Raw genomic sequence first — 70888 nt, forward strand, 5'->3', positions numbered from 1 at the left:
TTGTTCTTTTGGTAAGTTGTTAAGTTTAATTTAGGTTATTAACTAAGTTTTGTTAAGTGGTATTCCTCTGTTTAATTGTAAAGTCATAGGTTATAAGTTAGCTTAAATACTGTTAAGTGCTGTTCTTTTGCCAAATTGTGAAGTTGAAGGTATCAGTAAAGGGTAAGGTATCAGTTAAGTCCTGTTAAGTTTGAGCTCTGTTAAGCTTTTAGGCTGTATTCCTTTGATCCTTGCCCTCACTGTCCTTGTGTCACACACACACACACACACACACACACACACACACACACACAGAGGGACAGACAGTTCTGGGTTAATTTCTGGTTTGATTGCCTGGATTCTGTTTGGTTTTCTTGTTGCTTTGTTTCCCTGGTATGCCTGAAGTGTCCAGTCAGGGGCAGAGTGATTCTTGACAAAGAACTTTGTGCTGCTGTCCTTTAATATTCAATCTGGTTTTTGCTGCTCCCTTGCCAGAGATTTTTTCAGCGCTCTCAAGGCCTCATTGGTAGCAGGGTGAAGGAGCCCTGGCTCAGGCTCTGGCCCTGGGGAAAATGGGGACATTGCCGGGGGGTCCCTGTCCCCCTGTGCCACCCCCAGGGCCCCGGCCCCTCGTCCCCGTGTCAGGCTCTGAGGTCGATCTCGTGGAACATCCTCTGGGGGAGGCTGCGGGGCTGGGGGCGGGGGGACCCGGGGGGAGAGGGGACCCTGCTGTGCACGAGCAGGGTTGGACTGCTCTGGGGGGAGCTGTGAGGGGGGCCGGGGCAGAGTGACCTCCCCAGTGACCTCACACAGCCCCTGTGAAGTCACACAGTCTGCTGTGATGTCACAAAGCCCCCCTGTGATGTGACAGAGTCCCTGTTGTGCATCACAGCCACCGATGAAGTCACAGACCCACCTGTGATGTCACAGCCCACTCTGGGATGTCCCTCAGAGTGATGTCACAACACCCTTGTGATGTCAAAGAGCCAGCTCATTGATGTCACACTGGAATGTTATGCAGCTGCACTGTTATGTCACAAATTCACCATGTGATGTCACAGTCTGTTCTGTGATGTCACTGCCTGATCTATGATGTTACACAGTCACCTGGTGATGTCACAACCCACTCTCTGATGTCACAGAACCACCCTCTATGATAGCAGGATCTGCATAATGGCCATACACCCTATTCTATGATATCACAGACAGCTGTGTGATGTCACAATCCTCTCAGTGATGTCACCAAACCCTCTTTGTGATGTCATACTTCCATTCTGTAATGTCACAGCACACACTTTCACATCACACCCTGCTCTATGATGTAATACATCTATGCCATGATGTCACAGCCTGCTCTGTGATGTCACAGAATCCCCTCTATGATGCTGTATCTGCTCAGTGATCTCACACAACAAACTCTGTGATGTCACAGCCCAACTGGTGATCTCACACAGCGCACTCTGTGCTGTCACACAGCCCCTTGCTGACATCCCAGCTGCTCTGAGCCTCTGTGACACAGCCACAGAGGAGCTGCTGTGACACAGCCCCCTCTGGGCCATCCCACAGCCCCTGCCAGTGCTGAACCCCTGTGAGCTCTGTCTGTGCCCTGCTGGTGTCTCTGAGGGGCCCTGGCAGTGCCCCAGCCCTGCTGGGCTGTGCACAGGAGCTGCTCCTGGCCAGAGCTGTCTCTCTGCAGCGCTGCCCTTGCCAGGAGCTGCCTCTGGGCCAGGAGCCCGGCCCAGCTCAGCGGCACAGACACAGCACAGGGACTTTAATGACCCTCTGGGGCTTTGGTGCTCTTTGCATCAGACTCAGTCCCATAGAGTGTGCCAAAAAATTCTCAGGGACTCAAAAGGGAGTGAAACTTAAGTTTCTCATACTTTAAATAGATCCATCTGAGGGACAGGCCTGGGAAAGTGTCCCCAGGTGTTCCAGGTACAGCAGAACACAAGTGGCAGGGATGACAGATGGGGACAAGCAAGGGAAAGGTGTCTCTGGTGCTGAGCAAAGCTGCGCCTCTGTCCCACCCCAGCAGTGGCTGCCAGTCCCTGGCACAGCACAGGCAATGCTCCACAGCCACCTCTGGAGCCCCCAGCCCAGCTCCTGAGGGACCAAATGAGCCCAAGTCCCACCTGGGGGAAGGGCCCAGGAAGACCAAGGGGTACAGAAGGCTGACCACAAGGCAAGCACACATCTTGACCCTACCTCCTCTTGGAATTTCCATCTGAACACTGCTGGAATCCAGGAGTTGCTAGCTGTGTGTGTGCTCCTCTGTATTTTCTTTTATTACTTTCTCTGTTTCTGTGTTTTCTTTTCCTTCTTCTAATTCCCTCTTCTTGCCAATTTTGAGTAACTTAAAATTGAACACGCTTACAGTTTCTGAAGGGGAAGGGGACAAGTTAATGCTTTGAGAAGTGTTTTGTGTTGATTGACTGCCATATTAAACCTTTTGCCAAAGTTTCTCTGATTTTCTAAAGTTTCCAGTAAAAGCTGTTTTGTTGTTTTGAGCTAAGAATCTTTTGTTGATATTTCTCCAGTGAGTCCAACTCAGAGTACGCAAAGAATTGTAATTAATTTTAAATTGCTCTTTGAGAGAGTTGTTTAGTGGATGGGAGTCAGGGCTTGTCTGTCCTGCTTGGCCCAGCCCAGACAGGGCTTTCCCAGCCACATTCCACACTCCATTTGCCAGCTGGAGCCACTGGTGCTTCTGAGTTGTGCTGCCCCAGCCCCAGGGACGCTCTCCTTGTCTGCCCATTCCCCCACGGTCTCTGGGCAGGGATGGCCTCAGTGGGGGCTGCTGACATCCTCAGCAACTTGGAGGCTGCTGCTGAATTTTCCTGCTCCAGAGGCTTGTTCAGCCTTCAGCTCTTCAGTGCAGGAATTCGGTGTCCAAGGGCTCATTGACATTCAGAACAGCTTAACAAGCCAAGCCTCTGGGAATAATTTGATTTCAGTTTTCAAATCACCTGTGGTTAATTTGACCCATTTCAGTAGTGTGTTCAAACGGAATATATTTTATTTACAAAGATAATGAGAAAACATTTTTTAGGTCCTGCTTGGGTTTTTTTTCCTGTTCATAAATCAATACGTGTGATCTCCAACTGACATTGAATCCAAGTACCTCCTCACCTCCTCATGCAGTTTGAATAGAGATGAAAATCAAGTCCCTTCATGGCTGACAATCAATCAGACTTTGTCCCTGCCCTCACCCCACCATTTCCCCCACCCCAGCCCTGGAACTCAGAACAGCCTTGTGCAAATCTGAGCTCCCTGAAGCCCAGGCTGCACCTGCAGCTTTCAGCTCCTTGGCTCCAACTCCCACCTGCTTTCCTTGGAGAAGGAGCTGCCCGAGACACAGAGGGATGTTCATTTCTTGTCAGCCAACAAAGCCAGGGGAAGGCACAGCTCTATCAAATGCAAAAGTCATTCATCTGCTGGATATTAAATGCACTTAGCACAGCAGAAAGCCTCAGAACAATGGAAAGCACCTTCTGTGCCCAGCACAGATCCCAAGGTCCCCCCCAAACACTCTCTGCCCCAATTCTGCCCAGATTTGCTCTTTGCACACATGAGTCACAGGCTGAAGTCAGGAGCTCCCTCCATGCCCAGAGGAAGGAAAAGAGAGAAAGGGGATGATGAGGTCTCCTGTGCAGAGCCAAGGTCCATGTGCAGCCCCTGCAGTGGGAACCACAACTCATCAGGTTTGTGTCCTTTGGGCTCAGGGACTGGTGACACTCAGAGACACGGAAAGGTTTCTTGCCAACAAACACAAATTGAATATTTGAACAGTTTAATAACCATCACAGCTCTTCTCTCAGCTCTCTGTGTTGTCCCAGCAGCATCTGACATGTCCACCATCCCCAATAGATTTTTATGCAGGAACAGTTTTAGACATAGATATAAGAAAAGGTAATTCTGTGATAGATATAAAGACAATTAAGATGTTGCCTTATGTGATATTTATTTAAATTTCAGAAAGTTTGGGCAACTCCCTGAAGCTCAAAGCATGAAACCAGTCAGTTATGAGGCACTTGAATGACCACAGAGCATCTGGTGGAGGAAATCTGGGACCAATGGGAAGAAGAAATATCCAGCTGGTCTGGTGAAGAGATGTCCTTAGACATGGCCATTTAACCAAGAGAGATGGAAGCACTTGATGAAAAAGAGAGGGATTAAATATTAGACTGATTATTTGTGGCACAAGTAGATGGGAAGATCAGTAGTTCTTCTCTTGCCATCAGTACGCTTCCAGGAAATCCCCGTTTCTGGTGGGAAAAGGTTGCCATTCCTTAAGAGTACTCAAATTGCACAGATAATCAATATTTGCTTGTATATTATGGAACTAACAGGTATTAAAACCTGAGCCCCTTTCCAGGCAGACATCAGTTGTGCGCCCATGAACAGGCAGTGCCACTTGTGACCTGAGGTGCCCAACTTCGAATGGATCTCTCCAAGAGCACCTGAGGGAGAGCAGAGCGCCTTGCAAGCTGCAGGTCCGTGACAGCCCCGCAGGGCTCCTGTCCCATCAACATCTACTCTGCTCCAGTCTGAAACAGGGCCCAGCATGGTGCTGGGATCCCAGAGAGCGGAGGTGTGTGCTGGAATTGAATGCCCTCCCCATCCCACAGCAGCCCTGCATTTCCCTGCTGCAGCCTTGGTCTCCAGCACAGCCATGGAGGCTCTTTGGGCTCTGGACTGTTCCTGTAGCCCCCAGGGCAGCTGAGCTCTGCCTTAGGCACAGTCAGGCCTGGCCAGCGCAGGCCATGCTCAGCAATTCCTTGTGTGTGCCTGGCCTTGCTGTCAGCCCCGACAGCGGCTGTGTGGCCCCTTTGTGGCCCTGTGCTGGCCCAGCCATGGTGGCCCAGCCCCTGTGCAGGCCCAGCCCAGGCCAGGAGCATTGCGGCTGGGAACGGCCCCTGTGCCATGGTGCCCACAGCAGCCTTGGGGCTCTGTGCCCCATGGCCTCCCTGCTGGGCAGCCTCTGCCAGCTCCTGCAGAGCCCGTGGCACCTGTGGGGCTGCACAGACAGCCCTGCCCCAGGCTCTGCCGGCCTCTGGGCCAGCAGAGAGGCAGCCACGGCTGGCCATGGCTGGGAACAGGCCCTGAGCCCCGCAGGAGGATGGAGCTGGGCCACAGCCAAACTCAGCCCAGGACAAAGCTGGGCTCAGCAGCCACGGCTGCCAAGGGCTGGGCACAGAGGCTGGTGCTGACAAATGTCCTGGGCCCCCTCCCTGCTCTGTCCATGCCTCCAAGGGCACAGAGCAGCCTCCTCTCTGGGCCACTTGCCTGTTTGCAATGCCTTGCACAGGCGTGGCCCTGCCCCACAAGGCCTGGCCTGAGTCCTGCTGGGGCAGCCACAAAGCTGTGCCCATTTCTGTCCATTGCTGCTCGGATGGCGATGGATTGTCAGCCACTTGGAGGTTGATGATGAATTTTATTTCTCCAGAGGCCTCTTTTTTCTTGAGGTCTTCTGTTCAGAAATTCAATGTTAAAGGCTAATAAATATTTGTTCCAAACACACCTGAACAAGAAAAGCCCTTGGGAATAATCTAAGTTTTCAAGTGTTCTTTGGTCAATTAGACAGATTTCAGAAGTCTATTTAAAGTGAATATACTGTATTTAAAACAATGCAGAGAGAATTGTTTTTTCCTGTTTTCTTATTTTGTTCATAGATTGATATCAGCAATGTCCAATTGATATTGACCCCCAGCACCTCTTCATGCAGTTTGAACAGATATGAAAATCCAGACCCTTCATGGCTGACAATCAATCACACTTCGTCTCTATCTCCTCCCCACTATTTCCCTCATCCAACCCCGGGCACTCAGAGCAGCTGAGGAATGCAGTCACATCCAGGGCTGTCCCCAGGGCTCAGAATTGGGGCCAGGTCAGTGAAATCTCTTTATTGCTGATCTGGATGAGGCCATTGAGAGTACCCTCAGTCAGTTCCCAGGTGAGCCCAAGCTGGGTGGCTGTGTGGCTGTGCTGGAGGGCAGGAAGCTCTGCAGAGGGATCTGGACAGGATGGAGCCATGGGCCCAGGACAATTCGATGAGGTTCACCACAGCCAAGGGCCAGGTCCTGTCCTGGGCTCACAACCACCCCAAATCCCTGGCTGTGCCCTGCCCCTGATCCCCACAGCCTGTCCTTTTTCCTTCATCCCTGCATTGCCAGGGACTTTACTGGATAAGGGAGCTCTGCTGTGGCTATGGAGGGAGGTCCAAGTGCTACCACTGGAGTGGGAACCACAACTCATCCCGTTTGTGTCTTTTGGGGGGTGTGGAACTGGTGTCACTCAGAGGCACAGAAAATTTCTCTTCATGGCAAACAGGCCCCAGTTGAACAGGACACCATATCATAACAATCACGCTCTTCCCTGAGCTATTTGCAACATCCCAGCAGCATCTGATGAGTCCACCATTCACAGGTGATTTCCATACTAAAATTAATTTCAGACAAAAGAACAATTAAGTTCTTGTATCAGGATGCTTGTCCTGGAGTGGGTGCAAAGCAGATCCAACAATTCCTGATTTGCAAAGCTGTCAGTGGTGGATGGAGATGGGAGGTCAGGCTGCTCTTGGTGTTGAGGAAAAGCTGAAAGCAGCCTGACTCATTTCATCTCCTCATACCTTGGCTGACATCTCCTCTTTCCCCTTCCACCCATTGGCTTTTGTCTCCCCTCAGGCCCCCCTGTGAAGAGCCTGGCTCTGTGTTCTCCATCCCCTCCTGGCTGGCACTGCCAGGCTGGCATGAGGAGCCCCTCAGCTTTCCCTGCTCCAAGCTGGACCAGCCCAGTTCCTTCAGCCTCTGCTCACAGCCCAAGGGCTCCAGCCCCACCTTGGAGGCCCTTCCCAGACCCTGCTCCAGCTGCCAGACATCTTTCCTGCCCTAGGGAACCAAATCTAGGCCACGGTGACCTGGATAATCCCAGTTCTTGCTGTCCTGGTCACACAGCCCTGGCCCCTTGTCCCCTGTCAGTCTCTGGGGTGGATCCTGTGGAACATCCTTTGGTGGAGGCTGTGGCTCCAGGTGGGCTGGGGGGATCCCGGGGGACAGGGACCCTGCTGGGCATGGACAGCATTGGACTTGTTGGGAGAAACTGTGAGGGGGAGCTGGGGCAGAGTGACCAACCCAGTGACCTGACACAGCCCTGCTGGGATGTCACACAGCCCCTCTAGGATGTCACACAGTCCCTCTGTGATGTCACAGCCCAGTCTCTAATGTCACACAGCTGGTCTCTGATGTTACAGCCAAATCTGTGATGTCATAGTCTGCTGTGTGATGTCTGACATCTGCCCTGTGATATCACAGCGGGCTCTGTGATGTCACAGAGGCAGTCTATTATGTCATAGCTCTCAATGACCCCACATAACCCACTCTGTGATGTCACAGCCCACCCTTGACCTCATGTTATGAGATGATAAATTGTCTACACCAGCTGAGCTGACACCTGGAACTTGTTCTCCACAACCCCAGGCCTGTGGAAACCACACAGTGCCCATTGTGTGAGAAGGGGAACTGGAAGTTCAGCAGCCTCAGTGTCCTGCCAGCTCAGCCAGGCCCACTGGAACATCGGGGTCCACTACCACCAGGGACCACCAGAGAGACCCCCAGGAGAACAGGGATGGGGAAATATATTAATGATTTGGGGAAAATTATTATCAGATGTATATCTAGTCTGGGACAATCAATGAATATGTATGCAAAATACAGAATATAAACAGAGATTTTCCTGCTCTCAGCCTGCAGGGCTTTGGGAGGAGCTCTCCCCCATGCATCCAGCTGAATAAAGAATGATGCTTCTTAATGCTACATTGGAGCTAAGGAGTTTTCTATTTTACTGAATTTTTGGTAACACTCCCACTGCCAAGGAAAGCTCTGTCTCCTGCTGTTCACAAACAGAGAAGGGCTGGTGGGAGATGTGGGGCTCAGAGGTTGCCTGGAGCACAGTGACCGTGAAATAATCAAGCTTTCAATATTCTGGGAAAGAAGGAGGGGCAGCAACAAAACTTCTACACTGGAATTAGGAAGGGCAGACTTTGGCCTATTTAGGATGCAGATTTGGGGAGTACTGAATCAGGCACTGTTTTTTTTTTAAGGAAAACATCCCTTAAAAACAAAGGGGTCCAGGAAGGATGGACACATTTCAAGAAAGTAATCATAAGGTGGAAGGAGCAGGCTCTCCCAGTGTGGCAAAAGATGAGCTAGTGAGGAAAATGACTGGCCTGGCTGGGCGTGGAGATTTTGTGGGAACTCAAGGGTAACAAGAGGTGCATCAACTTTGGACAGAAGGTCAAGCAGCTTAGGAAATGTTTAAAGATGTTGTAAAGTCGTGCAGAAAAAAAAGTTAAGAGGTGAAAGCTCAATTAGAGTTTAACCTGACCACTTCTGTGAAAAAAAAATAGACAATGTTTCCACAATTAAATTAATAGCAAAACATGGGATAAGGAGAACCTCTACTCTTTATTGGATGCAGTGGGGAATATAGAAACTAAAGATAAGGAGAAGGCCGAGCTACTTAACATCTTGTTTGTCTCAATTTTCAATATTAGGACAGGCTGTCCTCAGGACAAGTGCTCTCCTCAGCTGGTAAATGGACACAGGGAGCAGAAAAGCCCCTGTAATCCAGGAGGAAGCAGCTGGTGAACTGCTGAGCCACTCAGATGCTCACAGGTGTGGGATCAGATGGGATCCATCCCAGGGGGATGAGGGAGCTGGTGGATGAGCTCCCCAAGCTGCTCTCCATCATTTACCATCAGTGCTGGCTCAGCACGGAGGTCCCAGAGCACTGGAGATGCCAATGTGAGCCCATCCCCAAGAAGGGCTGGAAGGAGGAGCTGGGGAACTCCAGGCCTGTCAGCCTGACCTGGGTGCCCGGCAAGGTTATGGAACAGATCACCCTGAGTGCCATCCCAGGGCACCCACAGGATGGCCGAGGGGTCAGAGCCAGCCAGCATGGATTTCAATGTCTGCACTGATGATCTGCATGTGGGGACTGAGTCCAGCATCAGCAAATTTGCAGAAGACACAAAGCTGGGTGTGAGTGTGGATCTGCTGGAGGGAAGGAGGGCTCTGCAGAGGGCCCTGGACAGGCTGGATGCACGGCCCAAATCCAACAAGGTGAGATTGAAAAAGTCCAAGTGCCAGGCCCTGCATATTAGCCACAACAACCCCTGCAGCTCTACAGGCTGGGACAGAGGGGCTGCACAGCAGCCAGGCAGAAAGGGACCTGAGGGCACTGATGAACAGCAGGCTGGACATGAGCCAGCAGTGTGCCCAGGTGGGCAAGGAGGCCAATGGCTCCTGGCCTGGATCAGGAAAGGTGTGGCCAGCAGGAGCAGGGCAGGGATTCTTCCCCTGTGCTCAGCAATGCTTGGGCAGCACCTCGAGTGCTGTTTGCAGTTCTGGGGCCCCCAATTTAGGAAGGACATGGAGGGGCTGGAGCGTGTCCAGAGAAAGGAAACAAGGCTGAGGAGGGGTCTGGAGCACACGTCCTGTGAGGAGCAGCTGAGGGAGCTGGGGTTGTTTATCCTGGAGAAGAGGAGGCTCAGGAGAGACAAGGCAATATCAGGGCACACGTTGGACTTGATCTCCAAAGCCTTTTCCAACATAGCTGATTCTGGATTTCTCTGAAACCACCCTTGGAGCAGTTGCTGGATGAGCCCTGGGCCTCCTCTTCTGAAGCTCCAGCAGCCCAGGTCCCTCAGCTTCTCCTGCAAGCCCCAAAGCCCATCCTGTCAGTCCTGCAGAGCCTCTGCAGCTCCTCCTCACTGCCCAGAACAGGGAGCCCCATAGCCAGACACAGCAGCCCAGATGTGCCCCCCTGGCCTGGGGTGCCTCTGGCAAGGGAGCAGCCCCAGGCACTGCAGGAGCCTGCAGACAATTCCTGCAGCACTTGTAGGATGATCCTGCTGCCCAAGGGACGTTCCCATGGGGCCAAGTCAGGAACTGCAATGGGGAGTGGGGCCAGAGAGGAAAGGGCAACCAGGGATGGGCTGTGTGCAGGAGAGGGAGCAGGGTTGGGCAATAGGGAGAAAACTGTATCAGGAAAGAGGAAAGAAAGTAAAGGTGAAGGCAGGGAAATCCTGAGGGCAGTTTGGGGGTGGCTGCCAGGCAGCCCTGTCTCTGAGCAACAGTGTCTGCAGTGGGACAGGAAACTCCCAGCTGATGGGAACAAACTTTCTGGCTGACTGCACAGGCCATGACAAAGCTGAGTGTTTTCCCTTGTGTCCCCCAGCCCTTGCTGGCCCCAGGGGCTGATGGCATTTGTGCTGCCTCAGGTTCATGTCCCCACACCAACAGCATGCAGGTGCTCCCCCTGCTGTGTGCAATGCAAACAGGGGCTGCTGAGCCAGTGCTTCCATGTCTGTGCCTGCAAGGATGGGGCACCTGTGTGAGCTGGGGGAGAGGCCAGGGCTGCAGAGGGGGGATGTTGTTGGCAGCTCCATGAGGACGCTCTGGGATGCTGCCCTGGGCTGTGCAGCGCACTGGGGATGGATCAGCCCCTGCTCTGCTGCTCCTTCCCATCTCCCCCAGGGCCCTTGCAGAGCCCCAGCCATGCTGTTTGCCCCCAGCCTGCCCACAGCCAGCCTGGGACTGCTCACGGGGCTTTTCTGTGCTGAGCATTGGCCTGGGGGAGTTCTTGGGAGAGCCTGGGCAAGGAGCCTGGAGCCCCCAGGTCCTGGCCTGAGGCATCAGCGCTGCCCCAGCAGTGCCCATGGCCTGTCCCTGCTGCAGCCCTGGCACTGCCACCCCCAGGGCTGTGCCCGGCCCCGAGAGCACTCAGGCCCTACAGCAACACCAGGGCCACCAGGGCAGCGGGACAGGGCCACGGCAGCAGCACTGGCAACACCAAGTGCTGCTGCTGCTGGGCACAGCTGCTGGGCCAGCACTGATCTGCCCCCAGCTCTGCACACAGACATTGCTGCGGCAGCTCCAGAGGAGGCAACAGAAGGGGGAACTCTCATGAAAACTGTGCTGGGAAATCCTTTCTCTAATTTATAGCTTCTGAAAGCACAGCTCCTAATTGACACAGTCTGGGACCACAATGAGGGTGGAGAGAAACAGAACAAGAAATGGCACAAAAAATGAAGTTTGTTTGTGAATAGTATTAAAAACTGAAAGAAAGGAAAGAAAAGTACAAACCAACCACCAAAACCAAGCAGAACTATCAAAGATTACTTTTATTACAAGTGATTTGCAAAAACGGGGCAGCACTTTATTGTCTCTGATACCATCTAGTCATCAGTGTCCACACTGCAGCCTTGAGCTCCTGGTTCCTCAGGCTGTAGATGAGGGGGTTCAGGGCTGAAGGCACCACTAAGTACAGAACGGACACTGCCAGATCCAGGGATTGAGAGGACATGGAGGGGGGCTTCAAGTAGGCAAATGTGCCAGTGCTGACAAACAGGGAGACCACAGTCAGGTGAGAGAGGCAGGTGGAAAAGGCTTTGTGGCGTCCCTGCTCAGAGGGGATCCCCAGCACAGCCCTGAAGATCTGCACATAGGAAAAAACCATGAACACAAAACAACCAAAAGCTAAAGAGATGGAAAACACAAGAAACCCAAGTTCCCTGGGCTTGGAGTGTGAGCAGGAGAGCTTGAGGATCTGTGGGATTTCACAGAAGAACTGATCCAAGGCATTGCCATGGCACAGGGGCAGGGAAAATGTATTGGCCGTGTGCAGCAGAGCATGGAGAAAGGCACTGGCCCAGGCAGCTGCTGCCATGTGGTCACAAGCTCTGCTGCCCAGGAGGGTCCCGTAGTGCAGGGGTTTGCAGATGGACACATAGCGGTCGTAGCACATGACAGTCAGGAGAGAAAACTCTGTTCCAATGAAGAAGACATACAGAAATAGCTGTGCTGCGCATCCAGAGTAGGAGATGGTGCTGGTGTCCCAGAGGGAATTGTGCATGGCTTTGGGGACAGTGGTGCAGATGGAGCCCAGGTCAGCGAGGGCCAGGTTGAGCAGGAAGAAGAACATGGGTGTGTGCAGGTGGTGGCCGCAGGCTACGGCGCTGATGATGAGGCCGTTGCCCAGGAGGGCAGCCAGGGAGATGCCCAGCAAGAGGCAGAAGAGCAGGAGCTGCAGCTGCCGCATGTCTGCCAATGCCAGCAGGAGGAAGTGCCTGATGGAGCTGCTGTTGGACATTTTTTCACTCTGGGCATTGTGGACTGTTGAAGGAAGACATTGACAAGGTGTGACCAAATTTTTTGAGTCAATTCTATATTTTTTTTTAATCTCTGCAAAATCATTTCTCTTCCTGTGAGGAAATTTGGCTAAACTTTCTTTGATTTTGAGCTTGTGCAACTGAGTACCCGCCTCATCTTTAGCACTGCTCTCAGGCGGAACACTGCAGAGCCCAGAGGGAAAACAGGGCTTCCCATGCCCCAGTTCAGACAGTGCTAGTCCCCACCCAGGACTCCTTTGATAATTAAAACTCCTCTGTTTGAAGGTGCCTGCACTTAAAAATTTATTGAAAAATAAATTGGACTTTTTGAACACTCCAGTTTAAAAATAATATTCTCTGAAATCTTCTCTCTTTCCCTATGCAGCTGGACAGGAATGGATACCAAGGGTTGGTCTGGCTCTCTGCTGCCTGGAGTTGTGCCTACTGGGAGCTGTTTCTCTCTATCCAAGCCTTGTCCCTGCCAGTGCTGCCCAAGCCCGGCCCAGCCCCGGGGGCTCAGCTCTGCCCTGCAGACCCCTCCCAGCACAGGGCACTGCCCAGGGGCATCTCCCTGGCAGCAAGGCCTTAAGAGCAGGGCAGAAAAACAGAGATGCTGCAAGCCAAGGTGCTGCTGCTGCTGGCTGTAGGGAGAAGAGGCTGAGGAGGCACTTTCTGAGGGAGATCTGAGGCCCATCTGGTGATGCCCAGGGTGACAGTGCAGGAGTCTCAGTGACACAGAGAAAGCTGACAGCCCCTTTCCCTTCCCTTGAGGAGAAAGCTGAGAGCAGCCCTGGCCATGCAGCACCATCTCCAGAGCAGGAGGAATCTGCCCTGATGGGGCTGGCTCCTTCCACCTCCAACTTCTCCCCAGCAGTGTCCATGGGGCGCTGCCAGGCAGGCTGAGAGCTGCCCCTGGCAGGTGGCACATGCCCTGGGCTGGCCAAGAGCCCTGAGGGCTGCAGGAGCTGCTCTGCAGGACAGTCCTGGGCAGCCCTGGCTGCAGCCCCAGCTTCACCCCCGGCAGCCATCCCTGGCAGCAGGAGCCATCCTGCCCTGTCCCTCTGACAGTGCCCAGGGCAGGCCCTCTCTGCAGCACATCCTCTCACTCCTCCTCCTCCTGTGCCACAGAGAAACTGGGAGAGTCCTCCTGACACATCCCCCAGGCTGTGGGGTGCGCTGACTTCAGGGGATCCCTCCAGGAGCACGGGGGACATTGCCCTGCACCCACACACTCACCATGCACAGGGCTGTGAAGATGTTTCCCCAAGTGAAGTCTCAGCTCAATGTCTTCCCAATCCTGATTGCCTTCAGCCTGTCTCTGCCTGGCTCCTGTCCTCTCAGTGCTTTCTGGCAGAGCCCTCAGCCCTGCTGGGCTGGGACAGGAGCTGGCCCTGGGAAGAGCTGTTCCTTTAAAGCTCAGCAGCACAGACACAGCACAAGGACTTCAATGAGCCTCTTGAGATTTGGTGTTGTTTACATCAGACTCAATCCCTTAGAGAGTCTTCAAAAAACTTCTCAAGAACTCAAAATTAAATTTAGACTCCAAAGTTTCTTGAAGTTTTAATGGGTCCCCTTAAAGAACACAATTGAGGAAGTGTCCCCAGGTTCCAGTTAGAGCAGAACCCTCGAGGCAGTGATGACAGCAGGGGACAAACAAGGCCAAGGTGTCTCTGGTGCTGAGCAAAGCTGGATGTGTTTGAGGAATGCAAAGGGCCAAGGCCTGGGCCCCAGCCCCTGGCCAGGCAGATCCTGTCCCTCCCTCCTTGCTCAGGGCTCTTCCCGGGATGGGCACTGGCATGTGGGGATGTGCAATGGCAAGGGCAGGAGCATGGGGTAGCCCCTGCCAAGCTGCTGAGCAGGGACAAGGAGGCAATGAGGCCCCAGGCCTGCAAGGGTCACTTGTCTCCTGCTCCTGCCTCAGGCCCAGGGCCAGCAGCCACGGCCAAAGTGCTGCCCAAGTTGGCTCTGGCAGGGCTGTCTTGCAGCTGCTGCCCATCCCTGTGCCCAGTGCAGCCCAGGCTGTCCCACGGTGTCCCTGCCCTGCGCCTCTGTCCCTGCAGGCTGTCGGCATCCCCTGGCTGCCCCACCTGGCTGGGCCCTTCCTTTGCTGACAGCTCTGCCTCCTGCCTGCCTCTGCCTGCCCACACAGAGCCTGGGGCTGACCCAGACTCCTTCTGGGGGAAGTGTTGCACCACAGTCCTGCCCTAGGAAGGAAATCCCTTTCTCTTTGTTCCCAGTCTGGGCCTCCCCAGCTAGCTTAATCATTGATTTTTTCTTTCTCTGGCTGTTGTCTACTATGTCAGAAGGATGGACCATCTCTGAAACCACCCTTGAATCCCTCCCAGGGTTCTCCTCTGCTGTCTTCAGTCTCCATCCCACTGAGCACAGAGCTCCTCTGTCCCTGTACAGTGCTCATGTGCTTGAGGCCATGGGTGCCTGGACAAGAAGGACGGTTCTTTTCTACAGGAAGGAAATCACAGAGCCCTAGGACTTTGAAGGCAGATTAGAGGCACTCACCAGAGGCTAAGGCCAGCCAGACCTGTCTGTCCTTGCAGCTTTTGTCTGAAATCAGCCCTCGGATATTTGGGGAGTTTTGGAGGTGGAATTCCATTTCAGCCATGGGTGACTGGACCAGAATGACAGTTCTTCTCCACAGGAAGGAAAGGGCAGAGCCCCAGTGTTTTAAAGGCTGATTAGAGGCAGCCCCAAGGAGGCCAAGGCCAGCCAGACCTGTTTCCCTTGGGAATATTTGTCTCGGAGCAATCCTTGGATAGAGGGAATTTGGGAGGCCAAATCCCAGTTTTTACCGTGGGCATCTGGACAAGAAAGACAGTTCTTTTCCATAGGAAGGAAAGTACAGGGCCCCAGTGTTTCACAGACAGATGAGAGCTTGCCCTGAGGAAGGCAAGGGAATGTAGACAGTCCTGTCAGCTTTTGTATGGGAGCTATCATTGGATATAAGGAATTTTGGAGGCAGTTTCCAAATTTTAGCTATGGATATCTGCTCTTGAGAGATCATTTTTCCCTGGAAAGAATAGCACAGACCCCCAGTGTTTTGAAAGCAGATGAGAGGTGACCCCCAAGGTTCCAAGGCCACCCAGAACTGTCTGTTCTGGCAGATTTCATACGGAATCATCCTTTGATATAATTTAATTTGGACGTTGTCCTGGGGTGACGTTATGATGCTTGCATCCCCATTCATATGTTCTGTGCCTTTAAGACTGTTTCTGAAGAGTGAAAGTTTTCTTTGGGTTTCTCTTATCAGGGACACAGAGACTGGCAGTAATAGGGCTGTTTTCGCTTCTTGCTTTATGCTTTCTGCTTTGCTTGCTCTCTCTCTGCTCTCTCTTTTGCTTGCTTTTGCTTCTGCTTATTTGCTAGTTCTACCTAAACAGTCCAAATTCCTTCCTGGACTGTTTCTCCTCTCCTGTTTCTGTGAACATCTCGAACCTGCTCCGGACTGGGACCTGGGAACACCGAGGGTTTGCACCGTTTGGCTGCAGCAGCTGCTCCAGCGCCGGAGGGCCTAAGAGAGTAACCACCCCTGCAAGAGACTTTCTGATTTTGTCACGTTTTTCAGAGTGATGTCATCTAGTATTGTTCATTTTGTGTGCTGGGGGGTGCTGTGTCTGTCAAATCAACAGGTTCTTTCCACTTCTCTCTGAGGAATTCTTCCCGAACCGGTTGGGGGGAGGGGCCGTGTGGGTTTGCATTCTGGGGGGAGCCCTCCTTTGCAGATTCTCTGCCAAATTTGCCCTAAACCAGGACAAAATATCAGTGCCCATCCTGGGGGCTCGAGAGAGTGGAAAACCCTGTTTTGACTGCATTTTGGTTGCCATTACTCTGTGTTTATTTAAATCAGCTCATAGCCATACTTTTTGAATTCATCATGTCTGTTGGGGTGAAGGCTTGCATGCACTTCTGGTCCCTTGGGATTTTTGAGATTTTAATACCTCTCTGGTCCCTAGGTTTATTTTCTTATCCAGAAATAGCTTTAGTATTGCCCCTAATACATAGTTTTTACATCAGAGGGGCAGTGACCAGAGTAGCTATCCTGCTGGGCTTGGTGGCAATGATGTGCAAGAAGTTTATAAACATGCTGGGGTCTGCTCCAGGTATGAATGGTTCATGGCTATGGTTATGCATCCAGTTTGTCAGAGGAGGAGCCGAGAATAAGACTTTCCAGCCTTCCCTTTCCTTCTTCTCCTTTGGATTGGTTATATCACTTTTTGAGAATGTTCAGTTTCCCCTGAATGTTAAAGAGACCATCTTTCTGGTATTTAATCTGGTAAGCTTCCTCTATATGGTCTGCAGCTTCTCTAGAATGAGGGCTGAGATATCCAGAGGAGCTGGTGAGACCCCTGACCCAGAAGCAGAGGCAGGCGTGAAAAATCCTGAGTGATGTGGAGAATGGGAAAATATAGGCCAAACCTTGAAGGAATTTTCTGATCCTGTAGACTGGGATTTTCCACAGGAACAAATTCAGAACCCAGCTGAAGTGGGCAAATACCTAAAAGAGAAGTGCCATGACGATTCTAAGGAGAAAAGGCTAATTGCAAATAAGCTGGGCCCTAGCCTATGCTTATTACACTTTTTTAGATAGTGTAGGGCAGCAGACAGAGGCAGGGGGGCAGGGAGATAAATCAGCTATCCCAGTCACTCAAGCTGTAGCCAACAGCCCAGGCTCGAAGCCAGCAGCCAAACCAGATAGTGAGCCTAAGCCAGCATCTAAACCCATGGCTGTTGCTACCAGCACTAGAAGTGGGAAATGCAGGACAAGACCAATCGACCAGTGGATGATGATGATGATGATGATGAAGGAGAAGGAACCTCAATGCCTCCTGACATAAAATCAGGAGTCAAAGCAGCAGGTGCAAGATCAGATGCAAATATTGAGTCCTTTTCCCTGAAGGACCTTGATGGCCTAAGGAAGGATTACACCCGACGACCTGATGAATCCATAATTAGTTGGCTGGTCCTTCTCTGGGATGCTGCAGGTGAGGCTACATTTCTGTATGGCACTGAAGCCAGGCATTTGGGATCCCTGTCACAGGATCCTGTCATTGATCAAGAAATGATGAGGGGGGCTAATCCACACAGCCACTGGGCATGGGTCTTGGACAATGTTGCACGAAGATACCTGTGTGCAGATGATCTCTATATACAACAAACTCAGTGGAAGATCATAGAGCAAGGGATCCAACGTCTGAGAGAAATGGCAGTGGCAGAGATTATCTTCTCAGATGATGTAACAACTAGGAACCCAGACTTAGTACCACGCACGTCTGTGATGTGGCAAAAATGTGTACGACTTGGGCCACATGAATATGCTTCTGCCTTAGCCATAATGAAGAGGGATGAGAGGGTTGAGACTGTGCTTGACATGGCAAGGAAGCTCCGAGCATATGCAGATGCTGTGCATGGCCCAACACATGCCAGAATTGCAGCAGTAAAAACACGTCTGGAGAAATTAGAGGATAAGATAGAGGAGAATCATAAGAAGCTTAGAGAGGAGATTAAAGAAGACCTTCTCCAAATTTCAGCAGTACAGATCAGAGGTTCTGGTATCCAAGGCGGACGTTTCCCAGATGGAGAGAGAAGGTACAACCCACGAGCTGAGCTGTGGTTTTACTTGCGTGATTGTGGGGAAACCATGAGAAGGTGGGATAGGAAACCTACTGCTGTTCTGGCACGACGGGTGCGTGAACTGAAGGAAGCCACCAGAAGGAAAGCAGCTCCAGTTGCCCGTAGCCGAATGGCCAGGTATGATGATGATGACATGTCCGATCCCCTTGAAGGAACATCCAAAACATATGCCCAGGGAAAGAAGGATAACCAGGCTTAGAGGGGCCCTGCCTCTAATCAGGTGGAGGCTAGGGAAAATCATGTTTTCTGGTCTGTGTGGATTCGTTGGCCTGGCACATCGGAACCACAAGAGTATAAAGGTTTGGTTGATACTGGTGCGCAGTGCGCATTAATCCCATCAAGACATGTGGGGACAGTCCGTTTCTATTGCTGGTGTGACAGGGGGATCCCAGGATTTCACTTTGGTGGAGGCTGATGTGAGCCTAACGGGAAATGAGTGGAAGAAGCATCCTATTGTGACTGGCACAGAGGCCCCATGTATTTTGGGCATAGACTACCTTCGAAGTGGGTATTTCAAAGACCCAAAGGGACTCAGATGGGCATTCGGGATAGCAGCTGTAGTGACAGAGGGCATCCAGCAATTGAACACCTTGCCTGGGTTGTCTGAGAATCCATCTGCAGTAGGAGGCCTGACGAGAGAAGAGCAACAGGTGCCAATTGCCACTTTCATAGTGCATCGATGACAGCATAGAACCACTCAAGATGCTGTGATCCCCATCCATAAGATGATCCGAGAGCTGGAGAGCCAAGGGGTGGTCAGCAAGACCCACTCACCCTTCAACAGCCCCATTTGGCCTGTGCGAAAATCTGAAGGAGAATGGAGATTGACTGTGGACTACCGTGCATTGAATGAAGTGACTCCACCACTGAGTGCTGCCGTGCCAGACATATTAGAGCTCCAGTATGAGCTTGAGTCCAAGGCAGCAAAGTGGTATGCCAGTGAAGACATTGCCAATGCATTTTTCTCCATTCCTCTGGCAGCAGAATGCAGGCCTCAGTTTGCCTTCACATGGAGGGGAGTGCAGTACACCTGGAACCGACTGCCCCAGGGGTGGAAGCACAGCCCCACCATCCCACCATCTGCCATGGACTGCTCCAGACTGCATTAGAAAGGGGTGAGGCTCCAGAACATCTGCAGTATATTGATGACATCATTGTGTGGGGGAACACAGATGCTGAAGTGTTTGAGAAAGGGAAGGAAATCATCCAGATCCTCCTGGGAGCTGGTTTCGCCATTAAAAAGAGCAAAGTAAAGGGACCAGCTCGTGAGATTCAATTCCTGGGAGTGAAGTGGCAAGATGGACGGCATCAGATTCCTACAGATGTCATCAACAAGATCACAGCAATGTCTCCACCCACCAATAAAAAAGAGACACAAGCTTTCTTGGGTGCAATAGGTTTTTGGAGGATGCATATTCCTGAGTACAGTCAGATCGTGAGCCCTCTTTACCTGGTCACCCGCAAGAAGAACAATTTCATGTGCGGCCCTGAGCAGCAGCAAGCCTTTGTCCAGATCAAGCAGGAGATTGCCCATGCAGTAGCCCTTGGCCCGGTCAGAACAGGACCAGAGGTAAAGAACCTGCTCTACTCTGCAGCCGGGAACCATGGCTTGTCCTGGAGCATTTGGCAGAAGGTGCCTGAGGAGACTCGGGGTCAACCACTGGGATTTTGGAGTCGAAGCTACAGAGGGTCTGAAGCCAACTATACTCCCACAGAGAAGGAAATCCTGGCTGCCTATGAAGGAGTCCAGGCTGCCTCGGAGGTAATAGGCACTGAAGCACAACTCCTCCTGGCACCCTGACTACCAGTGCTGGGGTGGATGTTCAAAGGCAAGGTTCCTTCCACTCACCATGCCACCAGTGCTACATGGAGCAAGTGGATTGCTCTCATCACTCAGCGTGCCCGTATAGGTAATACTGAATTGCCCTGGGATTTTGGAGGTAATTACAAATTGGCCCGAAGGTGAGAATTTTGGTGTCACAGATGAAGAGGAAAAAGAACCAGTGACATGTGCTGAAGAGGCTCCTCCCTATAACCAACTGCCACCAGAGGAAGCACGCTACAGTCTTTTCACTGACGGTTCCTGTCACATCGTAGGGATGAACCAGAAGTGGAAAGCAGCCGTATGGAGCCCCACACAACAAGCTGCACAAGCTACTGAAGGAGAAGGTGGATCAAGCCAACTTGCTGAACTCAGAGCTGTTCAACAGGCCCTGGACATTGCTGAGAGAGAGAAGTGGCCAAAGCTCTACCTCTACACTGACGCATGGATGGTAGCCAATGCTCTGTGGGGATGGCTGGAGAGGTAGAAAAAGGCTAACTGGCAACGTAGAGGGAAACCAATTTGGGCTGTTGATGAGTGGAAAGACATTGCTACCAGGGTAGGGAGGCTACCTGTGAAAGTCCGCCATGTAGATGCCCATGTACCCAAGAGTAGAGCCAATGAGAAGCACCAAAACAATGAGCAGGTAGACCAAGCTGTAAAGATAGGAGTGTCCAAAATAGACCTAGATTGGGAACATAAGGGAGAGTTATTCCTAGCTCGATGGGTCCATGATGCCTCAGGCCACCAGGGCAGAGATGCCGCCTATAAATGGGCACGAGACCAAGGAGTGGATTTAACCATGGACAGTATTTCTCAGGTTATCCATGACTGTGAGACGTGTGCTGCCATCAAGCAGGCCAAGCGAGTGAAGCCCCTCTGGTACGGTGGGCGGTGGTCCAAGTACAAGTATGGGAAGGCCTGGCAGATTGATTACATCACACTGCCCCAGACACGCCAGGGCGAGCGCTACGTGCTGACCATGGTGGAAGCCACCACTGGATGATTGGAAACCTACCCTGTGTCTCATGCTACAGCCCGAAACACCATCCTGGGCCTTGAAAAGCAAGTTCTGTAGAGACATGGCACCCCTGAGAGGATCAAATCAGACAACGAGACTCATTTAAAGAACAGCCTTATCAACACCTGGGCAAGGGAACATGGCATTGAGTGGGTGTACCATATCCCCTACCATGCACCAGCTGCAGGAAAAGTGGAGAGGTACAATGGACTACTAAAAACCCAGTTGAAAGCTTTGGGTGGGGGATCTTTCAAGAATTGGGAGCAGCATTTAGCAAAGGCCACCTGGTTAGTTAACACCCGAGGTTCCACCAACCGAGCAGATCCTGCCCAGTCTGAGTCCCTGAATGTAATAGAAGGAGACAAAGTCCCAGTGGTACATATCAGAGGTTTGTTAGGGAAGACTGTGTGGATCAATTCTGCCTCGAGTACAGACAAACCCATTTGTGGGGTTGTCTTTGCTCAGGGACCAGGTTGCACGTGGTGGATAATGCAAAGAGATGGAACAACACGATGTGTACCTCAGGGAGATCTGATTGTGGGATTAGAATGATATGCAATATCACTGTTCATTGGATGTTACTGCCATTGTCTGTACATTAAACCATAGAGACATGAGACAGAAGGAAATGTGTAAGAGTTGAAGGTCTGGGCAAGTGGAAGATGGAGAAGGAAATGTGTAAGTGTTGAAGGTCTGAGCAAGCAATAGATGGAGCTTTAAGTGAGTAAAGTGAAAAGGGGGAATCCTGCAGCTCTGTAATATAGGGCCTGGATTCAGTGATCCAGTGTGGGGATGTGATGAAGGCATGATGGGTATTGCTTGTAATTTTGGGGGAACAGATGGAAATTTTGTATGAATAATGCATGATGTGTTGTAGTATGTTGATGATATGGGGATAAGGGGTGGAATGTCCTGGGGTGACGTTATGATGCTTGTATCCCCATTCATCTGTTCTGTGCCTTTAAGACTGGCTCTGAAGAGTGGAAGTTTTGTTTGGGTTTCTCTTATCAGGGACACAGAGACGGCAGTACATAGGGCTGTTTTTCACTTCTTGCTTTCAGCTTGCTGCTTTGCTTGCTCGCTTTTCTGCTCTTGCTTCTGCTCTCGCTTTTGCTTCTGCTTATTAGCTAGTTCTAGCTAAACAGTCCACATCCATTCCTGGACTGTTTCTCCTCTCTGTCGGTTTCTCGGCTGTTTAGGTGGCCTGGAAAGGCCCCGGGTGGCCTTGGACAGTCCGGCGCTTCAAAGGACGAGAAGAGACTTCTGATCTTTTCTCGGTCTCGGTGTTTATTAATTGTTTATCTAAAAGATTTTCTTTCAGCCCAACAGAGGTCTGCACAGCAAGCCAGCCATGAGCACACTGAGAGCCCCCGGGGTGGTCACTTATCTTTATACTCGAAATTACGTATACAATATTTATAATTTTTTCCCCAATACCTTCTACCCTTATTAACCGGTGCACTTCTAGTAATAACCAATCCCGAAGTGCCAACATCACCACAGAAGATGGAGGCCAAGAAGAAGAAGAAGAAGAACAGGACACGCCCCAATTCCTCCATCTTACTTCTTTAGACCCCCCTGTACAGAAATCCTAAACTCTGTGTTTCACACTAATTAACTTATCCCTCCACCATTCACCCCAGTGAAATTCTCCTATCCTCATACAGGTGTCGTCTCCTGTGTAGGATCAAAGTCCAGCCACCAGACACTTCTGGCAACATTCCAGGACTCCTGAGCCCCCCAAGGGTGTTCTCGGCCACTCTGCACCTCCGTCCTGAGGTGCTGAGATCCCACACCTCTCCTGTTCCTGTGACCATCTTGAACCTGCTCCAGACTGGGACCCGGGAACACTGAAGGTTTGGCTGCAGCAGCTGCCCAGTGCCGGAGGGACTGAGAACAGAGCAACCACCCCCGAAAGAGACTTTCTGATTTTGTCATCTTCCTCAGAGCGGTGTCAGCTGGTATTGTTCATTTTGTGTGGTGGGGGTGATGTGTCTGGTAAATAAACAGGTTCTTTCCACCTCTCTCCAAGGAATTTTTTCCCGAACCAGTTGGGGGGAGGGGCTGTGTGGGTTTTGCTTTCTGGAGGGGCCCCCTTTGGAGATTCTTTAACAAATTTAACCCTAAACCCTAACCCTTTAACCCTAAACCAGGACACCAATATTCTGTGAAAGAAGGAGGGGCAGCAACAAAACTTCATCACTGGATTTACGCAGGGCAGACCTTGGATTCAGGATGCAGATTTGGAGAGTACTGAATCAGGTACTGATTTTTTAAGGGAAAGACACTTAAAAACGAAAGTGTCCAGGAAGGATGGACACACCTCAAGAAAGGAATTTTAAGGGGGAAGAAGCAGCCTGTCCCTTTGTGCCAAAGTTCAGCCTGAGAGGAAAATGACTGTCCTGGCTGGACATGGATCTTTTGTGGGAACTCAGGAAAAAAGAGAGTGCATCACCATTGGATAAATCAGGCATCTCAGGAGGTGTTTAAGGATGTTGTTAGGTTGTGCAGAAGGAAAAGTAGAGTGGTGAAAGTTCAATTAGATCTTAACCTGGCCATTTCTGTGAAAAATAATAAAAAATTATTTTAAAAATAAACTAATAGCAAAAGGACAGATAAGTAGAACATCTACTCTTTATAGGATGCAGTGAGGAATAGAGTAACTAAAGATAAGGAAAAGCAGAGCTGCTTAACACCTTCTTTCCCCCAGTTTTCAACATTAGGACAGGTTGTCCTCAGGACAAGTGCTCTCCTGAGCTTGTGGATGGGCACAGGGAGCAGAACAGCCTCCCTGTAATCCAGAAGGAAGCAGCTGGGAACCTGCTAAACCAGGTGGGCAAGAAGGCCAATGGCTCCTGGCTTGGATCAGGAATGGTGTGGCCAGCAGGAGCAGGGCAGGGATTCTTCCCCTGTGCTCAGTACTGGTGAAGCCACACCTGAGTGCTGAGTCCAGTTCTGGGCCCCCAATTTAGGAAGGACAAAGAGGGGCTGGAGCATGTCCAGAGAAGAGCAACAAAGCTGGGGAGGGATCTGGAAAGCAAGTCCTGTGAGGAGTGGCTGAGTGGGCTGGGGTTGTTTATCCTGGAGAAGAGGAGGCTCAGGGGAGACCTCATCACTCTCTGCAACTCCCTGACAGGAGGGTGCAGTTGGGGGGAGTCGGGGTCTTTTCCCAGGGAACAGTGACAAGACAAGAGGACACAGCTTAACATGTGCCAAGGGAGGGTTAGACTGGACTTTTGGAACAGGTTCTTCACAGAAAGTTCGATTGGGCATTGGAAGGGGCTGCCCAGGGAGGTGGTGGAGTCACTGTCCCTGGAGGTGTTTAAGGAAAGACTGAACGTGGCACTGAGTGCCATGGTCTGGGTGACAAGGTGATGTTGAGTCACAGGTTGGAGTTGCTGATCTCCACGGTCTTTTCCAGCCTGGTTAATTCTGTGATTGTGTGATGATTGTGACACTGTGTGGCATCATAAACCCAAGGGTTTCTTCTAACAGTGCAGGGCTAAATCGAACCAAGGAGTCCATTTTGGGACTCTGGCACCTCATGGAATTCAGAAGACTGTTGTAATACTGTGTGGTTTTGTGGAAATGAGGAGACTGTTGTGACACTGTGTGGCTTTCTGGAAATGAGGAGACTGTTGTGACACTGTGCAGCCTTGTGTGACAATGGGGCCATTCTGACAATGCAGGGCCCAATGGAACCAAGGGGCCATTTTTGCACTGAGGACACTCGTGGAATGAAGGAAACATGTTTGACACCGTGGTGCCTCTTGGGACTAAAAGGCCATTGTGACACTGCGGGGCCCAGGTAGAACAGAGGACACTGTGAAACTGAGGGGCCCTATAGAACCAAGAGACCATTGTGACTCGGTGGAGCCTCATGCAATCATGGAGGCCATTGTGACACTCTAGGGCTCCATGAAGCAAAAGATATCCAAAGGTGAGTGTGAGTGTAGATCTGCTGGATGGTAGGAGGGCTCTGCAGAGGGCCCTGGACAGGCTGGATGCAGGGCCCAAATCCAACAAGGTGAGCTTGAACAAGACCAAGTGCTGGGTCCTGCTCTTTGGCCACAACAACCGCTGCAGTGCTACAGGATGGGGATAGAGTGGCTGGACAGCAGCCAGGCAGAAAGGGACCTGAAGGGACTGATGGACAGCAGGCTGGACATGAGCCAGCAGTGTGCCCAGGTGGGCAAGAAGGCCAATGGCTCCTGGCCTGGCTCAGGAATGGTGTGGCCAGCAGGAACAGAGCTGCTTTGCAGCCCCTGACATACCCCACCCCTGCACACAGACATTGCTGCTGCAGCTCCAGAGAAGGCAGCAAAAGGAGAATTGCCAGGGAAGACTTTGCTAGGAGATGCTTTAGGTCACTTAAAACCACTGAGAGCAGAGATCTTCATGGACAGAGTCTGGGGCCCCAGCAGATATGGAGAGAATAAAAATGAAATATGGCCCAAACAATGCCATTTGTTCGGGACAATATTAAAAGATTAAGACAAAGGAAAGACAAGAATAAATCAAATACCAAACCCAAGTATTATCAAATACAAAATTTATTACAAGTGACTTGCGGAAACTGGCAAGCAGTTTAGGTTACTGAAACCGTCCATTCATCAGTCTCCACACTGCAGCCTTGAGCTCCTGGTTCCTCAGACTGTACATGAGGGGGTTCAGGGCTGGAGGCACCACATAGTACAGAACTGACAGGGCCACATCCAGAGATGGGGAAGAGATGGAGAGGGGCTTCAGGTGAGCAAACATGATACTGCTGAGGAACAGGGAGAGCACGGCCAGGTGAGGGAGGCAGGTGGAAAAGGCTTTGTGCCGTCCCTGCTCAGAGGGGATCCTCAGCACAGCCCTGAAGATCTGCACATAGGAGAAAACAATGAACACAAAATAGCCAGAAACAACACAGACAGTAACAGCAATAAACCTGAGTTCCCTGAGGTAGGATTTGTAGCAGGAGAGCTTGAGGATCTGAGGAATTTCACAGAAGAACTGGCCCAGGGCATTGCCATGGCACAGGGGCAGGGAGAATGTATTGGCTGTGTGCAGCAGGGAATTGAGAAAGCCACTGGCCCAGGCAGCTGCTGCCATGTGGGCACAAGCTCTGCTGCCCAGGAGGGTCCTGTAGTGCAGGGGTTTGCAGATGGACATGTAGCGGTCATAGCACATGATGGTCAGGAGAGAATACTCTGCTCCCACAAAGAAGAGAAAGAAGAAAACTTGTGCAGCACATCCTGTGTAGGAGATGTTCCTGGTGTCCCAGAGGGAATTGTGCATGGCTTTGGGGACAGTGGTGCAGATGGAGCCCAGGTCACTGAGGGCCAGGTTAAGCAGGAAGAAGAACATGGGCGTGTGCAGGTGGTGGCCGCAGGCTACGGCGCTGATGATGAGGCCGTTGCCCAGGAGGGCAGCCAGGGAGATGCCCAGCAAGAGGCAGAAGTGCAGGAGCTGCAGCTGCCGCGTGTCTGCCAATGCCAGCCGGTGGAAGTGGCTGATGGAGCTGCTGTTGGACATTTGCTGGGGCTCGAATTGGGGATCTGTAGAATAAGTATTATTCTGTATTCTACTTATCTGTAGAAAAAGTATTATTATCTGTAGAATAAGTATAATGGAATACTTTGGTTTGTGGAGAATTTTAAATATCCCAGCACAGCTTGGGGGCACTTTCCCCCCACTGCCTGCCCAGGGCTCTGCTGCCTGGAGCAGTCCCTGCCAGCAGCTGCTTCCCTGTGCCCAGGGCTGGGCCCTGCCAGTGCTGCCAGAGCCCAGCCCAGCCCTGGGGGCTCAGCTCTGCCCTGCAGACCCCTCACAGTTCTGGCACTGCCCATGGGGCAGCTCTGGCTCTGCAGACTGATGGCAAAGTTAGAGCAACCCTGAGGAGGCTGGAAAAATCATACTGATGCAGCTTTTAAGAGGTCCTGCATTGATTGCTGTTGCTGCCTGCTTTACTCAGGTCTGAGATATTTTTTTTTATTTTTTTCAACCTTAATTGAGAGATGAATATCTAAGGGGAATTTCCAGGGCAGAGCAGTAGATTATAAAAGTAGAATTGTCCCTTCTGTGCAGCCCCTACCTTGCTCTGCTCCCTGTATAATCTACTTGGAAATGTTCTGCAATTAAATGTAATGCTGGCAGCAGTCTTGAACAATGCAGCATCCTCACCACAAGGAGAACACTTCCAAGCTGTACCAGCTGTCTCCTCCCACCCAGATCTTGTCCCCCAGTGCTGGGAGCAGCTGCCAGGGCTGGCTGAGAGCTGTCCCTGGCAGGCAGCAGAGTCCCTGCCCCAGCACAGCACCCTGGGCTCTGCAGGACCCTGCTCTGCATGACAGCCCTGGGCACCCCTGGCTGCTCTGCACAAGAGACAATCAGAGAATGTACTCACAGGGTCTATAGGCATTGGGATGTTCCAGCTTTAGGAGAAGGCTTCAGGAGCTGCAGCTGCATTGTCCTGCAGCCAGAGGTTCCTGTTCCAAGGGCTGGCAGTGATTCTGCCTCAGGCACTTCTCAGCACCTTCCCAGCCCTGACAGAGTGAAGCTCTCTGTGCCTCTGTGCTGTGCCCAGGGTGGTTGCAGGCAGTGTCCCAGCCCTGCTGGGCTGGCAGAAGAGCTGCTCATCAAGAGAAATGTGCTTTTGAAGCTCTACTTGGTTACCAGGAGCTGCCTCTGTGCCAGGAGCCCAGGCCAGCTCAACAGCACAGTCACAGCACAAGGACTTTAATGAGCCTCTGGGGCTTTGTGCTCAGGTCCTGAACATCAGTCCCTGAGAGGGAGCTGAAGAAACCTCTCTAGAACTCCAAGTCAGAATCCAACTCCAATGTTTCTTGGACTTTTAATGGATCCCACTGAGGGACACGACTGAGAAAGTGTCCCCAGGCCCCAGGCGGAGAAGAGAACTGGAGGCAGTGATGACAGGTGGGGACAAAGAAAAGCCAAGCCTTGATGCCCTGGGGCACAGCAGGGTCTGTGCCACCAAGGGCTGGGAGGAGACACCTTGTCCTGAGGCCCTGGGGCCTCCTGGCAAAGCCCCAGCCAGGCTGGGCACTGTCAGCCCCTTGTCCTGCCCTCAGCATCCCCCCCTAGCCCACATCCCAGTGGCCTCAAGGATCTGCTGGAAGGAGTCCCTGGGGAGCCTTGCTCAGGAATGGCTCTGGGAGCTCCTTAATGCTCACAGAGTTTTTCAAAGGACTTTGGGTTTGGCTTTTGCTTTGGAGTCTCTGGGAAGTTTGAGCAAACATGGCCTCCAATTATCTGCTTTAATGAGTCCCTTGAGAGCCTTTGTCAGTAAAAACACTCAGTGGGCTCATTAATGCTTCAAGGTACATCAGTTATTTTAAGGTACTCTGTTTTTCACTTTTCATACAAATTCTATGAGAAGTTTGTGCAATCATAGCCCCAGTTATCCGCTTTAATAATTCCCTTGAGAGCTTTGTACTGATACTCTGTGGGCCTCATCAGCACTTTGAGATACTCAAGGTTTTTAAGGTACTTTGGATTTTCCGTTCCACACTGAGTCTCTGAGAAGTTTTTGTGCCATCCTGGTCTCCAGTTCTCCAAGGAGTCCATGAAGAGCCTTTGTTGGGATGTACCTCAGTGGGACCCATTCATGCTTTGAGGCACTTTGAGTTGTTCCTCTGACTTTTACTCCTGGAAAGGTTTGTGCAATCTCCTCTCAGGCCCTGAGGTTCCAGGGTTCACTTCCAAATGCACCGTGGGGCTCATTAGGATCAAGCAAGTCCTGACAAACCATGGCTCTGCCTTGATTTCCATCTTCTGTTGTGCAAATCACTAGTAATTTCTTCTTATATAGTTATGGAGAAATATTTCAAAGAGCTTCTAATAAATCCACATTCCTGTTTTAAAGGTATGTTGTTCTCCTTAGAGCAGAGGTAATCGCAGCATTCAGTGACTGATAGTGATGCAGGGACTCTCCACAAGTGGTCTGGCCTGATCAGAGAAGCTGTGCCTTGAGGTCTGACCCTGTGTGGACCACCTTTCTCCACATTCGCCAACCCCATCCTCTCCCTCCTCTGTCACTTGAGGCCAGCTTAGCTTGGCGAACTGGCTGCACTCAGGCAAAGAGGGGTTTTCTTTTTTTATTTTAGTATTCTAAAACTCCTGAGTTCTCCACTGAATACAGACACCCTCCTCACGTGTTTGCCAAGCCCACGTGCCACCAAGATCACTCCTGATGCCGAATTTTGCCCCAAAAGGCGAGAATAACTGCTTAAGAGACTCAGTCTAAGTCAGATAAGCAGGAGGTATTTTATTACGACGCGTCGGAGAAATCACAAAATGGATTTCTAAATTATGTACAGCAAAAGCGGGTTTTTATACAATTTTAAACAGGGATTACATCATTTATTACATGCATATTCATAGGCAGGCGGGGTCTTCCGTGAATTCCTGGTCTTCCTTAGTTAAATTTTAAGCTTTTCCTAATTTGGACTTCTTCCTGTTATCTTTGGCATGTTTTTCCATGGCTTGGCTGAAGTTACTGTTGTACTTGGCTTGATCCTAACGGCTTGACAGGTCACTTTAACTTATTGGGTTGATTCTAACGGCTTGGCAGGTCACTTTAACTTATTGGCTTCCACTTCTGTTTCTTCAAATATTCTAATTCCAAAGTTTCTTCTGTGAGTGTATTTTAGATTATTTATTAACTTCTGCGATTCCCTTGATATACTTTTAAGTGTCTTTTAATTCTTTTAAAACTATATTTCATTATAATAAATGGCTTCACTCCAGACCTGCCCTGGGCCAGCTGTGAGGGTGTGTGGGTGCCCAGAGGCCTACCATCAAAGTCTCAATCCCCCAGACATGGAGGACTGGTTCCAGATAAGAGGAATAGGCTTTCAGGTTAGGGTGAGATGCTTTCTTCTCCCATAGATCTTTGCAGGCACATGCTGATTATTGCATGTTATGTTACCCCATTGGTCCATTGGCATAATTACCCTAGTTCAGCTCCTATTGCTCATGTTTTTTTAGTCCTAGAATGTTCTTCTCTCTCTGTCCCTCCATGGGCCCTAGTTGGCTGCATTCCTTCACCCTTCTTTCCCTATTGGCTTACCTGACCTCTGACCTCTTGTCTGCACCATTTTCCCCCATATCCATTGGACCCTGACCCTCAGTTCCACCCTCACAACCCCATATAAGGCCCCATTCCCTCAGCCTACACCCTGTCTTCATCCCTGGAGCCTGTTCAGCTGTGTAGCCTGTTCCTGTACCAATAAACCCAGTTTGCTAGAGATCATATGAAGACCCATTCTGCCTATTCTGTCAGCTTTCTAAGGTAGCAGTGAGCTTTGGGCTCATGAGTGCTGGACGCTACAAGGGGCCTCAGTAGAGCCATGATGCTACACATGGCACCCAAACAGGGACCTGATTTGTTGAGTTCCCTGTGAGCGTCTCCAGCGGTGATCCTGCCAGCCAGATGTCACTGGAAGCTGTACGCCTTTGGGTCAGCTGCAACACTGAAGTGAAGTGAAACTTCAGTTTTATCGAATCTCACTGAAGAAGAAGTTAACAATCCCTTCAACATCTGTGGGACCAACTTCACTGACAGCCCCAGAAGCCCCACTTTGGCTGAAGATTCTGCCTGTGAGACTGAGAGTGAGTGACTGAGTGGCAGAGAGCTCCCAGCGGTTCAGGCTTTTGATTTTCTTCTCCTGTGAGTGGGAATTCCCTCCTCCATTGGGGGCAGCTATGAGAAATAATCAGTCCCAAGCCGAAAAGGATGTCTTTGTTAAATTTTGGAGAGTTTTAAACTTAGAGGGGAGTTCATTTTCTGAGGAGAGTTAAAAATGTTTTGTTCACTGGTTGTTTAAGGAGTTTCCTGATATCTCTGTTGATCCTATCTTTCAGTTATCATTTTGGGATGTTGTTGGGGAAAATCTTTATATTTTAAAAACACAAGCAATGTTAAAAGTTGGGAAATTTTATCTGTTGTTTCATTCAATTTATAGGATCGTTTAACAAGTTCATGGTTCCAACCCTTTGTCCAGGTTTATTCAACCCGCCGCCCACGTTTCTGAACCCACGTTCCCTGAGAACAGGATGGGAGATGGAGCCCATCCTTTGGCACAGACAAGCCATCTGCCACCTGCCGTCTTCCCTCCTTTTCTGTCCTCTCCTCAGGGTGGTAGTGGCCATGCTGCCCTGAGATACTCCCTTGACCACATTCCTTCATCCCCTGATCCTAATCACCCTTCCTATAAATCACAAGATGGCAATACTCCTGTTAGGGAGACGTCCATTTCAGATTCCCTCCTGCCTTCATCCCCCTTTCCTGCCTTTTCTCTGGGTACCTCCCCTGTGATGGGTCCCACCTTGACGTCAAATTCCATCCCCGGAACTGGACATGGGGCCAATTGGAAGGAAGCCATTTTGACTACCAAAGGCCTTCAACACTGGGTGTTGCCATTTGGCCGAAAGCCCTGCACCCCTCCCAGCAGACCTGCTTCCTCTACAGAGGAAGAGAGCGATAGGTTATCCAAGAGTGAGGATGAGCCCAAGGATTCTTGGCAGAGGACGCGAAGAAAAGCTGCAAAGGAAGGGGACTGGGATGTGGTATCCAAGATTCAGGTGGCACCTGTGCAGTATAAGGAGGAGCCAAAACCTCCATGGGAATTTATTCCTGTAGGGAAAGGAAGGATTTAGTAAAGGCTGCAAAGGATTATGGGAGGGATTCTACCTATTTTAACCATCTGCTGGACGTGCCATTTACTGCCCACATGATAGTACCATAAAATTTAAAACAGTGTATGAAAATTATATTGTCACCTGACTAATTTATTTTATGGAAAGGAGTTTGGATAAATAAAGTTAATGAGTTACCAAAAGGTTATGTTGAGGAAGAAGGGTGACAACACCTCACAATGGACCGCATTGCCGGGGAAGGAGACTGTACTAGACTGCAATATCAGGCTGAAGCCCTCCCCCAGTCAATACTGGAAGATCTCAAAGGTCCTGCATGGTCCACCCTCCTCCAAACACCTGATGCTTCTACATCCCACATTGACTTCACTGACATTTGCCAGGGCCTGGATGAGAGCTATATCAAGTTTGTCTATCACCTTATGAAAGCACTGGAAAAAAGAGTAGATGATCAAAATGTCCGGGATTATTTTATTAGCAAATTAGCTTTCTGTAATGCCAGTATTGACTGCAGAAAGGTTCTGCACACCCTCACCCTTGACCCTGAGTTGACCAGCGCTCAGATGGTTGATGCTTGCATTTGCCAAGCGGTGTCAGACTGTGACTCCAGCCTAGCCAAGGCCACCAGCCAGGGTGCAATGGAAGCACTGGTTGCAGCAAACGTGCTTCCCCACAATACAAAATGTAATAAAGGAAGTGGAAACTGTTGTAACTGCAGGAAATCTGGACATGTAGCAAAAGACTGTAAATACAAGAATACCAACCGTTCTTGTTTTTTACTAAGCCCTCAGTCCCACAGCCAGTGCCCAAACTGTTCCTCTAGCCAACAGCACTTCCAGCCCTCGGTAAGCTTACAGCAGAGCATGGAACAACCCCATGTGATGAAACAAAATGTGAGGTTGTTCCATCTCACCCTTCCATCGGTGATAGATGTCCTAGGTTACAATATAAAGATGTATTCTATTCCCATCCTCAAGAGCTGCTGAAACCAGGAGGAGCATTGTTTTATTCCTTATCTCCTGTCAATGGGCCCATCAATGCCTTTCTGCATGACTCAGAGATAACTCCCTCCAGGAACCATTTCTGTTTAATGGACCCACCACATGACTCACTGTGGAGAGCCTGCTTCAAGCATGGCTTAAAGAAAGAGGCCATGAAGGTATACAGCTGATGGGAAAGTAAAAGGTAGCTGTAAAGCAGCATTTCCCAGGCTTGATTCTGTAAATAATTAGGTTCTCAAGCAATTCTATAAACAATAAGATTCTCAGACAGTCTTCTCATAACAGGCAAACATTCTGTCCTTGGCTGCTGCTAGGAACAGATAGCTGCTCTGGGAACAGATATGAAAGTTTTGAGAACTTTTCATATCACGGTGAGAACACTGATCCTGGTTTCAATAAACAAACCACAGATATTGTAAACAAAAGGAGTGGTTAGAGTTTTCTCTGTAACCTATCGTGAGCTCGAATTTTGCAATATGCATGAAGTTATTTTACACTGTTATAAAAGGTGGCTGATTTGATCAATAAATCGGAGTCGATGCTCATCAATCGGATGGTCGTCTCCCTTCACTTCAATAACTCACAGAATGCTATCAGTTCAGTGTGAGATGCTCTGCCCAGGGGGGAGGAGCTAGGCATCCCCATCTGGATATAATCTGGGGTTTGGGACAGAACAAGCTGCCTTTCCACTGGATTTCCCACAGGAACAGCTGCCTTTGCCACTGGATCTTCAGAGGAAGACTACACCCTTCTACAGGATTACAGCTCCAGCAGAACCACACTTGCCACTGCAGAAGGACTGCAGCCACCATTCCAACTGGACTGCTACCAACACCCTGACCAACAGGGCATCAGGTTGTATTCTGACTTTGTCAGTGGTTTTTCTATTGTATTATTGCATGTATTTTGTTTTTGTTTTTTTCCTAATAAATTGTATTTATGACTTGGAGTCTTTCACTGGTTTTGCTTTCAAACTAGAACATAAATTTTGGCACCCAACATGAGGCAGGAGCTACTGAGAAAAGTCAGAATTAAAATTTTGTGTAGTAGAAGCCACCTATTCGCTATGATGCTCAACATGATTTTATGGGTCTTGTACCTAGCTCTCTATATTTTTCTCACATGGCAAATTATCTGCCAATTGTAATGCTTCTGTGTAAACCAGGGTATGGTTTACACAGCAAGAAAAATTGCTTTATTGGTCTATTATGTCTATGATAACTTCTGGTGCTATGATAATAATTTGGAATATGTACTCAATTTTGTTTGCTTGTCCTAATCTAGGCAGCTATGTCTGAGGCCTCACCAATCACACCTAGATCCTTGGGGGAGAGGTAAAGAATTACTTTTCCCAGCCTCTCAGGCTTGACACAGCAGTTTTTGAAAATGGTAAGTTCTCTCTGGATGCCAAGGACAGCATAGTGTTGTTAGTTCTGCTTTGTCTTCTCCACACAGCCTGCAACATATTTAGAAACTAAACACTACATGGTGTGGTGCAGTGTCTTGAGGAAGAGGAAAGGAGAAGCAAAGCAACAGCGTCCATGTCCGCACAGAATGCCACAGAGGAGGAAAGAACCAAATGCCAAACAACAGCATCCATGTCTATTCAGACTGTCACAGCAGAGGAAGAAACCAAAAGCAAAGCAACAGTGTCTGTGTCTACACAGACTGTCACAGAGGAGGAAGAAACCAAAAGTGCCATTAGCATCTCCACACACACCATCACGGAACCCGAACAGCCTGAACCAGTAGCAGTTGCCCCTATTCAGAAGAAGAAATCAAAGAGCAAATCAGTCCACATAGTGACTGATGAGGATGTGGCAGGATCCTCACACCCAGTGGAAGAGACAGAGCCAGAAAACATCACTCGCTCTCTATCCCTGGGTGAGCTGTGTGACTTGCGGAGGGAATTCACCTGCCAGATGGACGAGTCCATCCTGACCTGGCTGCTCCCGTCTGATATGCTGCAGCCAACAACACCATTCTGGATGGAAGTGAGGCCAAGCAACTGGGATTGCTGTACCAGGATGTGGTCATTGACCAAGGGATAGGGAGAACCCAAGAAACTCTCAGCCTCTGATGGTGACTGCTGATGAGTGTGAGGGACAGATGCCTTTGTAAAGAAGATTTCTAGGTGCACCGTGGAAAATGGAGTACAATGGAACAAGGTATCTGATGCCTGAGGGAATTGGCTGTGCTGGAGATAATTTTCTCAGGAGACAAGAGATTTCATAAAAGCCCAGATTGTATACAGTGCACATGGCAAATGTGGTTGAGATTTGCACAGCTTGGACCAGAGGTGTACTCCCATTACCTGGCACCACTACAATGGAGGGAAGGCTAGGAGAGGGCAGGTGCCTTGGCCAATAAGCTAAGAATTTATGAGGACACTGTCACCACCTCCTTTCGTACCCATCTCTTGTCCGTGTAAACAAGGCTGGCTGAGCAAGTCCGGAGCTTGGTTGAAGAGGGCCATCAGAAACTAAAAAAGGAACTTAAGGAAGAAGTCTACCATATCTCACCAGAAGCAACAAAAGTCTCTGCCATTAGGAGCCGGCGTTCCCCAGCCAAGGAGAGAGGATACACTCTACAATGTAACCTCTGGTTTTTTCATCAGGAGCATGGAGAAGACATGAGGAAGTGGAATGGAAAACCCACCTCCTCCTTAGCAGCCTGGGTACATGAACTGAAAAGAGTTCACCTTTTCAAGGTGAACACCTAACACAAGAAGCTCATCTAGAGTCAATGCTGCTCCAGTCTTTCGCACACAGAATTCCAGACAATCTATGAATGGTGATATGACTGATTCTCTTGAAGGAACTTCAGAAACCTATTGACAGGAAAAGAGCAATATGGGCCACATCCAGGAATAGAGGGGCCCTGCCTCTAGCCAGGTAGACGACAGGGACAATCGGATCTATTTGACTGTATGGATTTGATGGCCTGGCACATCTGACCCACAAAAATATATGGCTTTGGTTTACACTGGTGCCCAATGTACCCTGATGCCATCAAGGTACATAGGAGCAGAATCCATTTCTATTTCTGGGGTAACAGAAGGATCCCAGCAGCTGACTGTATTGGAGGCCAAAGTGATTTTAACTGGGAATGGGTGGCAGAAAGACCCCATTGTGACTGGCCCAGAGGCCCCATGCATCCTTGGCATAGACTATCTCAGAAATGCTTATTTCAAAGATCCAAAAAGACATCGTTGGGCTTTCAGGATAGCTGCAGTAAAGACAGAAGACATCAGAAAATGGAATACCTTGCCTGGTCTCTCAGACGACCCCTCTGCTGTAGAACTGCTGAGAGTTGAAGAACAACAGGTACCAACAGCAACGGTACACTGTCAGCAATATCGTAGCAACAGAGACTCTGTGATTCCCATGCATGAGATGATTTGTAAACTGGAGAGCCAAGGGGTGGTCAGCAAGGCTCATTCACCTTTCAACAGCCCTATATGGCCAGTGCATAAGTCCAGTGGAGAACGGAGACTGACGGTAGATTACTGTGGCCTGAATGAGGTCACACCACCGCTGAGCACTGCCGTGACAGACATGCTGGAGCTTCAGTACAAGCTGGAGTCCAAGGTAGCAAAGTGGTACACAACCATGGATATTGCCAATGCTTTCTTCTCCATTCCTTTGGCAGCAGAAGGCAGGCCTCAGTTTTCCTTCACCCGGAGGGGAATGCAGTACACCTGGAACTGACTGCCCTGGGGGTGGAAGCACAGCCCCACCATCTGCCATGGACTGATCCAGAGTGCACTGGAAAAAGGCAAGCCCCTCAAACATCCACAGTATATTGATGACATCATTGTATAAAGGAGCACAGCAGGGGAATCTTTGAAAAAGGAGAGAAGATTATCCAGATTCTGCTGGAAGCTGGTTTTGCCATTGCGCTATGTCGCAGTGAGGGAAAACTTGGACGCTCAATATGAGATCAGCAAGCTTCGGTTATTGCAAAGAGCATCAAACTTTTATACACAACAAGTAAAAAGCTCACAAATATTCTGCAAGCCAAGCGACCTATTGGTTATGCTATAACATCAATTCTTCCTCATTCTTTCGGGCCCACATTCCCTTTTCCCATGTCTATCTGTCTACTTGTTATCATACCCAGCTATGCCCAAGGACATGATATCTTGCTGGTGCAGGACTTAGACTAGCTGAATTTGGTACTTTCCCAGCCTTTGGTTGGCTAACAAGCGAATGTCTACGTGATCCCTGTCATGTAGCCATTTCTCCACAGCGCTAAGCAAGGTTAAGGGACCAGCTCAAGAAATTCAGTTTCGAGTAGTCAAGTGGCAACATGGACATTCTCAGATCCTGACTGAGGTAATAAACAAGATCACAGCTATGTCTCCACCTACCAGCAAGAAGGAAACAGAAGCTTTCCTAGGCACCATAGGCTTTTGGAGAATGCACATTCCTGAATACAGTCAGATCGTGAGCCCTCTCTACCTGGACACCTGCAAGAAGAATGATTTCCATTGGGGCCCTGAACAGCAACAAGCCTTTGTCCAGATTAAGCAGGAGATCTCTCATGCACTAGCCCTTGGCCTGGTCAGAACAGGACCAGAGTGAAGAATGTGCTCTACTCTGCAGCCGGGAACCATGGTTTGTCCTGGAGCATTTGGCGGAAGGTGCCAAGTGAGACTTGAGGCCAACAACTGGGACTTTGGAGCCGGAGCTACAGAAGCTCTGTAGCCAACTACACTCCCACAGATAAGGAAATCTTGGCTGCCTATGAAGGAGTCCAAGCTGCCTCAGAAGTAATTGGCACTGAAACGCAGCTGCTTCTCACACCCTGGATACCAGCACTAAGGTGGATGTTTAGAGGAAAGGTTCCTTCCACACATCACGCCACCAACACCAGATAGAGCAAATGGATTGCCCTCATCACCCAGTGCACCCGTATTGGAAATCCAAATCACCCTGTGATTCTGGAAATTATAACAAGCTGGCCTGAAGTGGTGCCTTTTGGATTATCTTCTGAAGAAGAAGAGGAGCAAGTGGCACGTGCCGAGGAAGCCCCATCACATAATGAGCTACCGGAGACTAAAAGACAGTATGCCCTCTTACCTGATGGTTCCTGCCGAATTTTTGGCACTAACCAGAAATGGAATGCTGCAGTGTGGAGCCCCACATGACAAGTTGCACAAGCTACTGAGGGACAGGGTGGATCAAGTCAGGTTGCAGAGCTTAAAGCTGTCCAGCTGGCTTTGGATATTGCCGAGCGAGAGAAGTGGCTGAGGCTCTATCTCTACACTTACTTATGGATGGTAGCTAATGCTCTGTGAGGATGGCTGGATTGCTGGATAAAGGCAAGCTAGCAGTGCAAAGGGAAACCCATCTGGGCCGCTGAGACTTGGCAAGACATTGCCACCCAAGTAGAGAGGCTGACTGTAAAGAGTCGACACGTGGATGTGCACATACCCAAGAGCTGAGCTAATGAAGAGCATCACAACAATGAGCAGGTAGACCAAGCTGCCAAGGTGAAAGTAACACAGGTGGATCTAGACTGGCAGGACAAGGGAGAATAATTCCTAGCTCGTTGGGCCCATGATGCCTCTGGTCATCAGGAGAGAGATACAACACAATATACTGATAGGCCTGTGACCAAGGGGCGGACTTTGCTATGGAAAACATCTCACAGGTCATCCACAACTGCCAGACGTGTGCTGCAATCAAACAGGCCAAGCAGGTGAATCCTCTGTGGTATGGTGGGCGATGGCTGAAGTACAGGTATGGGGAAGCCTGGAAGATTGACTATATCACGCTTCCCTAAACCCGCCAAGGCAAGTGCTACGTACTGACCATAGTGGAAGCAGCCACAGGATGGTTGGAAACCTACCCAGTGCCTCATGCTACTGCCCAGAACACCATCCTGGGCCTTGAAAAGCAAATCCTGTGGAGACATGGCACCCGTGAGAGAACTGAGTTGGACAATGGGACACATTTCAAGAATAGCCTTATCAACACCTGGGCCAGGGAACGTGGTATTGAATGGATCTATCATATCCCCTATCATGCAGCAGCTGCCGGGAAAGTTGAATGGTGCATTGGACTACTTAAGACTACCCTGAAGGCACTTGGCATGCAGTGGATGGAGACAAAGTTCCTGTGATACACATGAAAGGTATTTTAGGAAAGACCGTTTGGATTAATCCCACTGCTGGCAGGGGCACACCCATCCATGCGATTGTTTTTCCTCAAGGACTTGGTTACACTTGGTGGGTAATGCAGAAAGATGGAGAAAGCCATTTTGTACCACAGGGAAACCTAGTCTTAAGTGAGAACTGTGTGTAAGGTTTCATTGTGATGCAGGTAGGAATAAAGTGCAAGGCTTCATTTTGTGTAAGGCTTCATTGTGATGCAGATGGATAATGTCCTGGATTGCAAGGCAATGTGTATATTCTATTTGCCATATGTTAGAGGTGTGGCAGTTATCTTCTGCTACTTGAGCAGTTTTCTTTATCTCTTCCACAACCAATCCTCCCTCTGGGGAAACATCTGCTATTAATGGGCCATTGAGTGTCACTGCATGACTGACAAAATTACATCATCCCATTGTGAAATGCTTCACTCAGGGGGAGCAGCCAAGTATTCTTTCCTGGCTATAATCTGAGATTTTGGGACACCAGAGACAGCTTTTTCCACTGGATTCCCAGAGGAAAACCAGGCCCAACTACACCACCACTGGATTTTCAAAGGAAGACTGCACTCTTTTACAGCATCACTGCCTCAATAGAACCACACCTGCCACTCCAGGAGGACTACAGCCACCATTTAATAGCACTGCTACCATCACAGGGTTTCAGGTCGTATTCTGACTCTTCTTAGTGTTTTGTATTACTGCATTGTTTTTTTTGTTTTGTTTTGATTTGCTTTTTTCCTGGTAAAGAACTGTTCTTCCTGCACCCATATCTGTGCCTGAGAGCCCCCTTAATTTCAAAATTATAGCAATTTGGAGGGAGAGAGTGTCAGGATCCATCCTAGTGAACGGATGACCTGATGGTTTGTAGGAGTGATCTCAGGGTGCAAAAACCAACACGGTACAAGGGGGTTTGCGGTGATAATCAAAACAAACACAGTTTTATTGAAATAACCACAGCAAAAATGCGATAGAGGGATTAAGGGAGAGAAAAAGATAGAGAAAGAGAGAGAAGAGAGAGAGGGGATATAGCTACCAACGCAGAGATGAAATCCTTTGGTCCAGTCCAGTCGAGGATCCGCCTGTTACGCTGGGGAGATTTCAAAGGCACGCTTCATTTGCACCCTAATTATACTCTTTTTGTTGGGGGAAGGGAGAATAAATTTCACAACCGGAACAAAGGTCTTCAGGGGGGAAGAATAGAAAGGGGGTACACAGACTCCAAGCTAGGCAGCAGTAAAGAGCCATTGTCTTCTTGTTCCAGTGGTCACAACCTGCAGGCAAACATCTCGCTTCGGTCAGCTTGCCTCTCCCACACACCTCCCCCGGGTTGGGGGTTTCAGTCCCAGTCCTTGGAAGGAATAGAGGAGCCTGTTAAGAGTTTCATGTCTCAGTCCTTGATGGAGAGGCTTCTTACATCTCAGTCTGTCTGTCACGGTGGTTATAAGACAGGTGAGGGTCTTCTGTGGGAGACCACCTGAAACTCAGCCTGGCCGAGAGGTGGGACAGCTTCCAGAGCTGCTATTGTTGCAAATGGGGCACGGTGCCCCCTTCTTAGCATACAGCAAACACACTTGTGAAAACAATAGCTTAACACTGAGCTTTCAGGTCTCAGGGCCTTTGGCATGTGACTTTTCTCCTTCATAGCCAGATATAGACAGGGGGAGTCTTCTCTTCAGTGGTCTCCCAAAGATGATCGTGAGGCAGATGAGGGAAAACTCAGACAGAGTCTCACACATGGGTATTGTTCTTATATTTCTAGTGTCCCATACTGTTCCTATCATATTTCTAAAGTCCCATACTGCCTTGGTGTTTTCTTATGGCTAAAGATCTTCACACCACGGACTCCTTCTTCTGCATGTTGTTCCTTCTTAGTCAGGGCTCCTTCAAGGCTCTCCCTGACTGGCCAACTCCACCCCCTTTTATCCCAGTTATCTTCACAAGCCACAAGTGCAGCCCAATGAAAGACATCGCAGCTGCAGCCCAAGAACAACCGGGACTTACCGGGGCAAGGCCTATATACAGACATTGAAGTACAATACAGATATTTTACTAGGACTCAAAGGCCACCTATACTATACATGGGAACGTCCCTTGGGCAGCAGGATCATCCTACAAGTGCTGCAGGAATTGTCTGCAGGCTCCTGCAGTGCCTGGTGCTGCTCCCTTGCCAGAGGCACCCCAGGCCAGGGGGGCACATCTGGGCTGCTGTGTCTGGCTCTGGGGCTCCCTGTTCTGGGCAGTGAGGAGGAGCTGCAGAGGCTCTGCAGGACTGACAAGATGGGCTTTGGGGCTGGCAGGAGAAGCTGAGGGACCTGGGCTGGTGGAGCTCTTGAAGAAGAGGCCCAGGACTCCTCCTACAACTGCTCCAAGGGTGCTTTCAGAGAATCCCAGAATCAGTAAGGTTGGAACAGGCCATGGAGATCATCAAGTCCAACCTGTGCCCTGACAATGCTTTGTCTCCCCAGCCTCCTCTTCTTGAGGAAAAACAGCCCCATCTCCCTCAGCCATTCCTCACAGGACTTGTGCTCCAGACCCCTCCACAGCCTTGTTGCCCTTCTCTGGATATACTCCAACCCCTCCATGTCCTTCTTAAATTGGAGGTCCCAAACTGGACACAGCATTTGAGGTGCTGCCCAACCAGTCCTGAGCACAGGGCTCACCATTCCTAATCCAGGCCAGGAGCCATTCTTCTGTCCTGGGGGTCTCTCTGGTGGTCCCTGGTGGTCGTGGGCCCCAATGTTCCTGTGGGCCTGGCTGAGCTGGCAGGACACTGAGGCTGCTGAACTTCCAGTTCCCCTTCTCACACAATGGGCATTGTGTGGTTTCCATAGGCCCGGGGTTGTGGAGAACAAGCTCCAGGTGTCAGCTCACTGGTGGACAACTGATCATCTGGTAACATGAGGTCACAGAGTGGGCGATGACATCATTATGTTGGTTGTGCGAGGTCATGGAGAAGCTATGACCTATATCATAGGCCATCTCTGTGTCATTACAGGGCAGATGTCATAGAGCAGACTATGACATCACAGAGCAGGCTGTGACATCACAGAGGGGCTGTGTGACATCCCAGCAGGGCTCTGTCAGGTCACTGAGTTGGTCACTCTGCCCCAGCTCCCCTTCATGGTTTCTCCAAACAAGTCCAATGTTGTTCTCTCCCAGCGGGGTCCCTGTCCCCCGGGATCCCCCTGGCCCACCTGGAGCCACAGCCTCCACCAAAGGATGTTCCACAGGATTGTCATGGTTTAGCCCTGGCACAAAGCCAGTGCCCCCATGAGAATACCCTCTCCCTGGTGTCTGCTGTGAGATGTGACCAGGAATAAGCAAAGCAGGCTCCAGCTTAGAAATAAAGAAAACTTTATTAACTAAATTACAAGAAAAGAAGAAAGGAAAAAAAGAAAAAGACTGTAAGGGAAAAAAAGAAAAAATAAAAAACCTTACAAAAGCACTTTCCTCCTCTCCCCCACCAAAATTTCCATATGCAATACATTCCCCCAAATCACCAACTCTGAGTCCGGCACCGCTCTTTTGAATACGCAGTCTTCAGATCATGAAGAGGAGAGGAGTCCTTCTGGCACCATAGGCTTCCCCTGGAAACACGTTGAAACCTCAGGTGCTTCCCTGTCACTCAGCACTGCCCAGAAAATCCTTTTGCCATCGTGACACCTTCCTTCCATGCCCAGTGCTCTCACCACTGTGCATGCACCAGAGCTGCGTCTAGGGTTGTCTTTCAAGGCTGCCTTGTCTCACTCTAAAAAGGCACAGTCTCTCCTTCGGGACATCTGTCCCCCCCATTTTTTCACCCCCTGGGGCCAGGGGTACTGAACCCTCCTGGTTCTGAGGCACTGCCTCCCCCTAAATGCAGTCCCTGTGTCACAGGAAAAAACTGGTTCAGTCTATGGCCACACAAGAAAAGTCCAGCCAAAAGGCCACTCTGTCATCTCTTCCCCCACTCAGCCAGTCTTCTCAACTTCCGTCGGGCTTATCCCTTGTTATCTCATCTCTTATCTCTCTTCTTATTCAGCTCCAGGAGGATCAGCATTTTGCAAGGTCTCAGTTATGCAAGGAAAGGGTTAAAAATTTCAGTCTCTGCCTGTCCCAGAGCTCCAGAACTCCCACGCTGCCGTCGCATTCTCCCCCCTTCTCCTCCTGGGCCGGCACCGACGCCAGCTCTCCCTCTCTCTCTCTCCTAGGGGGGAGGAATGGCTGCCTGATGTCTCTTGGTCTCTTCTACCCTTCCATCCTTGGGCTGGGCCTACCTCATGGCCGCATGGCTTCTCCCCTCCCCCCGCCCAGCAGGCAGCTGGAACAGGGGGAGAGATCCAAAGCCTTTCCTGACGGAAGTCCCAAAAAGAGCCTCCTAGGGCTGAAGCTCTGGTTTTTAACCCCTGTGTGTTCTCAGAGGTGTGTCCAAACCCCACTGGCCAAATCAGATGCCAATATCAAAATCTGAGCACCCATTGGTTTGATCACAGCATCCCGGAATTCCCACTTCCTGGTCAAACCAGCACAAGGATCCACCCCAGAGCCTCACATGGGGACAAGGGGCCAGGGCTGTGTGACCAGGACATCAAGGACGTGGGTTATCCAGGTCACTGTGGCCTGGGTTGGGTTCTCCAGCACAGAAAAGATGTCTGGCAGCTGGAGCAGGGTCTGGGAAGGGCCTCCAAGGTGGGGCTGGAGCCCTTGGGCTGTGAGCAGAGGCTGAGGGAGCTGGGCTGGTCCAGCCTGAAGCCAGGAAGGCTGAGGGGCTCCTCATCCCAGCCTGGCAGTGCCAGCGAGGAGGGGATGGAGAACAGAGCCAGGCTCTTCACCAGGGAGGCCTGGTGGGAGACAATGGGTAGAAGGGTTGGATGACGGAAGTGTTGGGGACGGGGTAGGGACAAAGTGTGATTCATTGTCAGCGATGAGGAGTTTTGATTTTCATATCTGTTCAAAATGCATTAGAAGGTGTTGGGGGTCAATATAAATTGGAAGTTCCTGATATCAACCTAAACTGGAAAAGACAACTGAAAAAAACGTTCTCTCTTCATTGTTTTCAATATAGTATATTAATTTCTAATACACTTCTGCAATGTGACTAATTAACCAGAGATGAAATAAAACTTGAATGATTCCCAGAGACTTGTCTTGTTTGGGTATTCTGAACAAATATTTATGAGTTTTTCTAAGTGAATTCCTGAACTGAAGAGCTCAAGAAAGAAGAGGCCTCTGGAGCAGTAAATTTCATCATCGATCTCCAAGTGGCTGAGAATCTATCCCCATCGGAGCAGCAATGAACAGAAATGGGCACAGATTTGTGGCTGCCCCAGCTCTGGCATGGGCCCTGGGCCTGGAGCAGGAGCAGCTCTTGAGGGCCCCAAGGCTGCGGCTCTTGTGCTGCCCTGGGCAGATGGGATGGCAGCAGGGGCTGCAGAGCTCTCAGCACCTCAGCCCGAGGGGAGCAGGGCAGGCAGGGAGCCTCCTTTGGCCTTGGCCAAGCACCTTCCCCCATGGCTGGGGCTGAGTCCTGTGGCAGCTGCAGCTGCTGCTGTGCCCTTGCCAGGGGCTGAGGCTGTGGGGCCAGTGCCCAGAGCAGCCTGGCTTGAGCAGAGCTGTGGGGCCAGAGCCAGCTGGGCTGGGCTGGGGAGAGGCCCTTGGTGCTGCCCAGAGCTCAGGGCAGCTGGCAGAGCTTGCAGGGAGCTGGGCTGGGCTCAGAGAGCGTGGCCCAGAAACCATCAGTGTCCATCTCAGCCTGGCTGAGCATGCAGGGGCCAAGGAGAGCAGCCCAGAGTCCACAAGTTCTCTTTGTGGGAGCTGAGCTTTTGAGCCCCGTAGCCCTCCCAAGTGCTAAGGCTGCACCTCTAGCTCCAGAGGAGATGTGACTGATGGGAACAGAGACAAATAATTCCATCTGCATTCTATATTGTGTTTGCTTATACAGGTGACCTTGAGCTGCATGTAGATGAGATGTTTTGCATCAGATAACACTGGGAAAGTGATAAGAATAATATTTTTTTAACTGAAACTAATATTTCATGCATAATACACAACAGGGAAAAAAGACACGTATGATCAGAAGAACATCTGAGTTTTTCAGATGATGAGAGACTCATTGATGTTCCAGCAGTCAAACCTGTTCAAATACTTTCCTCAGAGCTTCCTTGAGATGAGAGGTGACCACAAGAGGCCAAGGCCAGCCAGAGCTCTCTGTCCTGGCAGCTTTTGTCTGGGACAACCCTTGCATACAGGGAATTTTTCAGTGGGAGTATCACTTTTGGCCATAGGGACCTGGAAAGATGAATGGTTCTTTTCCATAGGAAGGAAAGCACAGGGCCCCAGTTCTCCAGGGGCTGATGAGAGGCAGCCCTCAACATTCCAAGACCAACTGGCCTGTCAGGTGGCCCTGGGAAGCCAAGCCAGCTAGGCCTGTTCCATGTTCTCTTGGTTTCATGGTGCTCTGAAGTGTCACAATGTTCTCCTTGTTTCTGCAGTGTCACAATGGCCCCATGCTTCCATGAGGCCCCACAGTGTCACAATGGTCTCCATGATTCCATGGGGCCTTGCAATGCCACAATGGTCTCCATGGATCCACAGTGCCCTGCAGGATCACAAAGGCCCTTTGGCTCCTCGAGACCCTGAAATGCAACAATGACCTCTTGGTTCCACAAAGCCCTGCTGCTTCACCCTGGCCCCTTGGGACCATGCAGCCCAACAGAGCCACAAAGATGTTTTTGGTTCCATGAGGCGTCACAGGGTCACAATGGCTCCTTGCTTCTGTGAGGCCCTGAAGTGTCACCATGGTTGCACAGAAAGGAAAGCACAGAGCCCCAGTGTTCTCGGGGCTGATGAACGGCAGCCACCAGAGGCCAAATCCAGCCAGATCGGTCTGCCCTGGCAGCTTTCATCTGGAAGCAATGGAATAAATATATTGGATACCATATCTAGGCTATACAGAATTTTGGGGCCAGAATCCCAATTTTAGCCATGTGTGCCTGGATGAGAAGGCGGGTTCTTTCCCCAGGGAAGGAAAGCACAGAGCCCCAGTGTTTCCAGGGCAGATTAGAGGCAACCATCAGACGCCAAGGTGAGCCAGGCCTGTCTGTCCTGGCAGATTTTGTCTGGGAGAAACCCTTGCATAAAGGGCATTTTGGAGAAGTACCAATTTTTGCCATGGGTACCTGGGCAGAAGAGATGGTTCTTTTCAATAGAAGGGAAAGCCCAGAGCCCCAGTGTGTCAGGAGCACATGAGAACAGTAAACCCAACATTTTGAGGTCAGTTAAGCCAGTCAGGCCAAGTCAACCAGACCTGTTACCTGTTTCCTTGAATCTCTAAGGTCCCGCAGTGTCACAATGGCGGTGTCAAATTGGATCCAGCTGTGTCACACTGACCCCTTGTTTCCTTAGGGCCCCATAGTGTCACAATGGCCCTTTGCTTCCATAAGGCCTCACCGTGTCACAGGGGTCTCCTTGGTACAGCAGTGTCACAGTGGATCCTTGGTTCAGTGGGACCCTGCAGTGTCAGAAGGGTGTCCTTGGTTCCACAAGGTCCTGACGTGCCCCTTGTTTCAATGAGGCCTTGAAGTGTCATAATGGTCTCCAGTATTCCATGAGGCCCTGCAATGTCACAATGAACCTTTGGTTCCATGAGTCCCACATTGTTCCATGAATTCTTTGTTCCATGGAGCCCTGTAGTGTCACAATGGTCTCCTTGGTTCCATGAATCCTTGGTTCCATGGAGCACCACAGTGTCACCATGGTCCCATTGGTTCCACATGGCCCCACAGTGTAACAGTGGACCTTTGGTTCCATGAGGTTCCACTGCATCACAATAGACTTTGGTTCCATGAGGTTCCTCAGTGTCTCAATGGCCCCTTGGCTCCATGTGGCCCCACTGTGTCACAGTGGCAGGTGGTTCCATGAGGCCCCACAGTGTCAAAATTGTCTCCTTGGTTCTGTGAAGCCCTACAGAGCCACAATGGACCCTTGGTTCCATGAGCTTTCACACTCAAGCTTTCACACTCAAAAAGCTCCACAGCATCACCATGGATCCTTTGTTCCATGAGGTTCTATAGCATAACATGATCACCTCAATTCCAGAAGGTTCTGCAGTATTACAATGGACCATTGGTTCCATGCACCCCCAAACTCTCACAATGACCCCATGGCTCCATGAACTTCCATAGTGTCGGCAATGGTCTCTCGGCTTCCATGAGGCCTTGCTCTGATACAATGGACTTTTGGTTCCATGGGGTTCCACTGCATCACAATGGATCCTTTCTGCCATGAGGTTCCACATGTCACAGCTGGATCCTTGGATCTGTGAGCCTCTGCTGTCACCAAATGGCCAAAATATCAGAATAAGACTCCTTAACTGTAATTTGGTGTTTAAGAGACCATCATTTATTCAGGCCTGAAGTCCAGCAGGGGATAACTCCTTACATGGACACGTGATTTTACCAGCATATCACTTATATACAGTCACTATGTGTATATTAAAATGTACCCAATTTCCATAAAACCCACCCCAAGTTCCCAGATTCAGTCCTTGCTTTTTCTATCACTGCATTCTCCACATTCTCTTCCAATCATTCCTGCTGGGAAAGCCGCCCCTGTCTGCCTGGTTTCTCTGCTGAAAGCACAGTAAAAACTGAATTAACCCTTTTGGTATCAAGGCCAAGGCTTTGTGTGGGCAGGTAGAGGCAGACAGGAGGCAGAGGTGTCAGCAAAGGAAGGGCCCAGCCAGGTGGGGCAGCCGGGGGATGCCGACAGCCTGCATGGACAGAGGCGCAGGGCAGGGACACCGTGGGACAGCCTGGGCTGCACAGGGCACAGGGATGGGCAGCAGCTGCAAGACAGCCCTGCCAGAGCCACCTTGGGCAGCACTTTGGCCATGGCTGCTGGCCCTGGGCCTGAGGCCATGAGGGGACAAGTGACCCTTGCAGGCCTGGGGCCTCATGGCCTCCTTGTCCCTGCTCAGCAGCCTGGCAGGGGCCGCCCCATGCTCCTGCCCTTGCCATTGCACATACCCACATGCCAGTGCCCATCCTGGGAAGAGCCCTGAGCAAGGAGGGAGGGACAGGATCTGCCTGGCCAGGGGCTGGGGCTCAGGCCTTGGTCCTTTGCATTCCTCAAACACATCCAGGTTTGCTCAGCACCAGAGACACCTTTCCCTTGCTTGTCTCCAGCTGTCATTGCCTCTAGTGTACTTCTCCAACTGGAACCTGGGGACACTTTCTCAGTTGTGTCCCTGACAGGGATCTCTTCAAAGTACAAGAAACTTCAGTGTTTCAATGTAACTGAGTTCTTGAGGGCTTTGTGACACCCCCGAGCTGGCTGTGACATCACACAGTAGGATGTAAGGCTATAGAGCAGAATCTGCCATCATAGAGTGTGGCTCTGTGGCATCAGAGAGTGGATTGTGACATCACCAGGTGGCTGTGTAACATCATAGGGCAGGCTGTGATATCACAGAATAGATTGTGATATGACAGGGTAACTTTGTGACATTACTGTCTTTTGTGACATCACAGCACTGCTGTATGACATCACATGGTAACACCATAGAATTGTTTCTGTGACATCACAGGGGCTGCGTGACATCAAAGGGGGAGTGTGATATCCAAGTGGCTGTGTGACATCACAGGGGCTGTGTGAGGTCCCTGGGGAGGTCACTCTGCCCCGGTCCTCCTCACAGCTCCCCCCAGAGCAGTCCAACCCTGCTCATGCACAGCGGGGTCCCCTGTCTCCCTGGGTCCCCCCGCCCCGGCCCCGCAGCCTCCCCCAGAGGATGTTCCACGAGATCGACCCCAGAGCCTGACACGGGGTGGAGGGCTGGGGCCCTGGGGGTGGCACAGGGGAACAGGGACGCCTCAGCAGCGTCCCGGTGTCCCCCAGGGCCAGAGCCTGGGCCAGGGCTCCTTCACCCTGTTACGAACGAGGGCTTGAGAGCGCTGAAAAAATCCCCAGCAAGGGATCAGCAAAAACCAGATTTAATATTAAGGGACAGCAGCACAGATTTCCTTGGCAAGAGTCACTCTGATCCTGACTGGGCACTTCAGGCACACCAAGAAACAAAGCAACAGCCAAACCAAATCCAGGCAAACCAAGAGCTGTCCCTCTGTGTGTGTGTGACACAAGGGCAGTGAGGGCAAGGATAAAAGGAATATGGTCAAAAGCTTAAAAGAGCTCAGACTTAGCAGGACTTAACTTAGTTACACCTTAATCGTAACTGATACCTTCAATTTTACAATTTACCAAAAAACAGCATTTAACAGTATTCAAGCTAACTTATAACCTATGACTTTGCAATTTAACAGAGGATTAACATTTAACACTATTTAACTCAGATTATAAATTATAATAAACATAAAACTTAGCAAAAGAACCAACTATTAGCAGGGTTTAACTTCACTTAGACGTTGTGATTTAACCTTACCTACAGGCAATGTTTCATCCTGGCCACACTTGGCATCAACAGCTTTCTTTGGCAGCATGAGAACAGGGATTTTGTGACACTGAGGGAACAAAAATAGTTCCCAGGGCTGCTCCTACAGAAACCAGGAGCTGGTTGGGCAGCAGCAGTACCTGGAGCAGACAGTGTTTGTGATGAGCTGCAGAGGAGCTGAGCCCAGGGGCTGTTGACTAAGGCCGAGGCCCAAGGAGCATTTCTCAGCTGGCAGGGTGGCTGAGAAGGGGAGGGGGGAATGCACCAGCACAGGGTCCATGGAACCAAGGGACCATTGTGACACTGTGGGTCCTCATGGAACCATGGAGAGCACTGTGACATTGCCCAGGGAACCAAGGGGACCGTACTGACTCTGTGTAGCTCCAGGGAGTGTAGGGATCATTGTGACACTGAGAGGCCCCATAAAACCAAGGGTCCATTGTGACACCATGGGGCCTCATGGAACTGTGGAGACCCTTATTACACTTTGGGGTGTCATGGGACCAAGGGGCCATTGTGACACTGTGAGACCTCATGGAGCCAAAGGTCCATTTGTGCTGTGCTATTGCAGGGCCTCATAGAACCATGGAGAGACCATTAGGACACTTCACAGCCTCATGGAACCAAGGGGCCATTGTGACACTGATGGGCACCATTGTGACACTGTGACGCCCCATGGAATAAGCAAAGCATTGTGACACTATGTGGCCTCATGGAACCAGTGAGACCATTGTGACCTTGGGGGTCCCCACAGAATCAAGAGCACTGTTGAGATACTCTGGGGCCTCGTGAAACCAAGAGTCCTTTGTGACACCGCAAGGCTGCATGGAACCAAAGCTCCAGAGTGACACAGAGGGGCCTTCTGTCTTCAATGGTCCATTGTGACACTGGGGAACCAAAGGAGACTATTGTGACACTGCAAACCCCCATGGTCCAAAGGTCCTTAGTGACATTGCAGGGCTCATGGAACAGAGGAGTCATGTGACATTGTGGGGCCTGTGGAACCACAGAGATCATTGTGACACTGCAAGGCCTCATGGAGATGTTGAAACCATCGTGAAACTATGGGGTCATATGGAACCTAGGGGCGACTGTGACACTGTGGGACCCCTTGGAAGCAAGGGTCCATTGTGACACTTCAGGTCTTGTTGTAATCAAGGGGCCCTTGTGGCCCTGTGGGGCCCCATAGAACCAAGGGCCCATTGTGACACAGCAGGGCCCCATAAAAGCAAGAGAACACAAAACATCTGGCTGGTTTGGCCTCCCAAGAGCCACTTGACTGCACAGGCTGACTTTGGCATGTTGAGGATCACTTCTCATCTGTTACTGAAACAATGGAGCTCCATCCTTTCCTTCCTTTGGAAAAGAACTGTCCTTCTCAGCCAGGTGCCCATAACCAGAATTGGTATTTCACCTCCAAAATTCCCTATTGCGACCGACTGGAGGAGATCCTTGGCTCAAAACATTTTGTGTGGGGAGGAGGAAGGGGCAGGTCCAGCCTTGCCTTGCCCTGTAAGCCCAGCCCTGCTCTGCCCTGGAACTCTATTCCCCCCAGAGCCTCTATCCCAGCCCAGCAGTGTCTGCCAGTCCCTGGCACAGCACAGGCAATGCTCCACAGCCACCTCTTCAGCCCCCAGCCCAGCTCCTGAGGGACCAAAGACCTTAAGTCCCACCTGGGGGAAAGGTTCAGGAAGACCAAGAGGTGTTGAAGGCTGACCACAACGCAAGCACACATCTTGACCCTACTGCCTCTTGGAATTTCCATCTGAACAGTGCTTAAATGCAGGAGTTGGTAGCTGTGTATGCGCCTCTCTATATCTTTTTTGTCTTTGTCTCTTTTTGTGTCTTCTTCTTCTGTTTCTCTGCCCCTGCCAATTTTGATTAACATTAAATTGAACAGGCTTAGAATTTGTGAAGTTTAATGGGCCAAGTCAATGCTTTGAGAAGTGTTTTTTGTTGATTGAATGTCTGTTGTAATTTGACATGAGAAGAATTTTCAAAAGTAATACAAAACTTTTTGTGTAACTGACAACTTGTTAAACCCCTAAGATACTGAACACACTTTTGTGAAACACAAATGTTAAAGATGAAAAAACCCAGGAACCTCCTCTTTCTTTCCCAGTCAATAAAGAAGCAGCGGGCCCTGGCTCCAGTCCCCATCTCAACCAAACCAAACCAAACCAAACCAAACCAAACCAAACCAAACCAAACCAAACCAAACCAAACCAAACCAAGCAACCCTGCCCTGGGCCGAGCCCCTTCTCCTCTCCCCAGGCTGCCCCCCTCCATCGGCCCCACTCTAACCAAACCAAACCCCAACAACTAGCAAACAGGAAAACAAAAGAAGCTACAAAAGCCCAACCAGAACAAAGCTAGCCACAGCTATTAAAATCTTACCATCAAGTCCCCTCCCTCCAACACAACTAAAACCATAAACCCCTACAACCTATAACCCATACAAAATAACCCTACAACTAAAAAATTAAGCAGAAAGAAAGCCTTAAACCAACATAAAACGAACCCTAACAAAAGCCAACCACAAGTTCCACCACAAGTTACAAGTGGGTCAGGTGTTAACCCATTCAATACTTCAGTTCTCCCTTGAGTAAAAGAAAAACAAAATGCAAGCATATTAAAAAAACCTATAAAACCATCAAAGCCAGTAAAGAAGAAATTAAATCCCAAATAAAAAGAAAAACTACCTTATTCTTAAAATTAAAAACCTCTTATAAACTAAGAAGAAAAAAACTTTTTTTAATAACACATAAAACTCTAAAAAAATATTCAAATTAATATAAAAAAACCCTGCATACTAAAATGAACAAATATTCAAATAACTTTAATTTCATAAGAAGTTTAAACAGAAAAAAAAAGGAATCCAGTATCCTCAAGAAAAATCTCTATTCCCAGAGATAAAAATAATTTTTAAAGTAAATAATACAAACTTTTACCTTTAAAGAACTCATCTTTAAAGCAATAAAGCTGTTTTGTTTTTTTGAGCTCCTGAGAATGTCTTCTTGGTATTTCTCCAGGGAGTCCAAATCAGAGTACACAAACAATTGTAATTCCTTTAAAATGTCTCCTTGAGAGAGTTTTTTAGTGGATGGGAGTAAGGGCTTTTCTTTCCTGCTTGGTACAGCCCAGGCAGGGCTTTCCCAGCCACATTCCACACTCCATTTCCCAGCTGGAGCCCCTGGTGCCTCTGAGTTGTGCTGCCCCAGCCCCAGGGATGCTCTCCTTGTCTGCCCATTCCCCCACGGTCTCTGGGCAGGGATGGCCTCAGTGGGGGCTGCTGACATCCTCAGCAACTTGGAGGCTGCTGCTGAATTTTCCTGCCCTAGAGGCTTCAGCCTTCAGCTCTTGAGTGCAGGAATTCAGTGTCCCAGGGCTCATTAACATTCAGAACACCTGAACAAGCCAAGCCTCTGGGAATAATTTGATTTCAGTTTCCTAATAATTTGTAGTTAAGTAGATCTCAGTAGCGTATTCAAAGACATGGTATTTTAAAAGACAGTGAGAAAAGATTTTTTAGGTCCAGTTTACTTTTGTTTTCCTGTTAATTCATTGAAATGTGCAATCTCCAATTGACATTGAATCCAAGTTCCTCCTGATACAGTTTGAATAGATATGAAAATCAAGACCCTTTATATCAGGCCATCAATCAGACTCTGTCTCTCCCCCCACCCCACCATTTCCCTGCCCTGGCACTCAGAGCAGCCTTGTGCAAATCTGAGCTCCCTCCAGCCCAGGCTGCACCTGCAGCTTTCAGCTCCTTGGCTCCAACTCCCACCTGCTTTCCTTGGAGAAGGAGCTGCCTGAGACATAGAGGGATGTTCATTTCTTGTCAGCCCACAAAGCCAAGGCACAACACAACTCCATCAAATGCAAAAGTAATTCCTCTGCTGGATATTAAATCCACTTTGCACAGCAGATAATCTCAGAGCAGTGGAAAACACCTTCTGTGCCCAGAACAGATCCCAAGGTCCCCCAAACCCTCCCTGCCCTGTGATTCTGCCCAGATTTGCTCTTTGCACACATGAGTCACAGGCTGAAGTCAGGAGCTCCCTCCATGCCCAGAGGGAGAAAAAGAGAGAAAGGGGAGGAAGAGCTTTCCTGTGCAGAGCCAAGGTCCAAGTGCAGCCCCTGCAGTGGGAACCACAACTCATCAGGTTTGTGTCCTTTGGGCTCAAGGCCTGGTGACACTCAGAGACACAGAAAGGTTTCTTGCCAACAAACACAACTTGGACATTTGAACACTTTAACATCGCAGCAAACAAGCAGTTCTCCGTGATGTGCCAGCAGCATCTGACATGTCCACCATCACCAAGGGTTTTCTGTACAGGAAGAATTTTAGACAAAGACACAAGAAAAGACAGTTCCGTGATAGATATAAACACAATGAGGATGTTGATTATTGATATATTTACTTGCCCTTCGGATGATTAGGCAACTCCCTGAAGCTCAAAGCATGAAGCTAGTCAGTTAAGAGGAACATGAATGACCAGAGAACATCTGGAGGAGGAAATCTGGGAGCAATGGGAAGAATAAAGATCCAGCTGGTCTAGTGAAGAGATGTCCTTAGACGTGGCTATTTCAATAAGATAGCTGGAAACCCCTAATGGAAAAGAGAGATTTATATAATAGAATGAATACTGGTGACGTTAGTAGAAGGCAAGATCATTATTTCTTCTCCTGACATTAGTATACCTCCAGAAAATCCCCATTCCTGGTTGGAAAACTTTGCCATTTTTACACAGTACTCAAATGACCCAGATAATAAAGATTTGCTTGCATATGGTGAAACTAACAGTTCTTAACACCTGTGCCACTTTACAGGCAGACATCAGCTGTGTGCCCATGAACAGGCAGTGCCACTTGTGCCCTGAGGGGCCCAGCTGGGATTGGATCTCTCTGAGAGCACCTGAGGGAGAGCAGAGCACCTTGCAAGCTGCAGGTCCCTGACAGCCCCACAGGGCTCCTGTCCCATCAACATCTGCTCTGCTCCCATCTGAAACAGGGCCCAGCATGGTGCCAGGATCATCAGAGAGCTGAGGTGTGTTCTGGAATTCAATGCCCTCCCCATTCCACAGCAGCCCTGCATTTCCCTCCTGCAGCCTTGGTCTCCAGCACAGCCATGGAGGCTCTTTGGGCTCTGGACGGTTGCTGCAGCCCCCAAGGGCAGCTGAGCTCTGCGTTTGGCACAGGCAGGCCTGGCCAGTGCAGGCCATGCTCAGCAATTGCTTGTGTGTGCCTGGCCTTGCTTTCAGCCCTGGCAGCGGCTGCGTGGCCCCTTTGTGGCCCTGTGCTGGCCCAGCCATGGTGGCCCAGCCCCTGTGCAGGCCCAGCCCAGGCCAGGAGCATTGCGGCTGGGAACGGCCCCTTTGCTGTGGTGCCCACAGCAGCCTTGGGGCTCTGTGCCCCATGGCCTCCCTGCTGGGCAGCCTCTGCCAGCTCCTGCAGAGCCCGTGGCACCTGTGGGGCTGCACAGACAGCCCTGCCCTGGGCTGTGCCGGCCTCTGGGCCAGCAGAGAGGCAGCCACGGCTGGCCATGGCTGGGAACAGGCCCTGAGCCCTACAGGAGGATGGAGCTGGGCCACAGCCAAACTCAGCCCAGGACAAAGCTGGGCTCAGCAGCCAGGGCTGCCAACACACGGGGACAGAAGCTGGTGCTGAAAAATGTCCTAGGCCCCCTCCCTGCTCTGTCCATGCCTCCAAGGGCACAGAGCAGCCTCCTCTCTGGGCCACTTGCCTGTTTGCAATGCCTTGCACAGGCGCTGGCCCTGCCCCACAAGGCCTGGCCTGAGTCCTGCCCCTCCACGCTCAGCCAGGCTGAGATGGACACTGATGGTTTCTGTGCCAGGGTCTCTGAGCCCAACCCAGCTCCCTGTAAGCTCTGCCAGCTGCCCTGAGCTCTGGGCAGCACCAAGGGCCTCTCCCCAGCCCAGCCCAGCCGGCTCTGGCCCCACAGCTCTGCTCGGACCAGGCTGCTCTGGGCACTGCCCCACGGCCTCAGCCCCTGGCAAGGGCACAGCAGCAGCTGCATCTGCCACAGGACTCAGCCCCAGCCATGGGGGAAGGTGCTTGGCCAAGGCCAAAGGAGGCTTCCTGCCTGCCCTGCTCCCCTCGGGCTGAGGTGCTGAGAGCTCTGCAGCCCCTGCTGCCATCCCATCTGCCCAGGGCAGCACAACAGCCGTGGCCTTGGGGCCCTCAAGAGCTGCTCCTGCTCCAGGCCCAGGGCCCATGCCAGAGCTGGGGCAGCCGCCAAGCTGTGCCCATTTCTGTTCATTGCTTCTCTGATGGGGATGGATCCTCAACCACTTGGAGTTTGTTGATGGATTTTATTACTCCATGGACCTCTTCTTTCTTGAGTTCTTCAGTTCAGGAATTCAGTGACAAAGGCTCATAAATATTTGTTCAAAACACTCAAATAGGACAAGCCCCTTGGAATCATTCAAACTTTTAATTGTTCTGTGATCAATTAGGCAAATTTCAGAACTGAATTCAAAATCAATATCCCATATTGAAGATAATGAAGAGAGAATTGTTTGGTCCAGTTTTTTTCTTCCCATTATAGATTGATATCAGTAATGTCCAATTGCTATTGACCCTCAACACCTCCTCATGTAGTTTGACTATATATTAAAATCAAGACCCTTCATGGCTGACAATCAATCATACTTTGTCCCTTCCCCTCCCCACCATTTCCCTCATCCAACCCCTGGCACTCAGAGCAGCTGAGGAATGGAGTCACATCCAGGGGTGTCCCCAGGGCCCAGACTGTGGCCTGGTCAGTTCAATCTCTTTAATGGTGATCTGGATGAGGCCATCGAGGTCACCCTCAGTCAGTTCCCAGGTGAGCCCAAGCTGGGGTGGCAGTGTGGCTGTGCTGGAGGGCAGGAAGCTCTGCAGAGGGATCTGGCCAGGCTGGAGCCATGGGCCCAGGACAATGGGATGATGTTCACCAAGGCCAAGGGCCAGGTCCTGTCCTGGGCTCACAACCACCCCAAATCCCTGGCTGTGCCGTGCCCCTGATCCCCACAGCCTGTCCTGTTTCCTTCATCCCTGCATTGCCAGGGACTTTCTGGGACAAGGGAGCTCAGCTCCCGGGAAGGAGGGAGGTCCAAGTGCCACCACTGGAGTGGGAACCATAATTCATCAGGTTTGTGTCTTTTGGGGGTCAGGAACTTGTGAGACAGAGGCACAGAAAGTTTCTCTTCATGGCTAACAGGCCATAATTGAACAGAACACAATTTAATAACAATCTCACTCTTCCCTGAGCTATGTGCAATGTCCCAGCAGCGTCTGAGGAGTCCACCATCCACAAGTGATTTCCATACTAAAAGTAATTTTAGACAAGCATGGTTCTTTGTCAGATATAAAAACAATTAAGTTGTTTTATCAGGATGCTCATCCCGGAGTAGGGACAAAACAGTCAGAACAATTCCTGATTTGCAAAGTTGTCAGTGGTGGATGGAGAAGGGAGGTCAGGCTGTTCTTGGTGCTGAGGAAGTGCTGAAACCAGCCTGACTCATTTCATCTCCTCATGCCCTGGCTGATCTCCCCTTTTTCCCCTTCCACCCATTGCCTTTTGTCTCCCACCAGGCTCCCAGTGAAGAGCCTGGCTCTGTGTTCTCCATCCCCTCCTGGCTGGCACTGCCAGACTGGGATGAGGAGCCCCTCAGCCTTCCCTGCTCTGGGCTGGACCAGCCCAGCTCCCTCAGCCTCTGCTCGCAGCCCAAGGGCTCCAGTCCCACCTTGGAGGCCCTTCCCAGACCCTGCTCCAGACATCTTTCCTGCCCTGGGCAACCCAACCCAGGCCACAGTGACCTGGAAAATCTCCTGCACTAGGGGAGGTTCAGGCTGGACAATAGGAAGAAGTTTTTCACAGAAATGATGAGGGGGAACTGGAATGGGCTGGCCAGGGGGAAGGTTGCAGAGTCACTGTCCCTCTCCAGTGGCAATTAGTGGCTTGGTCTGGGTGCTAAGGCAGTTTTAGGGCATTGGTTGGACTTGATGATACCAAAGGTCTTTTCCAGCCTATCAGATTTTGTCATTCTTGGATGATTGGGACACTCTGGGGCCATTGTGACACTGCAGAGCCTTGTGGAACCAAGGGGAGCATGGTGACACCGTGCAGCCCTATAGAACTAGGGGTCCATGGTGGTGCTGTGGGACCAAATGGAACCAGGGAGTGCCCCGTGACATTCCGGGTCCTCATGGAACCACAGAGGCCATTGAGACACTGCAGGGCCTTGTGTATTCAAGGGGTTTCACCATTTTGATACTGCAAAACCAAGGAGACTACAGGACCCAGTGGAACCAAGGGGCCGTTCTGACACTGCTGGGCCTCATGGAACCAAGGGGACATTGTGACACTGCAGGATCCTGTGTAACCAAGGGGCCACTGTGACAGGATGAGGCCTCAAGGAATCTGGAAGAAGGTTGTGACACTGTGTGGCCTCATGGAAACTAGGAGTCCATTGTGATACTGAGGGAACTTGTGGAACCACAGGGACCATGGTGACAGTGTGGGACCTCATGTGACCATGGGGCCTTTCTGACACTCTGGGGCCCCATGGAACCAAGGGGCCACTGTGAAACTGCAGCATCAATAAGAACATTGTGTCACTGTGAAGCCCCATGGAACCAAATAGACCAGTGTGACAGTGCAGGGCCTGGTGTAACCAAGTGGCCATTGTGGCACTGAGGGGTCCCATGGAACCAAGGATATCTTTGCAGATGACACCAAGCTGGATGTGAGTGTTGATCTGTGGGAGCATAGAAGGGCTTTGCAGAGAGATCTGGACAGGCTGGACTGAGGGGCTGAATCCAGAAATTTTAGGTTTAACAAATCCAAGTACCAGGCCCTGCAATTTGGCCCCAGTGCTACCGGCTGGGGACAGAGTGACTGGACAGCAGCCAGGCAGAAAGGGACCTGAAGGGATTGATGGACAGCAGGCTGCACACGAGGCAGCAGTGTGCCCAGGTGGCCAAAAAGGCCAATGGCTCCTGGCCTGCATCAGGAATGGTGTGGCCAGCAGGAGCAGGGCTGCTGGGCCAGCACTGATCTGCCCCAGCTCTTCACACAGACATTGCTACTGCAGCTCCAGAAAAGGCAACCAAAGGGCGTCTCTGCAGAAAACTCTGCTGGGAGATCCATTAGTTCCTTAAAGCCACCAAAAGCACAGCCCCTCATTGACACAGTCTGTGGCCACAGGGAAGGTGGAGAGAAGCAAAATTAGAAATGCACAAACAATGACATTTATTTGTAGATATTATTTAAAAAGCAAAACAAAGAAAAGGAACTTCCAAAATGAAACCAACAAGAAGTATCAAAGATGATTTTTATTACAAGCTATTTGAGGGAACTGGCCAGCAGTTTAATGTTCCTGAAAGCATCCAGTCATCAATCTCCACACTGCAGCCTTGAGCTCCTGGTTCCTCAGGCTGTAGATGAGGGGGTTCAGGGCTGGAGTAACCACCGAGTACAGAACTGACAGGGCCAGATCCAGGGATGGGGAGGAGATGGAGGGGGGCTTCTGGTAGGCAACTGCTACAGTGCTAACAAACAGGGAAACAACAGCCAGGTGAGGGAGGCAGGTGGAAATGGCTTTGTGCCGTCCATGCTCAGAGGGGATCCTCAGCACAACCCTGAAGATCTGCACATAGGAAAAAACAATGAACACAAAACAGCCAAATATAAAACAGACACTAACCGTAAGAAGCCCAAGTTCCCTGAGATAGGAGTGTGAGCAGGACAGCTTGAGGATCTGAGGGATTTCACAGAAGAACTGATCCAAGGCATTGCCATTGCACAAGGGCAGGGAAAATGTACTGACTGTGTGCAGCAGCGAATAGAGAAAGGCAGTGGCCCAGGCAGCTGCTGCCATGTGGGCACAAGCTCTGCTGCCCAGGAGGGTCCCGTAGTGCAGGGGTTTGCAGATGGACACGTAGCGGTCGTAGCACATGATGGTCAGGAGAGAAAATTCTGCTGAAGTGAAGAACACAAAAAAGAAGAGCTGTGCGGCACATCCTGTGTAGGAGATGTTCCTGGTGTCCCAGAGGGAATTGTGCATGGCTTTGGGGACAGTGGTGCAAATCATGCCCAGGTCGCCGAGGGCCAAGTTGAGCAGGAAGAAGAACATGGGTGTGTGCAGGTGGTGGCCGCAGGCTACGGCGCTGATGATGAGGCCGTTGCCCAGGAGGGCAGCCAGGGAGATACCCAGCAAGAGGCAGAAGTGCAGGAGCTGCAGCTGCCATGTGTCTGCCAATTCCAGCAGAAGGAAGTGGCTGATGGAGCTGCTGTTGGACATTTGCTGAGGCTGGCCACAGGGACCTGTTCATGGACAAAAGGACAGTGAAGAGTTTGAGGAGATAACTGTAATTGAAATCAAAGCCATTTCCAATATACCCTCCTCTGTAAAACACAGACACAGGCTTCAGTGTTGAAGAGTTGTGAGGCTTTTTTTTCGAGCTCCCCCCATGTGTCTGCTGGTATTTTTGCATATCAAAACCTCAACATTTCTGCTGCCCTCAAGGAGAACAGAGTGAGTTCCCTGGCTCAAGATAATGAGTAGAGACTGAGGGGAGTTGGTCTTTCATTCTGACCTCTTCAGAGATTCTTTGGGCTTTAGTCTCTCTCTGGTGCGGGGTGATCACCTTCCCTGCTTCTCCTAAAAGGTCACCAGGTACTGCTTAGAGCAGATGAATCCAGTACAGCCAAGCTCAACATTTGTAGCCAAGGACTTACGTGTCTAATTTCACTGATCATCTCTCTGCTTCCTGGAGATTTTCCTCCTGCAGGTGTTTCCCTGTGCCTGATCTCTCCCCGGCAGCACTGACAGACCACAAATCTCTGTGCAGTCTCCTTAGCCTGACATAACGCTCCCTCTTTGCAGGGCACTGGCTGGGGGCAGGTTCTGTTTGCAGCTTGGAGAAAGGACAGCTCAGACTGAGCCTGATGGCTCCAGCAAAGTTGATGCTGGTGCTGTCCATTGGCTGTGTGGCTGAAAGCTCATTAGGGATTTTCTGTGGACCTATTGATCAGTGAAAGGAACAGTTTGGATGTCTCAGGCATGGACAAAATAATAACTGATAATTTATACTACCTTTACTATTTAACTCTCCCTTCCTGAAATTCTCTAATACTAGGAAACTGAATACAAAGTCTTAGAAAGTTTCCTTATTTTTATCAAAATCCTTGACTTGGAAATATTCTCTGACTGATCAGAACCCCTCAGCATGACAGAGCTTCATGAGAATTTCACATCCCCTGCACCAGAAATACGTAGAGTTGTACTCACAGAGTCTGTAGGCATTGGGATGTTCCAGCATTACGAGATCACTCCAGGAGCTGCAGCTGCATTGTCCTGCAGCCAGAGGTTCCTGTGCCAAGGGCTGGCAGTGATTCTGCCCCAGGCACTTCTCAGCACCTTCCCAGCCCTGACTGATTGAAGCTCTTTGTGCCTCTGTGCTGTGCTTGGGGTGGCTGCAGGCAGTGCCCCAGCCCTGCTGGGCTGGCAGAAGAGCTGCTCATCAAGAGAAATGTGCTTTTGAAGCTCTTCTTGGTTACCAGGAGCTGCCTCTGTGCCAGCAGCCCAGCCCAGCTCAGCAGCACAGTCACAGCACAAGAACTTTAATGAGCCTCTGGGGCTTTGTGCTCAGGTCCTGAACAACCGTCCCTGAGAGGGAGCTGAAGAAACCTCTCCAGAACTCCGAGTCAGAATCCAATTCCAAAGTTTCTTGGACTTTTAATGGGTCCCAGTGAGGGACACGACTGAGAACGTGCCCCCAGGCCCCAGGCAGAGCAGAGAACTGCAGGAAGTGATGACAGCTGGGGACAAAGAGAAGCCAAGTCTTGGTGCCCTCGGGCACAGCACGGTCTGTGCCACCAAGGGCTGTGAGGAGACACCTTGTCCTGAGGCCCTGGGGCCTCCTGGCACAGCCCCAGCCAGGCTGGGCACTGTCAGCCCCTTGTCCTGCCCTCAGCATCCCCCCCTAGCCCACATCCCAGTGGCCTCAAGGATCTGCTGGAAGGAGTCCCTGGGGAGCCTTGCTCAGGAATGGCCCTGGGGCCTTCTTAATGCTCCCAGGGACTGCAGGTTTTTCACAGGACTTTGGGTTTTGCTTTGGCCTTCAATTTCTGAGAGATTTTTGCAATCATGCCCTCCAATTCTCTGTTGTAATTAGTCCCTGGAGAGGCTTTATCAGTAACAACACTCATGGGGGCTCATTACTACTTCAAGGTACTTCAGTCATTTTAACTTACTTGGTGTTTCCCTTTTGATACAGACTCTGTGAGAGGTTTGTGCAATCATGGCCCCAATTATCTGCTTTAATGAGACCCTGGAGAGCTTTGTACTGACACTCAGTGGTCCCCATTAATGTCTTGAGATGCTCAAAGTTTTTAAGGTACTTTACGGATTTAAGAATAGTTTTAGTTACTTTTAAGGTGTTTCCTTCCCACACTGAGCCTCTTAGAGGTTTTTGTGCCATCCTGACCTCCAGTTCTCTCCTGCAAGGAGTCCATGAGGAGCCTGTGTTGGGAATCTTCCTCCTTTCTGTTTTACAACAAAGATGGAACTGAAAGAATTTTGTAAGATTTTCTAGAAGGATCCAAATAAACATGGGACAATTAACAATACAACAACAACTAAGAGAATTTATAGTCCTGTTTTAGCTAGATATCATCCAACCCTTTAGTCCCTTGGATTGGAAGAGTTTATTGAACCAGACTTTGTTTTCCACTTGAAGATTCTTCAACCCTTCAGTACCTGAATGCTGTTTTGGATTGACTCACTGTGGCTAGAGAGGTTCATACAGTACATTCCCTCAGAGTGTAAACAGCCATGCCCATGTGCCCAGAATAAAAACTCCATCGCTGTTCTGCAAGTTGGCATGTCTGATGGTCCCTATATCTGAGAGCTGGCCACTCAATGTGAGTGATGTAGCTTTTGTTTCCTTACTTAACAGGCACTCAAGATGGTCTAATTGTCTTAAAGCTCTAGCTGCAAACACCCAAGGTAGTCCAAATTGGAGGTGCTACCACCAGGAGGTACCTGGATTAAAGCTTGCAAAGCCATCTCTTTGATATCATCCCATACTTCTCTGGGCATACCTGCTGCTTGATCATCTGGTAGACTGTGTTGTCCTTCTCCAGCTAGATGGCTGATTGTCAATTCCACCTTTGCCTCACTATTAGCATAGATTGATATTAATTGATTTAGTAAACACTTCCTTCCCCCTTCCCACAGGGTGTATTCTGTAGGTGACAGCAACATGGTCATAATGTATTTTAAATCATACGGGGTTAAGACATGTGCTGTAAACATGGCCCTCATTAGGCTATTAAACAAGGTAAGTCCTTCCTATGGTCTTTAGCTGGCCTACACAGATCCTTGATTTCCCCATAAACCAGGGGCTGATATCTGGGATTCTGCCCCCTTCTTTCATAACATACGGGGGCAAAGAGGAGTTTAGAGACTATTTGCCAGTCTCCTTCCTTTCCCAGGGATCTTCGGGAATTAAGGGGTAAGGTGGCTCTGGGGAATCCAAACTGTCTTCTAGGGAGGAAGAATAACTTGGAGCAGAAACATTTGGATTAGAAATAGTGTGATAGTTGGGCTTATTACCTGGACCATGGGGGTTATATTGTTGTCGGAGGGTGAAGCAAAAAAAGGGCACTGCCATTTTAACAGGTGTTGGAGAGGAAGGGCCTTGATTTAGGATGGCAGACTTCCAGGCAGGTCTTCTGGAGGCATGGCCCAGGGTAGAGGTGGAATGATTGAGAGTGGGGCATGACCTGCAGCTGTGGGAGTGGAGTCTGGAACTTTTTTCAGGGCAGAAGAGAAGGCTGTGGTAGCAGGAAGTGGAGGAGCCAAGATGGAGGGAGGACGGTCAGACTCAGGGGCATCTGGAAAATTTTTAATGATCCACTTCACGATTGATTTTAATTTGTTCTTTGAAGATATATGGTCATGATCAGTGAGAATTAAAGCATCCATATACACACCTTTCTACTTTGGATATCCAGCTGCCCATTTTTCTCTTTCTCTGCCTTAGGTGGACAGCCACTGGAACACCCCAAATCAATTATGGGATGTGGATCTGTGTTGTAAAAACACAGTAGCAAAATGGGCAATAAATGTCTTGCATTTCCCCAAACCCACCTGCAATCCTATGCAGGTGAAACCGTCGTTGTCCCTGCAGATCCTGGGCCAAGGTCCCTTGAAGCAACAATGAATCCACCGGGCCCGGCACAATCCAAAATCCCAGGGAGCGCTGGCCTATCGGTCAGCTAACCCCAGCTGACGTGACTGACACAGGGAGCCCTGAACATCATGGTCCCTCTTCGGGTGCCAAATGTCTCAGTGAGGGTGGCTGCGACAAACCTCTCTGGTTCCCTGACTTCAGGGTGAGAGTGGCAAAAATGAAAATTAGCAGGATCGATGGAGTTGATTAAAAGGAACTTTAATAACAGGGTGAAAAACAATAAACATGGAGAAGTCAAGAACAGTATGAGGGGAAGGATCCAAAGACCTGAGACAAAGGGGAAGCAACAACATGTACACCTGGGGGTAAAACATTCTAGAACAATAATCATAGAAGGGAAATAAGTAACCAATAGGGTAGTAGAACTCGGATAAACTGGCATAGCAACACTAAAGGCTTATGCGGGAACTTTCAAACTCACCCGAAGTTAAAGAAATTATTCCCAGGGCTTGAAACTCATGCCCAGTTCTTTTGGGTTAAAATCTGGCTGACTCTGAGTTACAGCTGAGCTAACTACCACACCGCTGCTTTGCACTGGCCTCTTGGGAACTATGCGGCCCAACAGAGCCAGAATGGTGTCTTTGGTTCCACGAGGCTCCACAGTGTCACAGTGGTCCCTCTGATCCATGGTACTCTGCAGTGCCACAATGGCCCCTGCATTTCACAAGGCTCCCAACTTTCACACTGGTCTCCATAGGAAGGAAATTACGGAGCTCCATGATTCAGGAGCTGATGAACAGCAACCACCAGAGGTCAAGGTGAGCCTGACCTGTCTGTCCTGGCAGGTTTGCAAGGAGCAACCCTTGGATATTAAAATTATGAATGCAGTCCTAATTTAAAAAAAAAAAATTGTGCCTGGAGAAGAGGGATGGGGTTTTTTCATAAAAAGAAAAGCACAGAGCCCTTTCCATTGTTTGGAAAATAGGTGAGTGCTGCCCCTCAGGAGTCAAAGACCAGCCAGACTTGTCTCTCCTGGCAACTTTTGTCTGGCAGCAATCATATAATACAGAAAAATTTGGAGGAGGAATCCTAATTTTGGCCATGGTTGGCTGGAAAAGATGGACAGTTCTTTTCCATGAAAAGAAGAGCCCAGAGCCCCAGTGTTTCAGGGGCAGATGGGAGTGGCCTTCCACATTCCAAGGTCAGCCAGACCTTTCAGGTGACCCCTTGGAGCCACACCTATTTCATGTTCCCTTGCTTCCACAGGGCCCTGAATTGTCACAATGGCTCCTTGTTTCCATGAGGCCTTGCAGTGCCACAGTGGTTCTCTTGCTTCCATGATGCCCTCAGGTGTCATAATGGCCCCTTGATAACACAAGTCCTTAAAGACCTTAATGGTCTCCATGGTTCCACAAGGCCCCACAGTGTCATAATGGTCTCTTGGTTCCATGATGCCTTGCTGTTTCCAATGGCCCCTTGGTTCCATTGGGGCCCAGTAGTGCAACAATGATTCCCTTGGTTTGACAAGTTCTCATAGTGTCACAATGGCCCCCTTACCTCCATGAGGCCCTGCAGGGTCACAATGGTCTCCATGATTCAATGGGGCCTTGCAATGTCACAATGCTATCCATGGCTCCACGGTGCCCTGCAGGATCACAACGCCCCTTTGGCTCCACGGCCCTGAAATGCAGCAATGGCCTCTTGGCTCCACAAAGCCCCGCTGCTTCACACTGGCACCTTGGGACCATGTGGCCCAACAGAACCACAGTGATGTCCTTGGTTTCATGAGGCCCCACAGTGTCACAATGGTCCCTTGTATCCATGGTACTTTGCAGGGTAACTCTGATGCCCTGCATTTCAGAAGACCCCAAAGTGTCACAATGGCCTCCATGGTTCCTTAAGACTCCACAGTGTCGCAATGGCCCTTTGGATTCATGGTACTCACAGTGTCACAATGATCCCCTTTGTTCCACAAGTTCCTACAGTGAAGCAATGTCCTTTGGCTCCACAACACCCCACAGTGCCACAATGGTCTCCATAGGAAGGAAATAAGTGAGCCCCAGTGGTTCACGTTCAGATGAGAGGCAATCACCAGAGGACAAGGCTGGCCAGACTTGACTTTATTGGCAGATTTTTTTGGAAATTAACCCTTGAATATATGGAATTTTAGAGGTTGAATCCTAATTTCAGCCATGGAAGCCAAGACAAGAAAGATAGTTCTTTTCCATAGGAAGAAACTCACAGAGTCCCAGTGCTTCACAGTCAGATGGGAATGGCCCTTGGCATGTCTAATTCAGTGGGACCAGTCAGACAGCCCCCAGGAGTCCAAACCAGGCAGACCTGTTCCATGTTCCCTTTATTTAATGGTTCCCCATACTGTCACAATCGTCCCCTTTATTCCATGAAGTCTTGCAATGTCACAAAGGCTTCTTCGTTTAATAAACGCCAACAGAGTCACAAGGGTCCCTTGGCTCCATGCAGCTCTGCTGTGTCACAATAGCTCCTTGTTTCTATGGGCCCCCCTGTTTGATCATTGACCCTTGCATCCATACTGCCCCTGAGCTGCACAACGGTCTCCTTGATTCCATGAGATTGCATAGTCTCACCATAGTTTCCTTGAATCTTCATTGTGACAACTGAGCCACGGTTCCATGAGGTTCCGTAGTGTCATTGTGGTGTCCTTGGACCCGCGTTGTCACAACTGACCCATGGTTCCATGAGGTTCTGTAATATCACCCTGGTCCCTGTCAGAGACTGGATGAGACCAATGTCCCGAGACACCTTGGGATGCTCAGAATGCCCATGTGGGGCCAGGGCCGGGGCAGGCCTTGGTTTGTGGTGGGACAGAGCCCCACCCTCAGCCCTGGCCTGGCAGAGCTGTCAATCACACAGCAGGGGGTGATGTTAACCCAGCTCTGATTGGCCCAGCTGTTAATCAATCAATCACACACCAGCAATTTGCTCTACCCTGACTCTGATTGGACAAACAACTGTTAGTCCCACCCCAGGGGCAGGCCCATGAGGGCCCAGGGGGTTAAAAGCCAGAGCATGTGACCAGCCCGTGGTCTGAATCCTGCCTTCTCCTGGGGTTCTTCTGTTAGCGATGCTGGAACCCCAGCAGTTGGTACCCATGTACGTGCCTTTCTATGGATCTTCTGTCTTTCTGTTGTTCTCTATTTCTTCTCCTTCTGATCCTACTTACCTGGAACATTTTTGGATATCTTCACATGCAAAGGGTTAAAGGATTTTAGGTAAATGTGTGGGAATCCAAGGCACGGGGAATATTTCTCTGTCTTCTCCGAGAGGTCCTGATCCCCAGAAAAACACTGTCTTTAACCCTCGCCCGTGGAGAGGGCTTCCAGGACTTTGAGAAAAATTAGAATTTACCAAAGTGGGAAATAGTTTAGAGGGCAGAATACTATGTTCCTTGGGTGAGAAATTTAAGTTTTGGGATTTTTAGTATGGGGTAGATAGGAAGCAAGATGGAGAAATTGGAGTGTAGTCCTTGTCTTCTTCATCTACTCCATTTTCTGCTGTGCTGGTGGCAGATGGTCATTGGCCAAAGAAGGCACAGTGCAGAGGTTATGTGGACAGTCAAGGGATGAGTTATTGGTAGATAATTAGAAATAACACGTTTTAAGAGTTTAAAGGATGAGACAACTTTAAAAGACCTTGAAAACATACATTTTAGAGCTATTCTGAGGTGTTTTTCCAGCGTGCAGGGCCTGGTGCAGAGAGCAATGCAAAACTTTGGATAAGATAACAATAAACGAGAAGCTGAAGACTGAAAAAGTCCCATGCATCTCCTTTTACCTGGCACAGAACTGCTACAGGAGGGTTTCCCCCATCCAGGGAGACTCCAGAAAGGCCCAATGTAAAACAAATATCAATAACTGGTGCCTTGACAATGTTTGCAATAAGTTGTTTTTTTTTCCATAAAGTTATTTACTGCAGGGTGTTGTCTTAATTGGCCAACCATGTGAAATGTGTTGATTAAATGACCAAAGAGGTCCACCTGTAGCAAACCAAGAGGATTGAATAAGAGTGTGGCTTTTAGCCTTCTGATCTGAGTCTGTGTAATTTCTGACTCAGCGGTAACATTTGGGGATCTATGGGGGCTGGTGGGGTTCCTTTCTGAATGTTGAGACCCAACAGGAACTCCTCCAATAAACTTTGCTTGAAGCTCCCACTGTGCCCATGACAGGAACCCCTGTGAGTGTCTGGGACATCCTGGCCCTTTGGCACCCTGGGGACTCCTGGGATGTCACCGTGGAGCCCCCGTGAGTGCCTGTGACAGATCGGTGCCTTTGCAGCCCAAGGTGCCCTGGGATGTCACCATGGAATGGCTGTGACCTCCTCTGACCCCAGGGCTCTTTACCATCCCCAGAAACCCCTGCTAGGTCTCCATGGAGCCCCTGTGTCTAGCTGTGACATTCCAGCTCTGGATCAGCCTGGAGACTCTTGCAAAGTCCCCATGGAATCCCTCTGAGAGCCTGTGACAAATCTGATCCTTATCAGACAACCATCGCAGGATCCTGTTGCTATGGTCAGTTTCCATGGCAACCATCCCCAGCCCCCTGTTGCTATGCTTAGTCCCTTGGCAGCTCCATGGAGACCCCATGCCAGGGGTGGTTGCCATGGACACAAGCTCAGGCCTGCAGCCACAGCCCGTTGCCATGGCAACCATTGGCAGCCCCATCCCCAGGCTCATGGGATCCCAGAACCACAGAATTGGCTGAGCTGGGAGGGACCCATCAGGATCCTCCAGTCCAACTGCTGGCCCTGCACCGGACACCCCAACAATGCCAGCCTGGGCCTGGCAGCGCTGTCCAAACACTGCTGGAGCTCAGAGAGCCCTGGAGCTGGGACCCTTCCCTGGGGAGCCTGGGCAGGGCCCCAGCAGCCTCTGGGCAAAAACCTTTTCCTGACATCCAACCGGAGCCTGCCCTGACTCAGCTGCAGCCGTTCCCTCCACTCCTGTCCCTGGGCACCAGAGGGAAGAGGTTCCCACAGCCCCAGCCAGGGACCCGCTCCCAAGGCTTTTGCCATGGCCACCAGGGCTGGCACCAGCTGGGATGCTCGGTTTCCAGGGGCTGGGGTTCATGGATGGGATTCCCCAATTTCCTGCCTCCGCTAAAACCGCACTGCCCTTGCTGCCCTCCCATCTCCCCTGGAAAGCACAAAAGGCAAAGATGCCAGCATGGGATAAGAACAATTTATTGGGAACAACAATGAGATAAGGAACGAATGGAACAGAAACCATATTGATAACAGAGTGTATAAATAAAACTGTTTACAGGGAAAACTACAACACAACTTACTGGGTCTGCCTGGCCGCGTATTTCCTCCTGCCTGGAAAGCACACCCTTCTTCTCAGGGAGAGAGAGAGAGAGAGAGAGAGAGAGAGAGTGTCCCTTTCCTGTCCCTGGCAATGACCTGAGGTGGGAGTGAATGTGATGACACAGTCATGGCAAGACCCTCATGTTCTTCCATCCCACATCATGTCAATGGCAGATGCAGGAAAAGGGACAGGTGTCTTCCTAACATGGATCAGAAGGAAAAATGGATCACCAGGGCTCTTCCCAACATGGATCCTCCAACTATGGATGAAGTTGGGGCAGTGCACAAAAGTCCTCCTGCATTGGGGCATTGGCAAAGCTTCCCTTACAGGTTCCTCCATTGGTGTCTAGTTAAGACAGAGATCTGGGTGAAGCTTTTCCCACACTGGGGACACTCGTAGGGCCTCTCCCCAGTGGGGATGTGCCGCTGCCTGATGAGGTTGGAGTTGTGCTTGAAGCCCTTCCCACACTCAGGGCAGCGCAAGGGCCTCTCATCCATGTGAATCCGCTTATGCCGGAGGAGACTGGAGCTGGTCTGAAACCTCTTCTGACACTGGGGACACTCGTAGGGCCTCTCCCCAGTGTGGATGCGTTGGTGTATGACAAAGGCAGAGCTGGAGCTGAAGCCCTTCACTCATTCCCCACACTCTTAGGGCCATTCCCCAGCGTGGATCCTCTGGTGGCTGATCAGGCTGCTGCTCTGCCTGAAGCTCTTCCCACACTCCAAGCACTTGTGGGGCTTCTGCCCATCATGAAGCTGCCCCTGGACTACCAGCTCTGAGTTCTGGCTGAAGCTCTGTCCACCTTCCTGGCTCAGGGTGGGTCTTTCCTCCTCAGAGAACCCTGGGTTGGGTTTGGAGCCCCTCCTCCTCATGGGGGATCTCCAGGGCTTTTCCTCCCCATTGGATTCTTTTCCCATGGAGCCACTCAAACCGGCCTCTTCCATGAGGTTGTGCTGTGGGGATTTGTCGTCCCTGATCTTGATCCTCAGCTCCTTCTCTGGTAGAGGAAGGACAAGCACAGGATGGGATTTCCCTCCGTGCAAGAGGGAAGGGGAAGGAGATCCCCCCAGTGCATCCCCAGCAGGATGGCGTTGGCAGCAGGGATGTCCTGCAGCGAGGGGATTTTCTGGGCTGGGAGATGGAGCAGGAGAGAGGGGGAAAGGGGCACTGACTTCCTCCTCACCTGCCTGGGTGTCCTGGGGCATCTTCCTTTTCCTTGAGGTGTCTTCCACCATCTGGCCAAGTTTTAGGAATGGGATATTCCTAAAACAAGGGAGGAAAACAAGGGATGAGTACAATGAGCTTTGTATTGATTTAAAGGCAAACCTGAGGAAGAGTCTAAGCCAAAATTCCAATTCAGTAACAAAATAAGGATCAAGGCAATGATACAGAAACACTGCCTTAAACTGACACAGTCAGGATATAACCTGACACCCTGTTATTCAGGGTAGTGGCAGCAGTCCCAGTAAATGGTGGCTGCAGTCCTGTTGGAGAGATGAACACGATTCTGTCGAAGCAGTGATCCTGTAGAAGGGTCTGGTCTTCCTATGGAGGTCCAGTGGTGGTTAGGGAGTTCTTGTCCTCTGGCAATCCAGTAGGCAAGCTGCTCCTGGTGTATCAAAGTGTCAGCTTATATCCAGGTAGGAATGCTTGGATCTTCCCCCTGGGTGGAGCATCCCACAATGGGAGGATGGAATTTTATCAGTCCTGCAGTGACACTCAATGGCCCATTCACAGGAGATATCTCCCCTGGAGGGCGTTATCAGGGCTGAGTCATGGAAGAGATAAAGAACACTGCCCCACCTGTTTATAACAGTTGCTGAAGGTGGGGATTGAAAACATGCATTTGGTTACATCTTGCATGGCAACCTGAAACAGTGGGGTAATCCCTGCTCAGGGGGTGAACACCACCCCCCTTACCCAAACTGGCTCAGCTGTAAAACCCCCACCCTGAAAAGGCCACACACACAGGGGACAATGTCACACTTACCCTGCTCCAGGGGAGGTCTGTTTCACAGGCTGGGGACTTTGCCAAATGTTAGAATAATTTTTCTCTTTGTCCCTGTCACCTTTGTGACAGGTACACATAGCTTCCCCTTCCTTTCCATAATCCGTATTGGGCCTATTTTCCACTTTTCTTTTTTTAGAATGTGCCAGCAGCTGAGCTGGAGCTGTGCAGGACCAAAGGAATTTGGATTTGCCACAAAATAGCTTCTATTGTAAGTTTATAAAATTTTGGGATTTATTTGCCTTTCCATCACAAGTGACTTGTGGGAAGAGTAAATTCAAGGCATTTTATCTACGGTCAATTTTGATTTCTGACAAAAAACAACAGTAGTTTGTCTGGTGCCCAGGGGATGCTTGTGAAGCCTCTGTTCCTCTTGCCCTGGGAGATGCTTGGGGGGGGTTTTCCCTGTCCCTGTCACCCCAGGCCATTCCCCAGGGGGTCTCCAT

General features: G+C 50.2%; 2 protein-coding genes across 2 annotated transcripts; both read right to left on the reverse strand.

Annotated features, from left to right (window-relative positions):
• Positions 1-11297: 11297 nt before the first annotated feature.
• LOC134413886 (olfactory receptor 6C3-like) lies at positions 11298-29757 on the reverse strand. The gene is made up of 4 exons (XM_063147915.1): positions 29714-29757; positions 11725-11866; positions 11383-11445; positions 11298-11315 (listed from the first exon to the last, which is right to left on the reverse strand). The coding sequence occupies exons 1-4, from the start codon at positions 29755-29757 to the stop codon at positions 11298-11300; spliced, it is 267 nt and encodes an 88-aa protein (XP_063003985.1).
• A 28505-nt stretch (positions 29758-58262) lies between these two features.
• On the reverse strand, positions 58263-59195 carry LOC134413901 (olfactory receptor 14C36-like). The gene has a single exon (XM_063147927.1). The coding sequence runs from the start codon at positions 59193-59195 to the stop codon at positions 58263-58265; it is 933 nt and encodes a 310-aa protein (XP_063003997.1).
• Between the last annotated feature and the right edge of the window lie 11693 nt (positions 59196-70888).

This window comes from Melospiza melodia, unplaced genomic scaffold (genome assembly GCF_035770615.1).
Source record: "Melospiza melodia melodia isolate bMelMel2 unplaced genomic scaffold, bMelMel2.pri scaffold_55, whole genome shotgun sequence".
Lineage (NCBI taxonomy): Eukaryota > Metazoa > Chordata > Aves > Passeriformes > Passerellidae > Melospiza > Melospiza melodia.

Coding starts and splice junctions, on each gene's coding strand:
- LOC134413886 (XM_063147915.1), bottom strand. CDS start 29,757: ATGGATATGGGGGAAAATGGTGCAGACAAGAGGTCAGAGGTCAG. Junction 11,867..29,713: donor GACAAGAGGTCAGAGGTCAG/GTAAGCCAATAG, acceptor CTGGGACACCAG/CACCATCTCCTACTCTGGAT. Junction 11,446..11,724: donor ACTACGGGACCCTCCTGGGC/AGCAGAGCTTGT, acceptor GGGATCCCCTCT/GAGCAGGGACGCCACAAAGC.
- LOC134413901 (XM_063147927.1), bottom strand. CDS start 59,195: ATGTCCAACAGCAGCTCCATCAGCCACTTCCTTCTGCTGGAATTGGCA.